At 44.0% G+C, this 72,089-nt stretch overlaps 1 protein-coding gene across 2 annotated transcripts; it reads right to left on the reverse strand.

Moving 5' to 3' along the window:
* Positions 1 to 8,957: 8,957 nt before the first annotated feature.
* LOC143961098 (beta-1,3-galactosyltransferase 2-like) lies at positions 8,958 to 57,109 on the reverse strand. 2 transcript variants are annotated; one of them, XM_077470263.1, is made up of 3 exons: positions 57,002 to 57,109; positions 37,882 to 38,051; positions 8,958 to 16,508 (listed from the first exon to the last, which is right to left on the reverse strand). In XM_077470263.1, exon 3 carries the CDS (start codon positions 16,483 to 16,485, stop codon positions 15,472 to 15,474), a length of 1,014 nt encoding a protein of 337 aa, XP_077326389.1. In that variant the 5' UTR covers positions 16,486 to 16,508; positions 37,882 to 38,051; positions 57,002 to 57,109; the 3' UTR covers positions 8,958 to 15,471. The 2 variants fall into 2 exon arrangements, with proteins under 2 accessions (XP_077326389.1, XP_077326388.1); XM_077470262.1 differs by lacking the exon at positions 37,882 to 38,051.
* Positions 57,110 to 72,089: the final 14,980 nt, after the last annotated feature.

Raw genomic sequence — 72,089 nt, forward strand, 5'->3', positions numbered from 1 at the left:
GCCCTATACTGCAGCAGTCCTTCAGCGGTATAGGGACTGACGTACAGTCTGCTAAACACTAATACACAACCTGCTTGGTCCACAAAAGTTCTTATAAGGACTGGTAACTTGGTATAGGGTGCTACGGTACATAGGCTTGAGTGCGGTACAGTCTGCTGTTCTGTAAGGACCGCTATCGGTCCACAATAGATAGGGTTGACGTGCACCACTGCTGACCGCTGCCCTATACTGCAGCAGTCCTTCAGCGGTATAGGGACTGACGTACAGTCTGCTAAACACTAATACACAACCTGCTTGGTCCACAAAAGTTCTTATAAGGACTGGTAACTTGGTATAGGGTGCTACGGTACATAGGCTTGAGTGCGGTACAGTCTGCTGTTCTGTAAGGACCGCTATCGGTCCACAATAGATAGGGTTGACGTGCACCACTGCTGACCGCTGCCCTATACTGCAGCAGTCCTTCAGCGGTATAGGGACTGACGTACAGTCTGCTAATCACTAACACACAACCTGCTTGTTCCACAAAAGTTCTTATAAGGACTGGTAACTTGGTATAGGGTGCTACGGTACATAGGCTTGAGTGCGGTACAGTCTGCTGTTCTGTAAGGACCGCTATCGGTCCACAATAGATAGGGTTGACGTGCACCACTGCTGACCGCTGCCCTATACTGCAGCAGTCCTTCAGCGGTATAGGGACTGACGTACAGTCTGCTAAACACTAATACACAACCTGCTTGGTCCACAAAAGTTCTTATAAGGACTGGTAACTTGGTATAGGGTGCTACGGTACATAGGCTTGAGTGCGGTACAGTCTGCTGTTCTGTAAGGACCGCTATCGGTCCACAATAGATAGGGTTGACGTGCACCACTGCTGACCGCTGCCCTATACTGCAGCAGTCCTTCAGCGGTATAGGGACTGACGTACAGTCTGCTAAACACTAATACACAACCTGCTTGGTCCACAAAAGTTCTTATAAGGACTGGTAACTTGGTATAGGGTGCTACGGTACATAGGCTTGAGTGCGGTACAGTCTGCTGTTCTGTAAGGACCGCTATCGGTCCACAATAGATAGGGTTGACGTGCACCACTGCTGACCGCTGCCCTATACTGCAGCAGTCCTTCAGCGGTATAGGGACTGACGTACAGTCTGCTAATCACTAACACACAACCTGCTTGTTCCACAAAAGTTCTTATAAGGACTGGTAACTTGGTATAGGGTGCTACGGTACATAGGCTTGAGTGCGGTACAGTCTGCTGTTCTGTAAGGACCGCTATCGGTCCACAATAGATAGGGTTGACGTGCACCACTGCTGACCGCTGCCCTATACTGCAGCAGTCCTTCAGCGGTATAGGGACTGACGTACAGTCTGCTAAACACTAACACACAACCTGCTTGGTCCACAAAAGTTCTTATAAGGACTGGTAACTTGGTATAGGGTGCTACGGTACATAGGCTTGAGTGCGGTACAGTCTGCTGTTCTGTAAGGACCGCTATCGGTCCACAATAGATAGGGTTGACGTGCACCACTGCTGACCGCTGCCCTATACTGCAGCAGTCCTTCAGCGGTATAGGGACTGACGTACAGTCTGCTAAACACTAATACACAACCTGCTTGGTCCACAAAAGTTCTTATAAGGACTGGTAACTTGGTATAGGGTGCTACGGTACATAGGCTTGAGTGCGGTACAGTCTGCTGTTCTGTAAGGACCGCTATCGGTCCACAATAGATAGGGTTGACGTGCACCACTGCTGACCGCTGCCCTATACTGCAGCAGTCCTTCAGCGGTATAGGGACTGACGTACAGTCTGCTAATCACTAACACACAACCTGCTTGTTCCACAAAAGTTCTTATAAGGACTGGTAACTTGGTATAGGGTGCTACGGTACATAGGCTTGAGTGCGGTACAGTCTGCTGTTCTGTAAGGACCGCTATCGGTCCACAATAGATAGGGTTGACGTGCACCACTGCTGACCGCTGCCCTATACTGCAGCAGTCCTTCAGCGGTATAGGGACTGACGTACAGTCTGCTAAACACTAATACACAACCTGCTTGGTCCACAAAAGTTCTTATAAGGACTGGTAACTTGGTATAGGGTGCTACGGTACATAGGCTTGAGTGCGGTACAGTCTGCTGTTCTGTAAGGACCGCTATCGGTCCACAATAGATAGGGTTGACGTGCACCACTGCTGACCGCTGCCCTATACTGCAGCAGTCCTTCAGCGGTATAGGGACTGACGTACAGTCTGCTAAACACTAATACACAACCTGCTTGGTCCACAAAAGTTCTTATAAGGACTGGTAACTTGGTATAGGGTGCTACGGTACATAGGCTTGAGTGCGGTACAGTCTGCTGTTCTGTAAGGACCGCTATAGGTCCACAATAGATAGGGTTGACGTGCACCACTGCTGACCGCTCACCTATACTGCAGCAGTCCTTCAGCGGTATAGGGACTAAGAGTTTTGTCACAGGGTCATTTAAAAAATGACATGCAGAGGAAGAGGCAGGCCCTTCCGCAGGGGTGGTAGGGGTAGGGCAGGAGCAACAGGCTTGAGCCAAAGTGGGAAGTTGCAGAAGGTGCGTTCAATTACTTTAAAGGATGCACCAGACTTGGTTGAGTGGCTCGCTCAGCCTTACTCTTCTGCACCCTCCTCATCCTCTCGATCTGCACCCTCTTCTTCACTCTCTGCTATGTGCACCCCCAAAGACACTACCACCAACAACACGACCACCACCACCACCACCACATACCTTCCGCTTGAGTCACTGGAATTATTTTCCGATCCATATCAAGAGGACATTTCTGATGCGCAGCCACTCTTGGTATTGGATCAGGAAGAGGAGGTAGCAACAAGCGCTACTCAGCAGTCTGACGCCAGTACCCAGATCAGCCCAAGGAGGAGGTTGGTCCCCGGTGTTGCTGCCTACTCCGAGATCTCTACTTATAGCGGTGGGGAAGGTGACGTTGATGATGACGTGTCTAGTGATGTCACGTGGGTGCCCACAAGAGAGGAAGAGGAGGGGAGTTCAGAGGGAGATATGGACCAGCAGATAGGGAGGAGAAGCAGCAATGACTTACATTGCACAGCAGGGACAAAGCAGACTGCAAATGTATCAGGAGCGAGTCATCGACCATGTACGGTCACATCTGGCGCTCCCAGGACACCGGCACATGGCTCCGCAGTGTGGGCTTTTTTTAACGTGTCCGCTGCTGACAATAGCGTTGCCATCTGCAATCTTTGCAGTCAACGCGTTAGTCGCGGTAAGCCCAATACTCACCTAGGGACGACCGCCTTAAGAAGGCACATGAGCAGCCATCACCGAGCCCAGTGGGAGCAACGGAACACACAAAGCCACACTGCAGGCTCTCACCGTCCAGCCTCGTCTTCTACTTCTCCTTCTCCTCTCTCCTCACAATTGTCCTCCACTCCACCTTCCATCACGCCAAGCTCACATTTTTCTGCAAAAAGGCAGGCTTCCGTGGGCCTAATGTTTGAGCGTAAAAAAATGATGACGCCGGATAACCCTCTTGCCCAACGGTTGGCGGCTGGCTTGTCAGAACTCATAGCCCGCCAACTACTGCCATATAAACTGGTGGACTCGGAGGCCTTTCGCAAATTTGTGGCCATTGGAACACCACAATGGAAGGTCCCAGGAAGGAAGTATTTCTCAGAGAAGGGCATCCCAGAGCTATATGGCCATGTTCAGCGGCAAGTGAATGTATCTCTGGCACACAGTGTCGGTGCCAAGATACATCTGACCACAGACACGTGGTCTAGCAAACACGGGCAGGGAAGGTATATCAGTTTTACTGCCCACTGGGTGAACCTTCTGACGGCCGTCAAGCATGTAACCCGTGGCACCCGTGTAGATTTGGTTTTACCGCCACGGATTGCATGCAGGCCTGACTCTTCTTCTCCTCCTCCTACTCCATCCTCCTCCCTCTCCTCCTCAGCTGCCTCCTCCTTTTCCGCTGCTAGCGTCTCTTCCACTGCACCGCCCAAGCTCCCCAGAACCTATTCCACATGCCAGGTGAGACGTTGCCATGCCGTGCTGCGTCTGTTGTGCCTGGAAGCAAAGAGCCACACTGGCCCGGCACTCCTTTCAGCTTTGCGTTCACAGGCAGATGAGTGGCTAACACCGCTCAATTTGACAGTTGGTAAAGTGGTGTGTGACAACGGTGCCAATCTGCTTAGCGCATTGAAACAGGGCAAAATCACGCACGTGCCGTGCATGGCACACGTCTTAAACTTGGTCGTGCAGCGATTCCTTGTCAAATACCCTGGGGTCCAGGACATCTTGCGGCAGGCAAGGAAAATCTCGGCCCATTTCAGAAGATCTTACACGGCCATGGCTCGCCTTGCTGACATTCAGCGGCGACACCATCTGCCGGTCAGACGTCTTATTTGCGATTGCCCGACGCGATGGAACTCAACCTTCTATATGCTTGATAGGCTGCTCCAGCAGAAACGTGCAGTTAACGTCTACCTGTATGAACTCTGCGAAAGAAACGGTTCTGGGGAGCTGGGTTTTTTTTCACCGCGCCAGTGGCTGCTCATGCGCGACACATGCAGACTTCTGCGGCCATTTGAGGAGATCACCAAACTGGTCAGTCGCAGCCATGGCGCCATCAGTGACATGGTACCTTATGCCTTCTTTCTGGAGCGTGCATTGCGTCGTGTCATTGATCAGGCTGTGGAGGAGCAGGAGCGGGAAGATGAGGAAGTCGCAATGCTGGATGAATTCCCAGGGGGGGCTACTCTATCTGAGACAAGTCAACAACAGGAGTCTGATGAGGAGTCAGAGGAGGATGGTGCCGGGGCGGATGAGCAGGAGCAAGAAGAGCATGCTTTAAACCTTTCTGGGATCCCTGTTGTGCGAGGATGGGGAGAGGAGAATGAAGAGGACGACATTATCCTGGATGATGAGCAGGAGCCAGGCCACCACACCGCTTCCACTTTAGTGCAAATGGGGGCCTTCATGCTCCAGTGTTTTAATAGGGACCCCCGTATAAAAAGCATGAGGGTCAAGGACCAGTACTGGGTGGCAACGTACTTAGACCCCCGGTACAAACACAAAATGGCGGAAATGTTACCGCCGTCGCAGAGGGCTGTCAGAATGCAGCACTTCCAGGCCTTGCTTCGAGAAATGCTGCATTCTGCTTTTGCGTGCGCTGGCAGAGGAGCAATTCCCACTCCCAGAGAAGGATTTGCGGGTACCAATCCAACAGCGCCTGCAAGAAGAGGCCGGTTTGAAGATGTGTTGGTGACTTCGGATATGAGGTCATTCTTTCAGCCGACCCATCGACAGGTGTCATCCGGATCCAGCATCAGGGAACGCCTAGACCGTCAGGTGTCCGACTACATTGGGTTAACGGCCGATGTGGACGCTCTGAGGAGTGATGAACCCCTAGACTACTGGGTGGGCAGGCTTGACCTCTGGCCAGAGCTTGCCCAATTTGCAATCGAACTGTTGGCTTGCCCCTCATCCAGTGTCCTGTCCGAAAGGACGTTCAGCGCAGCAGGGGGGATTGTGACCGATAAGCGTACTCGCCTAGCTCACCACAGTGTTAACTACCTCACATTTCTAAAAATGAATGAGGCATGGATCTCGGAGGAATTCAACACATGTGATCAGTAGACCATGTATATGTCTATAAACAATTTTTGGAATCAAGCACACAGACCTTCTTAATTCATTTGGCTCACTTCCCTGACCCAAAAAAGCACACCGTACTATATGCCCCTACCCTCCTCTTTGAAGAGGTTGAGCGGTGTCATATTTCTACTGGGGCTGCTTATTATGAGGGGTTCCCACCATCCCTGTGCTGTGCTGACTTCCTCCTGGGTGTTCTTATTATGAGGGGCTCCCACCATCCCTGTGCTGTGCTGACTTCCTCCTGGGGGTTCTTATTATGAGGGGATCACACCATCCCTGTGCTGTGCTGACTTCCTCCTGGGGCTGCTTACGGTGCTGCTGTCAGCGCTGTATGTCACGGAGCTGCTGTCAGCGCTGTATGTCACGGAGCTGCTGTCAGCGCTGTATGTCACGGAGCTGCTGTCAGCGCTGTATGTCACGGAGCTGCTGTCAGCGCTGTATGTCACGGAGCTGCTGTCAGCGCTGTATGTCACGGAGCTGCTGTCAGCGCTGTATGTCACGGAGCTGCTGTCAGCGCTGTATGTCACGGAGCTGCTGTCAGCGCTGTATGTCACGGAGCTGCTGTCAGCGCTGTATGTCACGGAGCTGCTGTCAGCGCTGTATGTCACGGTGCTGCTGTCAGCGCTGTATGTCACGGAGCTGCTGTCAGCGCTGTATGTCACGGAGCTGCTGTCAGTGCTGTATGTCACGGAGCTGCTGTCAGCGCTGTATGTCACGGAGCTGCTGTCAGCGCTGTATGTCACGGAGCTGCTGTCAGCGCTGTATGTCACGGTGCTGCTGTCAGCGCTGTATGTCACGGAGCTGCTGTCAGCGCTGTATGTCACGGAGCTGCTGTCAGCGCTGTATGTCACGGAGCTGCTGTCAGCGCTGTATGTCACGGAGCTGCTGTCAGCGCTGTATGTCACGGAGCTGCTGTCAGCGCTGTATGTCACGGTGCTGATGTCAGTGCTCTGTATTACGGTGCTGCTGTCAGTGCTCTGTATCTCCTGCACCCTCTTGTTTGCCTACCCTGGTCCCTGACCTTCCCTCTCCTCCATTGCCTTCATTAGCTCCATAGTCCTGAATTGTCAGAACAATTTCCCAAATAAAAAAAAAATGCTTGTAGTTATCGATCCCAAATTCACCTCATACATGTATTATGCTATTGTCCAGGTGGTGGGACTACGTGCTACCCCCTAATAATTACCCCGTGGCCGCAAATTCGACCTAAAGGTTTGCGAAATTCGCCTCCCATTGAAGTCAATGGAGCCCGCGGCGAACGGTCGTTTTCGCGAACGTTTGTGTCCGTTCGCGTTTCGCGTTCGCGAAACGTCCCGTCGGAAGTTCGTCCATCACTAGTTAAAAGATCATAAAGAGAGGACAAATTAAATTGGCCCTAACATAGCGTAGAGGAATATAAGAAATTGCAGCGTAAAAGCAGGGAAAGACATATCCCTAGTTAACCTGTATAGCTAATGTATTTACTTTAAGCTATACACATCCAAGATGCAGACTTCTGGGCGGCAGTATACGCCGGAGACGGGGTGACGCGTATGCCCTCACTGGACGTGGATACGCCGCACGCCTCCAGGTCTGGGAGACGCTCTGAGCGCTGTTATACATGCACCTGTTAAAGCGGGGCAAGTCTATCAAGTTTAGATTCAAACTGATTGGCTAAACCCATATCAGATGTGCTATTTAAGATGTAGACACTTATTGGGCATTGGTCAGTCGGACTGCCACCCAGAGATCTGCACCTTGCATGTGTATAGCTTAAGGCAGGGCCGTCTTTAAGGCAGGGCAAAAGGGGCAGCTGCCCTGGGCCCTGTCATTGTTGTGGGGCCCAAAGCAGCTGCTTCATACTTGCCAACTATCCCAGTTTACATTCCCTTGTCCCTTGAAGTTTTAGTCCTGTGCTGCTACTAATGCTGCCCAGCTCTGCCCTATTGTTGTGTACAGATGACTCACCTGCAGACCCTATGTTTACATGTAAATGCTGGCATTCATATATAAATAGCAGTGACATGCATATGTAAATAGCTGAGGCCAACTGCATTGATATGTAAATAAAGGCAGCATTCATATGTATATCATGCCCCCCTGCAGTGAGGAGATGATGTGCTGTAACCTATAGCAACCAGTGAGCAGTATTACTGTACAGCAATCTCTAGCAGCCAATCAACAAGCAGAAATGTGCTGTAACCTCTAGCAACTAATCAGGGAGCTTTAAGGAGTGCTGTAACCTCTAGCAACCAGTCAGTAAGCAGTAATGATATGCTGTAACCTCTGGCAACCAATCGCAATCGCTGCCTGATCTGATACAGTAAACTGATGTTAAGTTTAGCTGCTATTTATTATGTATGTCTCAGAGAAGGTGGAGAGCGAAATTGCATGGGGGAGGGGGGCCCTAAGAAAATTTTTGCCCAGGGCCCAATCAATATTAAAGACGGCCCTGGCTTAAGGTAAAGTGTAATCACTGGTATTTTTCGATAGTATTACATAAATGATGTCATTACCTTTACTACTATATGATTACATTTATATTACAGATAAGGATCAAATCACCCAACTGTAAATCCCTGATAAAGGAATATTATATATCAATGTGAATTTCCAAAACATGTCAGGATGTATGCTGTAAATCTATCTGTCTAACCTTAAGTTGATTTAGGCAGTGGATTGTGATCCTTGGCTTGATAGAAATTACCTTTTATGCGATTGATGGATTTTAAAGTGAATTTTGTATTCATATGAGTCTATCAATATTTGTTCTATAATTAATAAAATTGGCACATATGTGCATTCTTTTATATATTGCTATCCTTTATATTTTTCTGCCTTAAAAGACCTACAGGGCGACTTGTTATTCACTGGTTGCATATTTTCTCCCATTCCATTTAACTAAGGATGTTGGCAGTACCCTATACATTTCCAATTCTCCCATCATTTCCTTTATCTACTATTACTTTATATTGGCTTTTGACATTTACAAATGCAGCAATTTAGTAATTGGATGAAAGGTTTAGCACTGGGAAGCACTTTTTGAAAGATAAAAAGTGCATTTTATATACAACTGTATAGATCAGACCAAAATGAGGGACAAATGAGGAGGAAAGAAGGACAGAGGGACTTTGTTCCAAATCAGGGACAGTCCCTCGAAATCAGGGACACTTGAGAGGTATGTATTGTTAGTTAGCGACAAATGCCTTCTTTATATTGGTAGTCAGTAGGAAAGGTGACCTTTACATTGGAAGCCAGTGGTCTTTACATTAACAGACAAAACTAAAACAAAGAGAAATCAGAGCAAGAGATCTTGGTTTAGTAAAAACAATAGGTGTTTATTGAACATTGAACAAAAAGCAAAGGCACTCACAAAAAGACAGTTTCAGAAGCTGCAGGTATAATGAGAAAATGGGGGTTATTTATGAAAGGCAAATCCACTTTGCACTGCATGTGCACCTGAAAGTGCACTTGGAAATGCAGTCACTCTAAATCTAAGGGGTAGATCTGAAATTAGGGGAAGCTCTGCTGATTTTATCATTCAATCTTGTGCAAGCTAAAATGCTGTTTTTTTAATTTTCAATGAATGTCCCCCTCAGATCTACAGTGACTTTACTTCCAAGTGCACTTTCAGTGCAAAGTGGATTTTCCTTTAGTAAATAACCCCCATTGTGGATTATTTATGAAAGGCAAATCCACTTTGCACTACAAGTGTAAACTACAAGTTCAAATTGCACTTGAAATTGCACTGAAATTGCACTTGGAAGTAACCCCCAATGTCCCGCTGTACCCCCGGACTGCTCCTGTCATCCAGCTGATCTGATGGTGAACTGCCCGGCCAGGCTGTGGAGTAAGCATCTGGCAGAAGGCAGTTCTGGCGCTGACACTTGTAAAGCCCGCCTCCAGGGATGTCGTCTTTTGATGGCATGTGCCCATAACAGAACGCATTTCTGGGGGGATTTCCCTCTCCTCAGGCTGAAGCGAGGATAATCCCCCCAAAAAAGTATTTTATTGATCTATGCAAGGTTTTTGTCTTGACTGTAATAAGATAGGAATTCAGGATACATTTAATTTAAAGGAGCAACGATAATATTTGTGAAAATAAATATAAGACAATAAATTCAACGGTAATGTATTTTTAATCTAAAAATAAATTATGCAGAGTAACAAAAATTCCACACTGATGGTGAACGGTCTGGCCAGGCTGCAAAGTAAGCCGCACTACTGTCATGCTGGTAGCTGCTGACAGAAGCCCTGCTCTGGCGCTGACACTTGTGAAGCCCGCCCTCTGCGATGTCATCTTCTGATGATGTGTGACCGTAATAAAATGTGTTTCTGGGAGGAGTCCCCTTTCCTCAGCCACAGACCGAGGAGAAGGGAATCCCCCCAGAAATGCATTCTGTGCATCTGTGCGATGTGTTTTTTAGTCTTGACCATAATGAGATACGAAAGTAGGATACATTTAATTTTAAAGAGCAGCAATAATATTTGTGAATATAAATATAGAGCAATAAATTATGTAAAAAAAATGAATAAAGAGATATTAAAAAAATAGTGTAATAAATTCAACGATAATTTATTAATTGGAAAAAAAATACATAAATGATGCAAAGTAATCAAAATACCGTGCATGTTATGCAAGGGCAAACTGTGCCTAGGCGACCCCCTTCCCACTTGTGATGGGGGGAATTGTGCTGGGCTGGGAGGGCAGATTAATCAGATGAAAAGTAGACTGCCCTTTTCAAGCCTGGGCTAGTGTATTGGCTCTTTATTTACAATGAAGAAAGAATGGCCAGCTTGGTTAATCCTCTAATTGCCAAGGGCTTATACTTTGGGTCATGGAATTTAAATGGTTAAAATAGTAGTAATAGCAGCTGCAAACATTTGTTATTTCAGGGAGTTCGGGATGGAGAGTAGTGGGAGATTGGTGAATAATCTGTAGGCTGAAGGAGTTATCAGTGGCCGGGTAACCAGTAGATCAGGGACATCTCTTATGTCTCCATAAAGGGTAACTTGTCAAATAAAAAAAACAAAACAAAAATGGTTAAATATATTTGAATAAATAGAAATGATCAAAAATACTCCCTGCACGTGCGCACATACACAAAATGATGAACGTACTTAAAAGTCTATTGTGCAACTCATATTAAAATATTTCTTGGGACCTGTCCCTTTTAGGTAGGATAATTGTCCTCAAAATGGCGATACTCCCTAAATTTTTGTATCTTTTCGAAACTTTACCTGTGGCCCTTCCCATGCCCCAACTCCGCAGTATCCAGAGGGCCTTTACTAAATTCATATGGGGTGACAAAGCACATAGAATTGCCCATACGGTTGTCTTTGCACCGCGCTCACACGGGGGTCTGGGAGCTCCCGATATTATACGATATTATTAGGGATGCACCGAAATTTCGGCCGCCGAAACATATCGGCCGAAAATGGCCCTTTCGGCAAAAAGCCGAAAGAGAATTTCCGCCGATACTGGTGCCGAAAATGGGGCGGGGCTTGCGGGGCGTGGCCCCCGCCCCCGGTGCCGCCCATCACGGGGGGGTGTCCTTCTATCCTTAGCTCTCTTGCTCCCCTCCCTCCTCACCTATGCTGCAGTCAGCCTGTGGGGTCTCGCTCTGAAGTCCCCCTCTCCACAGCGGTGGCTGCATATGTCTCCTCAGCCGATGTGTAAATCGGCTGTGCAGGAGCTGGGCACGATGTTCACTGTGAAAGTGAAACCAAAGCAGAGGCGTCTAGCAGTGTGTGCTGTGCTCTCTGCCTCCCCCTAGAGTGCAGTACTCAGCATGGAGATTAATGAAGAGCTGCAGCTGCCAATTTAAAAAAAAGACTGTCTATATATGTTTGTATGCCTGTGTGTTGTGTGTGTTGTATGTATGTGTGTTATATGTGTGCATGTATGTATGTGTGCATGTATGTATGTATGTATGTATATATATGTATGTATGTGCATGTTTATATGTATGTATGTATGTATGTATGTATGTATGTATGTGCATGTTTATATGTATGTATGTTATGTGTGCATGTTTATATGTATGTGTGTTAAGTGTGTATGTGCGCATGTATGTGTTATATGTGTGTTGTATGTTTTATGTGTGTGTGTGTGTGTGTGTGTGCACGCGTTTTTATATGTGTATGTTTATATGCACTGGTGAGGCACAGGCAGGCTACATGGCAGGCACTGGTAGGCTGCTGGCACAGTGAGGCTGCATTGATCTCCTGTAGCATGTCCGCAATCTCTGACCAGCTCCTGTAGCATGCCTGCAGTCCCTGACCATCTCCTGTACCATGTCTGCAGTCTCTGACCAGCTCCTGTACCATGTCTGCAGTCTCTGACCAGCTCCTGTACCATGTCTGCAGTCTCTGACCAGCTCCTGTACCATGTCTGCAGTCTCTGACCAGCTCCTGTACCATGTCTGCAGTCTCTGACCATCTCCTGTACCATGTCTGCAGTCTCTGACCATCTCCTGTACCATGTCTGCAGTCTCTGACCAGCTCCTGTACCATGTCTGCAGTCTCTGACCAGCTCCTGTACCATGTCTGCAGTCTCTGACCAGCTCCTGTACCATGTTTGCAGTCTCTGACCATCTCCTGTACCATGTCTGCAGTCTCTGACCATCTCCTGTACCATGTCTGCAGTCTCTGACCATCTCCTGTACCATGCCTGCAGTCTCTGACCATCTCCTGTACCATGCCTGCAGTCTCTGACCATCTCCTGTACCATGCCTGCAGTCTCTGACCATCTCCTGTACCATGCCTGCAGTCTCTGACCATCTCCTGTACCATGCCTGCAGTCTCTGACCATCTCCTGTACCATGCCTGCAGTCTCTGACCATCTCCTGTACCATGCCTGCAGTCTCTGACCATCTCCTGTACCATGCCTGCAGTCTCTGACCAGCTCCTGTACCATGTCTGCAGTCTCTGACCAGCTCCTGTACCATGTCTGCAGTCTCTGACCATCTCCTGTACCATGTCTGCAGTCTCTGACCATCTCCTGTATCATGCCTGCAGTCTCTGACCATCTCCTGTACCATGCCTGCAGTCTCTGACCATCTCCTGTAATATGTCCTCAGTCTCTGACCATCTGATGTATGAAAATATTTTTTAAAAACAGTCATTTTCGGTATCGGTGCTGTTTCGGTATCGGTTTCGGTTTTCGGCCTAGTGTATTTTTCATTTTCGGTATCGGTTTCGGCACCAAAAAACCCATTCGGTGCACCCCTAGATATTATTACGCGACCCACTTATCTACGATGGTCTCCTGGTCCTCCTATTTTGCGACGAGTCGTTGGGCGGAGATAGAAATGAGTATCACTGACCCGGTCCATCCTTGTTCTATGCTCTGGTCTGACCTATCCTCCTCTATATCACAACTCAGACGTATTTGCCTTGCTCCTATGCTATTTACTTTGGATATTTGGAAAAAATGCCACAAGAAGTTCTCTCTTTCCTCCCCCTGTCCACCCCTTTTAAATGTTACCCACAACCCGGACATACCTGACAGTCTGTCCACAATGGCTATGACCCCGTGGACTCAAGCAGGCATTTTCCAACTTCGCCACTTAGTTCACCCAGTGTCCCGCAAACTTTTATCTTTACCAGACTTACAAGACAAATTTGACATTCCACAACGGTCCATTTTCACCTACCTTCAATTTAAGCACTACTTTTGCTCTGTATCTCCTGCCATGAGCCTGGAGAAACCTAACGCCTTTGAAATATTATGCACCCAGGGTTCACACCAGAAGGGTCTCATATCCGCTATTTACAGGATTCTTCATGACTCACTACCTCCCACTCTAGACTCTCACCTTTATATGCGGAAGTGGGCCAAAATCCTACCCGCTACTATTTCTCTCTCTCAATGGCAGGAGATCTGGACTTCCATCTCCAAAGTTTCGAGATGTGTTGAGCAGAAAGAAACTGCTTATAAAGTACTAATGTTTTGGTATAGGACCCCCGAAGTTTTACATAAGTATGATCCCTCACTGTCTCGTTTATGCTGGAGATGCCTACAGGATATTGGCACACACCTTCATATCTTTTGGGATTGTCCACGTATCACATCTTTTTGGTCTGTGGTCCAATCCATTCTCCAATCAATATTGAAAAGAGATATCCCGCTGACTCCGACACATTACCTGTTAGGCCTTCCGATCCTAGATCTCCCTAAATATGCTAAAAAACTAATGGCTTTTATACTCCTAGCTGCCAAGAGAGTAATACCGGCTCATTGGCTATCTCCCATACCTCCCACACAAGCGCATGTAGTCTCGTCCATTGCTCACATGCGTAGGATGGAGCATTTGACGGCAATAGCTCATGATTCCTTGCCCAAATTTTCCAAGACATGGGACCCATGGGATGCCTCCATATTCAACCCAGAATCTTTTATTGCCCCCTCTGCCAGCCCTTCCTTAAGTAACCTTAGGGAGATTTGATATCCTGTTTACTGTATTATAACGTATCAGACCAAGAACACCCATACGTCTGGTTTCCAATGTCTTAGTTCGTTCTATCCTTCTTTTTCAGTTATGCCATCACCATTGTATACAGCTTCATGGTGTATCCTATCACTTAACCCGTTTGTAACCTACAATATGGTGCCCCTACTATGTCCACCCAATGTTATTGACTACTGTACCGTATTTATGACATTTTTGTACTGTTTACAGAAAAAAAATTTTTTCAATAAATATACATTTAAAAAAAATATATATTTCTTGGGCTATCATTTACTGTAGGTCTATCTATAATCTGGTGAGCTGTAAAGGTTTTTAATGTGTCACAAAATTTGGCAATCATAGTTTTTCACGGTTTTGCAAACATGCGATTTTAAGGCCTTACATATTTGGCATTAACTTAAAGTGGAAGTAAACTCTCTCCCATTAACTTTAGCACATATAAATCTGCATTAAAAGCATTATTAACTGCTCTATTCAGATGTGACCTTACTTGCTTGGTTTGCTTGTAATCCATCCCGTTATCTGTAATGACGTCACTGGCGCATGCGCATCTCTTCCACGATTCAAAGCATGCTCTTTGTGTTGTCAGTCCTTTAAGCAATGAGCACTTCACTCCAATACCGCGAGACTATATTCTCAAAAACATCTTAAACACAGTAAGGAACGTGCGATTGGAGCTAATGTATATTGTATAATGTGTCAGAAGAATTTGATATAATTGTCTAATTGAAAAGCAGCATAGGAGGGGGAGAGTTTACTTCTGCTTCAACACAGCCATAAATACAGTATATACAGCATATTATGTACTTTTAACTTGTGAGTTGTGATATCATAACATTTTTAAATAAACTGTTTGTTTGCCAATTGGTGCACTTCTTAGACCCCATACACAATATACAACTTGTGTTGTCCGATTTCCTTTAGATTTACCAAAACCATGTAGTGCAAGGGCCTGCCTGATTAAAAATCGACAGAAAATTGTATAGTGTGTATCCAGCCTAAGATGGCGCTTCCCTGCCTTTCTATACTGGGAGCACACAAGAGCGGTGGAGGAAACTGCATGCAATTAGGACAGGAATCACACCACATTCCTGTTCAAATTGCATGCAATTTCTTGCAGTGTGATTTGACCCATTCATTTCGTATGGGCCCAAATTGCACCACAAATGGTATCAGTACTTGGTATCAGTGAGTACTTGTCTAAAAGTGCAACCCTAGTTAAATTCTACCCCAGCTCCCCCCCCCCCCTAGAAAAGTACGTATAAATCAGTTTGTTTGTTTTTTTCTTTGTTAAAGCCAGGGTCTCTTTATTTATTTCACTCTCATGTCCATGAATTGTAAAATATTTATATGCCTTTTATTGGCATCCTAAAGTTTTGTTAGTCCAAAAATCTGCCCATACTGTCCTCAGCTCAGTAGCCTCATAATGGTGGACTGTAATGAGCTTGTGAAAATGACAACGATTATAATTTATCCGATGACCATTGAATATCCCTGGAGGGGGTTCAGTGGGTGCAATATGGAGTTCATAAAGGCAAATTCCCATAAAAGAGTCTTCCATGGGTATGACTCGAATCACTTGTGATATATCATATATTTTCTTTGCCATGTCTGCAGAAAAGACATAGCCAGGTCCAGAGCAGTAGGGTGGGTAGGTGTCATTGGGGTAGACTTCCTTAGGGACATACCATTTGTATGCTTTATTCCTCAGTGGTCCTGTATTTTTCACTATGTACCCTGTGAAATAGTTGGTACGGACTGGAAGTTCTGGCCAAAGAAGCTGGTGGACAAGGTAGTCTACATTGAGGAACATGTCATTATCGATTTTCACCACGTAGCTGGCTGTGGGGCAGAATTTAGCAACCCATTCCATGCCCATTAAGGTTTTTAAAGTAAGGTTATAGTAAGTGTCCATGAAGTCTTGTTGGACAATATCCCCAAAGGCTTCACTTTCTTCTTCCAGCATCCTCTGGGTTCTGTTCACAACAAAATTTGGGAGACCAACCAAAAAGATCCTCACCACGTCAACATCGTAATTACTCTCATTGCCCCAGGTTTCTCGAATGGCATGCCTAGTATCGATTTCATGAGACCTACCAATTACTATTATGACTAGAAAGGGGTTTCGGTCTTTGCACTTCTTCTCCTGGTTGATGAGGAATTTGTATGGGTAAGGGTAAGGGGGGGCCAGAGGGTGTTGGAAGCCCGGATAGGTCAGGTTGTTTACAGGGATTTCCTGGTCACTTAAATGCCCCCGAAACATCAATCTTTTATTGAGCCCGTCTTCATTTTTAAAGTACAGGTATCCAGATGCAAACATCAATGTGAACAGAAGGGAGCTAGAAAACCTCGCCACACAGCGTCGTTCCATTGAGCTGAATCCCACCAGAACCTCTGTACAAAGATAAGAGAATATCTACATGTAAGTACTTTGCGCAAAAAAACAGGGCTTGCTCTATACTTATTATGCTGTATAGGGGTTTCTAGGCAGTTACATATAGTTACATAATTAATCTGGTTGAAAAAAAGCACAAGTCTGTAGTTCAACCAATAAAAGAAAAAAAAAAAAACTATACAATCCTATATGCACAGTTGATCCAGTTACATAGTAGGTGAGGTTGAAAAAAGACACAAGTCCATCAAGTCCAATGTGTGTGATTATATGTCTGTATTACACTGTATATCCCTGTATGTTGTGGTCGTTCAGGTGTATATCTAATAGTTTTTTTTGAAACTATCGATGCTCCCTGCTGAAACCACCACCTGTGGAAGGAAACTGCACATTCTTGCCGCTCTTACAGTAAAGAACCCTCTACGCAGTTTAAGGTTAAACCTAAACTTTTCTTCTAATTTTAATGAGTGGCCACGTGTCATATTAATCTCCCTTCCGTAGAAAAGTTTTATCCCGATTGTGGGATCACCAGTATGGTATTTGTAAATTGAAATCAAGTGTCTGCAAAGAGAATAAGTTCAGTGCTCGTAACCTTTCTTCATAACAAATTATTAGCTAAGTTGCCTTTCTTTGTACTCGCTCCATTTCCAGTACATCCTTCCTGAGGACTGGTGCCCAGAACTGGACAGCATGCTCCAGGTGAGGCCATACGGGGGGAGAGCACTGGGGGCAGTGGAGAGCACTGGGGGGAGTGGAGAGCACTGGGGGGAGAGCACTGGGGGGAGTGGAGAGCAGGGGGGAGAGCACTGGGGGGAGTGGAGAGCACTGGGGGGAAAGAACAGGGGGGGAGAACTGGGAGGAGTGGAGAGCACTGGGGTGGAGAGCACTGGGGGGAAAGAACAGGGGGGAGCACTGGGGGGGAAAGAACAGGGGGGAGAGCACTGGTGGGAGTGGAGAGCACTGGGGGGGGGAGAACAGGGGGGAGAGCACTGGAGGGAAAGAATGGGGGGGAGCACTGGGGAGGAAAGAGGGGGGGGAGAGCCCTGGAGGGGACCTGTCCGCGGGCACCCTGGACAGGTAAGTGTCCATTTATTAAAAGTCAACAGCTGCAATATTTGTAGCTGCTGGCTTTTAATATTTTTTTACAGTGGAGCTCCGCTTTAAGCACTTCCTGCCGCCCTATTGCGGATTGGCGTCTGCAACGTGGTTCCGTTATTCAGACTGGACGTCATATGACGTCCAGCAGAATAAGCGGCGACCGGTGGTGCTGTGTCACTCTCACACACCACATCTCCGATTGTGATAAAAGACCTATGATGTAGGCTCTTTACCACATGATTAGCTGTGACCAATGACAGTGGGAACCAGGAAGTGCCAGTTAAAGTGGTAGCTGGTGCTCAAAATTTTTTGGGGAACACAGAAACTGAAAAAGAAAAAAACATCCAGCGCAGCCACTGTGCCCATCAAACCGAGCCACTGTGCCTATAAATTGCTGCAAGTGTGCCCATCAATTGCTGCCACTGTGCTCATCAATTGCTGCTACTGTGCCCCTTTGATTGCTGTCAGTGTGCCCATCAATTGCTGCTACTGTGCCCCATCAAATGCTGCCAGTGTGTATCGCCCGGGATTCGGGACTTACATGTCTCGCAGCGGGTTGTGGTGGCGTCCTAGACGTCCACACTCCTCGATGTCTCTGGTCCTATCAGGCATCCTATCACAGTTCCCGTTGTTTCAGCCAATCAGGTGACAGGTAACCGGACCTGAACACCCGATTGGCTGAGAGGCGGGTCAGTGTTAGGAAAGTGATTTATTTGCTTTCCTAACACAACACTTAGTAAACAGCGAACGCACAGCATGGCAACCGCTGTTTACTATTTTGGAAAGCTATTAGAGCCTATGCCTCTAATCAGGAAACCTATTAGATTCTGCGGCTCTAATCAGGTGCTTCCAAAAAAAATGCCACTGTAATTCAGGTGCCCAGCACCCGACAAGGGGCTAGACACCTGAATAGGGCACGGCTATGCCTGAATCTATCTATGGTGAGAGAGAGGTGACAGGAGAGAGGGGGCACCGCCACTGGCAGGTAATCAGCTTTCCTAAGTTCTCGCTGAAGGGAGAGCCAATCGGTGACTCTCCTGTCAATGGTTGGTCTGCACTGAGAATCAGCGCATTGATTATCAGCACAGCCCCCATCAGAGGTGCCCACCACAGCTGCCAATCAGTGCCCATCAGATGCCAGTCAGTGTCTACTAAAATGCTAGTCAGTGCTGTTGCCTTATGAGTTTATGTGAAATCTTCATTAATATCTGTAAAATATTGTAATTAGAAATAGATCTCATTTGGCCGGCATCTATGAATGTCAGGTAGAATGCCCCCCCACCCCAGGGGCTTGGTAAGAGCAGACAATGCGGGGCCGAGACTTGTATACACCATATGGAGAGCCACTCCCATTGTTCTACACCTACTCACTTCAAAGGACCCCATGCTGGGGTAGACAATGAGGAGAGTCCAACCATAATCATTGCTTAAGTTCCTGGGGAAATCCAATTAAGTCTTCTGTTTAAGAATAGTCACAAGGATTTGCATGAAAGGGGGCCGACTTATGTAATGAGCCCTCCAATCATGATCCAAGCTAAGGCAGCCAATGGGGAATCAGCATGAAGGCATTTACCCAAAGCCAAGGGGAGGGAACAGTCTCTTTTTCTGGGGAACCAGTGGTCAAGAGTGGAACTCTGTAAGGATGGGTAATTATGGTTAAGGTGTGGCTTGTAACTAAATATGCTTGTATGCTTGTGACTAAATATACTGTCTTAGAGAATATACTTTGTATTCCTGCATGTAAATATTATATTTCAACCTAGTATTTTCTTCCTTGATGTAAGACCTTAGACTATAGATATTTTCTGTGTATATTAGATAGACCTGTAACTTACTCTAATAAATGGTGTTATGTTAAACCTTTCTTTTCCTGGTCAATAGAATTCTCTTTTAAACCCATATCATATCTTCTGATTAATAAATCAGAAATATAGATTTTAAAGGTTAACAGTGGCGACCACGAAGTTGAGTACAGGACTGAAAGTATTTACTATAATACCACAATTTGTGTATTAGAGATTAAGCTTATTAAGGGAATTTAAGCTGAGTCCGCTTATTCAATCTATCTAGATAAAAAGGTTATTAGGGGGAATTTAAGCTGAGTCAGCTTATCCAATCTATATAGGGAAAAATACAGGTAAATGTTTTGTTGTATCAGTGGGTATTAGATGAACTCTAAAAAGGAGGGAGGATACACCACATATTTTGTTTTGCTTCATATCCCGTAATTATAATTGAAAAAGTTCTTTGGATGTACCTTGACATTTCCGGTCCATGTCAGGGGGAGGAAGTAACTTAGCGGAAAAAGTTCTTGTTATTATTTTTAATTTTTATTTTATTGTATTCCTTGGTGCTCGCCGAGGTTCATTGCTCTCTCTAACAATTGTTTGAGTGTGCTGCATGGGGAGCACATGGGTTTCATTGGAAAGACGCCAATTGGAGTGCGGTCTTGGTTTTGTTGAAAAGGTTCAACAGATTTTTTTTTTTTTTTTAATGGTCTGTCCACTAAAGGCATAATATTTGTGTATAGGACCGTGAAAATAGCTACACGTGAGTAGTTTGTTTATTTTAGCTGTGGAATTTTACAAGCAGTGATATTCTCATGCTTTTCAGTTACAGTACAGAACTGTGGAAGTCTTGTTGCTGAAGCTAATATCTGAGAAAGATTATTAGTATGAATGTCAGGTAGAATGCCCCCCACCCCAGGGGCTTGGTAAGAGCAGACAATGGGGGGCCGAGACTTGTATACACCATATGGAGAGCCACTCCCATTGTTCTACACCTACTCACTTCAAAGGACCCCATGCTGGGGTAGACAATGAGGAGAGTCCAACCATAATCATTGCTTAAGTTCCTGGGGAAATCCAATTAAGTCTTCTGTTTAAGAATAGTCACAAGGATTTGCATGAAAGGGGGCCGACTTATGTAATGAGCCCTCCAATCATGATCCAAGCTAAGGCAGCCAATGGGGAATCAGCATGAAGGCATTTACCCAAAGCCAAGGGGAGGGAACAGTCTCTTTTTCTGGGGAACCAGTGGTCAAGAGTGGAACTCTGTAAGGATGGGTAATTATGGTTAAGGTGTGGCTTGTAACTAAATATGCTTGTATGCTTGTGACTAAATATACTGTCTTAGAGAATATACTTTGTATTCCTGCATGTAAATATTATATTTCAACCTAGTATTTTCTTCCTTGATGTAAGACCTTAGACTATAGATATTTTCTGTGTATATTAGATAGACCTGTAACTTACTCTAATAAATGGTGTTATGTTAAACCTTTCTTTTCCTGGTCAATAGAATTCTCTTTTAAACCCATATCATATCTTCTGATTAATAAATCAGAAATATAGATTTTAACCACTTGACCACTGGGCACTTAAACACCCTTAATAACCAGACCAATTTTCAGCTTTCAGTGCTCTCACAATTTGAATGACAATTACTCGGTCATGCAACACTGTACCCATCTGAAATTTTCGTCCTTTTTTTCCCACAAATAGAGCTTTCTTTTGGTGGTATTTGATCACCTCTGCGTTTTTTATTTTTTGTGCTATTAATGAAAAAATACCGAAAATTTTGTAAAAAAAAGCATTTTTCTTCATTTCTATTAAAATTTTTTGCAATAAGTAATTTTTCTTCATAAATTTGGCCAAAAATGTATACTGCTAAATGTCTTTAGTAAAAATAACCCAAATTAGTGGATATTATTTATTCTGCGTGAAAGTTATAGGGTCTACAAGCTATGGTGCCAATCACTGAAAATGTATCAATTTGATCACAGCTGATGTACTGACAGTCTATCTCATTTCTGGAGACCCTAACAAGCCAGTAATGTACAAAAACCCCCCAAATGACCCCTTTTTGGAAAGTAGACATTCCAAGGTATTTAGTACGTGGCACGGTTAGTTTTTTGAAGTTGTAATTTTTTCCCACAATTCTTTGCAAAATAAAGATTTTTTTTATTTTAATTTTTTTTCACACCAAATTGTCATTTTACCAGGCTATTTCTCTCACACGGCATATACATTCCACAAATGAAACCCCAAAATACATTCTGCTGCTCCTCCTGAGTACGGTGATACCACATGTGTTAGACTTTTACACAGCCTGGCCACATACACAAGTCCAACATTGAAGTAGCAACTTCAGGCGTTCTAGGAGCATAAATTACACATCTAATACCTCAACCACCTATTACACTTATGAAGGCCCTGGAGCACCAGGACAATAGAAACGCCCACAAAGTGACCCCATTTTGGAAAGCTAACACCCAGGTGGGCACTGATGGGCACAGGTGGGCACTGATGGACACAGGCGCCACTGATGGACACAGGCGGCACTGATGGACACAGGCGGCACTGATGGGGCACTGCAGTGGCACAGGTGGCACTGATGGGCGCAGGTGGCACTGATGGGCGCAGGTGGCACTGATGGGCACAGGTGGCACTGATGGGCACTATAGTGACTTTGGTGACACTGGTGTGGCTCTGGTGGCACTGATTAGCACACAGATGGCACTGGTGGGCACAGGCGGCACTGGTGGGCACAGGCGGCACTGGTGGGCACAGGCGGCACTGGTGGGCACAGACGGCACTGATGTGGCACTGCAGTGGCGCAGATGAGCACTGATGGGCACAGATGGCACTGATGGGCACAGGTGGCACTGATGGGCACAGGTGGCACTGATGGGCACAGGTGGCACTGATGGGCACAGGTGGCACTGGTGTGGCACTGGTGTGGCACTGGTATGGCACTGGTATGCACTGTAGTGGCACTGGTATGCACTGGTATGCACTGGGGTGGCACTGGGGTGGCTCTGCTGGCACAGAGGTGGCACAGAGGTGGCACAGAGGTGGCACAGAGGTGGCAAAGGTGGCACAGGTCGCACAGGTGGCACAGATGTGGCACAGGTGATAGATGGCACTGGTCTGTCACTGGTCTGGCACTGTTCTGGCACTGTTGTGGCACTATTTGGGCACTGCTGGGCACTGCTGGGCACTCACGGTTATCTTTTATTTTCACTGGGATGTTCTCCTCTCCTCTCACGCTGCATCGGTGTGAGGAGAGGAGACTGATGACCTTAGCTTGACCCGGCAAGCCGAATTGTTTACATTTGTGATCGCTCCGTCATTGGACGGAGCGATCACGTGGTAAAGGACCGCTGCCATTGGTCCTTTACCGCGATCCGTGTTGCGCCGGGTCCCGTGAACTCGGCGAGCACGGATGTTCCGGCGTGCGCGCCCCAGGGGGGCGCGCACGAACGATTCTCCGGGAGGCCGTTAATTAACGGCCTCTTAGAGATAGCAAACCGACCTATAGCCGTTAATCGGCTATAGGCCGGTTATTAAGTGGTTAAAGGTTAACAGTGCCCATCAGTAACGCCTGTTAATGCCCTTCATAGATGCCAATCAGTGCCCATCATTAATGAATGTCAGTACCTCCTCATCATTGCTGCCTATTAGTGCCCATCAGTGCCTCCTATCGGTGCCAATCAGTGCTGACTATCAATGCCACAAGGGGTTAATTAACTGCCACTGGTCACTAATGCATCAGTGACCAATGGCAATACATTAGCCCCTTTCCATGCTGCATATTCCAAATAGCATTGTAGATTAATTAACTCCCTCAACCCCAAAAAAACAAAAATACTTCAGAGAGATCAGGCAAAGCAGTGCAGCAATGTTCAGTTTCTGCTCACTCACCCACAGTAGTGCATGTCCCCGCAGGTTGCATAAGCAGCACTTCTTCTCTTCCATCCCACCTCTCGGCCTCTGAATGATGTCACGACAGGCGGGGCATTGGAAGCTCCTGTTGTGCGGTGACAGGGAAATTACTGATGGTACACTTGCCGGCCAAGTGCAAGAGCGCACTCAGCATATTCCTGCCACTGCAGCTCTGCAAGCACAGCACTGTGTACCGGTGGCCGGTGGCTCTACATAGTGTTTGGCCACTCTTTACCCCAGCCCAGAGTGCAGCCTTTTTACCAGGCATCAGAGCAGCCTGGGGGGATATTGCCACCCTGCCCCTGGCCCAGTCTGCCCCTGTATCCAACCCCCCTCCCTCCCTTCCTTCCTTTCCAGGCTATTTCCAGTATCTCACAAAAGTGAGTACACCCCTCACATTTTTGTAAATATTTTATTCTATCTTTTCATGTGACAACACTGAAGAAATTACACTTTGCTACAATGTAAAGTAGTGAGTGTACAGCTTGTATAACAGTGTAAATTTGCTTTCCCCTCAAAATAACTCAACAAACAGACATTAATGTCTAAACCACTGGCAACAAAAGTGAGTACACCCCTAAGTGAAAATGTCCAAATTGGGCTCAATTAGCCATTTTCACTCCCTGGTGTCATGTGACTCGTTTACTGTTACAAGGTCTCAGGTGTGAATGGGGAGCAAGTGTGTTAAATTTGGTGTGATCACTCTCACTCTCTCATACTGGTCACTGGAAGTTCAACATGGCACCTCATGGCAAAGAACTCTCTGAGGATCTGAAAAAAAGAATTGTTGCTCTACATAAAGATTACCTCGGCTATAAGAAGATTGCCAAGACCCTGGAAATGAGCTGCAGCACAGTGGCCAAGACCATACAGCAGTTTAACAGGACAAGTCCCAATCAAAACAGGCTTCACCATGGTCGACCAAAAAAGTTGAGTGTATGTGCTCAGCGTCATATCCAGAGGTTGCCTTTGGGAAATAGACGTATGAGTGCTGCCAGCATTGCTGGAGAGGTTGAAGGGTTGGGGGGTCAGTCTATCAGTCCTCAGACCATACTCCGGACACTGCATCAAATTAGTCTGCATGGCTGTTGTCCCAGAAGGAAGCCTCTTCTAAAGATGATGCAAAAGAAAGCCCACAAACAGTTTGCTGAAGAGAAGCAGACTAAGGACATGGATTACTGGAACCATGTCCTGTGGTCTAATGAGATCAAGATAAACGTTCGGTTCAGATGGTGTCAAGCTGCAATCAGGTGAGGAGTACAAAGACAAGTGTGTCTTGCCTACAGTCAAGCATGGTAGTGGGAGTGTCATGGTCTGCGGCTCCATGAGTGCTGCCGGAACTGGGGAGCTACAGTTCATTGAGGGAACCATGTATGCCAACATGTACTGTGACCTACTGAAGCAGAGCATGATCCCCTCCCTTCGGAGACTGGGCCGCAAGGCAGTATTCCAACATAACAACCCCAAAGACACCTCCAAGACAACCACTGCCTTGGTAAAGAAGCTGAGGGCAAAGATGATGGACTGGCCAAGCATGTCTCCAGACCTAAACCCTATTGAGCATCTGTAGGGCATCCTCAAACGGAAGGAGGAGGAGCGCAAGGTCTCTAACATCCACCAGCTCTGTGATGTTGTCATGGAGGAGTAGAAGACTCCAGCGGCAACCTGTGAAGCTCTGGTGAACTCCATGCCCAAGAGGCTTAAGGCAGTGCTGGAAAATATTGGTGGCCACACAAATTGGCCCCGACGCGTTTCGACCTATGATGACCCATAGGTCAAAATGCGTCGGCAAAACTCTACCACTGCCTATTTTTTGTGACATGTCTATTTACATCCATGGAAATGTGAGTTTGTTATTTTATCTTTATTAAAAAAAATTTTTTATAAAAACAATATCACACTATCTTGGCCCTATCTTTCCATCCTCCATGTCTGAGCTGATGCCAGAGTTGTCTGTTTAAAACACGGTGACCATATAAAGTCCACTATATCGCAAAGACTACTCATCCTGTGATCCACGCAAATATGGAATGTTGAACTCAATGCCTCAGTAGTTGGTACTGCAAAGCCATTGTTGACCCCCTAGACATAAGTCTATCTGGGTCATTTTTTTCCAGTAAGCCTGTGCTTCGTAAGGTGGTGGGATTGGCACAACGGTGGAATTGTCTTATGGTTACTTCAGATTGGGATTTGTCGTTTTCACTACTATCTGTTGAGATATCTGCACATCTATGCTCACCAATATATGGACTTGATTGCTTATATAAAAAAAAAATTTCTTTGCTCTAAGATGTTATCCCTATATGTGGGTTTATAAATAAGTCACAGTCACATTGACACTTTTTGTGTTATTTATATATATTTCTGTTTCTGGCACGTATATTGTTCACTTCTGTATGTGTTATGCTTTGGCCTTTTTTGGGGGTAAAAATTCCCTTGAATATCACATTAGTACATGTTTAGCGCCTACACCACACATCTTGATATTTCCTATCTCTGGTGTGTTGGAACACACGCCGAGAGCTTCAGGAACGGATTGGATCCCTGCTGTTTGGCCGTACATGTTAACGCTAGGTTATTAGCACCCACAAATGTAAGGACAAATGTAAGGGCATTACCTGGCAATTTGGATTCCAATCTTTATAGGTTGTATTGCGATGAACTTTGCTTTTTTTGGGGTTCCTGTCTTTGCACAAATCCAAGGATACACCAGCTGATGGTGTTATGAGGACCTTCCCTCCTGGTATCCCTACCTCTTAAGGAATTGATTTTGTATTAGCCATCGTATTTGTATTTTAGTTATTTGGTGAGTTTGTTTTTCTCCTGCATGAGTGATGGTGGAGCACAGATAACTCAGGACATTTTCAATCACACCAATTTCTTTATATAGAATTCTTTCCTTTGGTGTATGGAGGTTTCTTTAAAGATTTTCTGAATTTTATTTTATTTATTCACCCAATTATGATGTGATTCTAAATTAATTGTGTTATGTTTATGTACATTCACTTGAATTAGCGCAAACTTTTTATATTATCTTTTAATTTAATTATCTTTACCAACTAACAGATTAAACCAGTCAATGACTTTTTAAAATCTCACTTCTACTTTGACAGAAACAGTAGTCATATGACCTAGCAATAGACAGAGAAGTAAAACCATTGCGACATTGAAAAAAATAAAAATAAATGACATCCTTAGCTTAGGAGTTACCAGATAGGATATACTTCTTCCTTGGAGATCCATTCAATCCAGTCATTGAAAGCTTAAGAATGATACCGCCCTACCCTATGACTACACAGGCGATTGAATATCCTTGTAACCAAGAGGATGAATTAAAAACTTAAATACACGTTTCCTATAGAGCAGGAAGTGCTTACCGTATGTATAAATGGACTTCAGTATAACCAGCCATTCTGGTTTTCTTCCTGCAATCTCACACAACTGAAATTTTTTTATTTTTTTTGCTGCTACTTCTTTCCTGCTACCTTATCTCTCACCCCCACTCCATACCTTCATCTACAATAAACAGCATACAACCTCTAGTAACCTACCCACTCACTATAGTATAGTGGGGCCCTAGGCCAACAAACATAGCATGAAAAAAAGGCAGATAAGCATGGCTGCCTAAGAACCATAACCATTGAACCACCGGAGTATGATAACTGAAACAAAATTCAACAAAGATAATCAGGAAAATGGTACAAATTTTACTGAATACAAAAATAGTTCAATGCAAAACAAGTGAAACTTAAAAATGTAAAAAGAAACTACCTGCCATCACCTATAAAAATCACCAATAAAAATGTGCCAGACGCCAAGACTCACACACTCACACCCAGTTCAATCATATGCAATAAAACTATATTTGAACAATAAAGGCATGGAAATAGTGTATATATGACTACCAATATCTGGAAAGGACTCGGCAGTGTGGCAAGCACAGAACCAGAGAATAAGGTTCGGTGCACTAAACCCAAATCACAATGGATTCGGTACATAACTTAATCTTGCCACAATGCCAATGTCATAAACACCGGGTCCATGTGTTATGTATAGCACTAAACAGAGGGGTGGGTACACTGGACAGCTCCTGGATAGCTCAATTGCTAGATAAGTCCAGGCTCCTTAAAGCGGCATTCCGGACGAAATATGACTTTTAAGATAAAAATATCTCTAGAATACTCATGCCTCGTGCAATGTAACAAAGGTATGCTGTAAACTATGCCCAATTTTCTATTTGTACAGCATCATTTTCTTACTTTGTGAAGTTCCTGCACAGAGCGGCCATCTCCAGTGTGGGCATCTGAAGCCACAGTGTCCTTCTTCCTGGATTCTGTGCATGATGGCTACTCAGCATGCACCTGCCGATCTCGCACATGTGCAGTGCGGTGCAATCTCGGTCAGCTTGCCATGACCAGCTGACCAAGATTTTCCATAGACGCCAATGTTAAATGTTACTGGAGCTGTGCCATGCCAAGCTGACCAAGAATTTCCATAGAAGCAAATGTTAAATGTTACGGGAGCAGTGCCATGCCAAGCTGACTCAGATCTCCCAGGAGCCAATGCAAAACCATAAATTATGTACGGCGCCGCGACGGCTAAAGGAGGAAGTGAAATTAGATATAGGCATAAATCAGGTAAGTGAACAGAAAAAAATAAAATAAAATTACCAATTCATTTTAAGGATGCACATTAGTACTGCATGGTGAGGAGTGAAAAATATGGGTGGAACTCCACTTTAAGACAAATTCAAAACAGCACACTTCCACAATGGGCTAAGCCGTGGTCACAGGGCGATGCACCGTTATAAACATATGAGAAGGATAATCCTCTGTAATTAGGGTGACCATGGACCCTGTGGCAAGCGGAACAAAACAGCGAGACAGCAATTGGGAAACAATGACAAGTGACTAGTCTATTATACATGGGTTGAATTGACAAGCAGCGGCACCAGTTTGTGCAGGGAGCAGAGGAATTGAAGATATTGGATGGCTTGCAGAGTGTCCTATAAACTCATAGTCCTCATCCAACCTCTATGCTCCAAGAGCATTCAGCTCTAAATCAAGGCAGGGAAACAAGCACAGTCCCATGGATCAGGTGATGATGCAAAGTAGGATTTATATCAAACCTGATAGCTGGATGCGTTTCCTGCATTGGAGCATGCCGCTCAACAAGGGATCAGCAAAGGATGGCTGCCTGTGGTTTCTTCAAATAGTTAATGGTGGCTGAACCATGCTCCATGTGTCTGAATTTGTGTACCCACCACGGCATCCAGAGTATGACCGTGGCTGTCTGGGTAGGGTTTTTTTAGCTCTACTTTAACCGTAAAGCTGGACATATGCTAGCAGATTTTCGAGGGCAAACATTCGTATGAAAATTCTCATCGGTACATTCGTTGATATGATGAATGTCATTTGAAAGTACTTTAACCACTTGCTTACTGGGCACTTAAACCCCCCTCCTGCCCAGACCAATTTTCAGCTTTCAGCACTGATGCACTTTGAATGACAATTGCGTGGTCATACAACACTTTACCCAAATGAAATTTTTATCATTTTTTTCCCACAAATAGAGCTTTCTTTTGGTGGTATTTGGTTACAGCTGGGAGTTTTTTTTATATTTTTTGCTAAACAAACAAAAAAAGATGCAAAATAAAAAAGCTGTCATTGGCTGACAGCTGATCACGTGGTAAGGGGTCGGGATCGACCCCTTGCTCGGATCCGTGATCAGGCGAGTCTCATAGACTATCCCTACCCTATGGCTACATAGGCAATTGAATATCCTTGTAACTAAGAGGATGAATTGAAAACTTAAATACACGTTTCCTATAGAGCAAGAAGTGCTTATGTATAAATGGACTTCAGTATAACCAGCCATTCTGGTTTTCTTCCTGCAATCTCACACAACTGAAATTTTTTTATTTTTTTTGCTGCTACTTCTTTCCTGCTACCTTATCTCTCATCCCCACTCCACACCTTCATCTACAATAAACAGCATACAGCCTCTAGTAACCTACCCACTCACTATAGTATAGTGGGGCTCTATGGCCAACAAACATAGCATGAAAAAAAAAGGCAGATAAGCATGGCTGCCTAAGATCCATAACCATTGAACCACCGGAGTATGATTACTGAAACAAAATTCAACAAAGATAATCAGGAAATGGTACAAATTTTATTGAATACAAAAATAGTTCAATGCAAAACAAATGAAACTGAAAAATGTAAAAAGAAACTACCAGCCATCAACAATAAAAATCACCAATAAAAATGTGCCAGGCGCCAAGACTCACACGCCCACACCCAGTTCAATCATATGCAATAAAACTATATTTGAACAATAAAGGCATGGAAACAGTGTATATATGACCACCAATATCTGGAAAGGACTCGGCAGTGTGGCAAGCACAGAACCAGAGAATAAGGTTCGGTGCACTAAACCCAAATCACAATGGATTCGGTATATAACTTAATCTTGCCACAATGCCAATGTCATAAACACCGGGTCCATGTGTTATGTATACTACTAAACAGAGGGGTGGGTACACTGGACAGCTCCTGGATAGCTCAACTGCTAAATAAGTCCAGGCTCCTTAAAGCGGAATTCCGGACGAAATATGACTTTTAAGATAAAAATACCTCTAGAATTCTCATGCCTCGTGCAATGTAACAAAGGTATGCTGTAAACTATGCCCAATTTTCTATTTGTACAGCATCATTTTCTTACTTTGTGAAGTTCCTGCACAGAGCGGCCATCTCCAGTGTGGGCATCTGAAGCCACAGTGTCCTTCTTCCTGGATTCTGTGCATGATGGCTACTCAGCATGCACCTGCCGATCTCGCAAATGTGCAGTGCGGTGCAATCTCGGTCAGCTTGCCATGACAACCTGACGAAGATTTTCCATAGACGCCAATGTTAAATGTTACTGGAGCTGTGCCATGCCAAGCTGACCAAGAATTTCCATAGAATCAAATGTTAAATGTTACGGGAGCAGTGCCATGCCAAGCTGACTCAGATCTCCCAGGAGCCAATGCAAAACCAGAAATTACGTACGGCGTCGCGACGGCTAAAGGAGGAAGTGAAATTAGATATAGGCATAAATCAGGTAAGTGAACAGAAAAAAATAAAATAAAATTGCCAATTCATTTTAAGGATGCACATTAGTACTGCATGGTGAGGAGTGAAAAATATGGGTGGAACTCCACTTTAAGACAAATTCAAAACAGCACACTTCCACAATGGGCTAAGCCGTGGTCACAGTGCGATGCATATGAGAAGGATAATCCTCTGTAATTAGGGTGACCATGGACCCTGTGGCAAGCGGAACAAAACAGCCAGACAGCAATTAGGAAACAATGACAAGTGACTAGTCTATTATACATGGGTTGAATTGACAAACAGCGGCACCAGTTTGTGCAGGGAGCAGAGGAATTGAAGATATTGGATGGCTTGCAGAGTGTCCTATAAACTCATAGTTCTCATCCAACCTCTATACTCCAAGAGCATTCAGCTCTAAATCAAGGCAGGGAAACAAGCACAGTCCCATGGATCAGGTGATGATGCAAAGTAGAACTTATATCAAACCTGATAGTTGGATGTGTTTCCTGCATTGGAGCATGCCGCTCAACAAGGGATCAGCAAAGAATGGCTGCCTGTGGTTGCTTCAAATAGTTCATGGTGGCTGAACCATGCTCCATGTGTCTGAATTTGTGTACCCGCCACGGCATCCAGAGTATGACCGCGGCTGTCTGGGTAGAGTTTATTTAGCTCTACTTTAACAGTAAAGCTGGACATATGCTAGCAGATTTTCGAGGGCAAACATTCGTATGAAAATTTTCATCAGTACATTCGTTGATATGATGAATGTCATTTGAAAGTACTTTAACCACCAGCAGATAGAGACACAGTCATGTACATGCACATGACCGGCCTTCTTTCAGGTTTGAGGCACACAGGCACGGGCCCCCCTGTCAACCCATGCTGTGATTGGACACAGCACAAGTTTGGCAGCAGATTTCAGCCAATAATTTTGGCTGAAACCTACTGATCAGCTGTGTCCAATCACATACAGAGTTCTGTGGTTACAAAAACACAAAACCGTGTACAGCGAACTGTCTGAAAAGCAGTGAGGAAAAAACAGCAAAATTATAATGTAAAAAATCAGCAAATATTGCTAGGCACACCATTAACCCCTTGATGGTTCCTAGATGTTAACCCCTTCGAAGCCAGTGCCATTAGTACAGTGTCAGTATTGTGGGGGCTTACTGTGTATTAATGCTTGGTTTTGGTACGGACCTTTTGTGGTACATGTGTCTAAAGCCCCGTACACGCGAGCGGACTTTTCAACATCCAAAGTCTGACGGAATGATTCCGTCAGACTATTCGATCGTGTGTGGGCTGCAACGGACTTTTGATTTGCAAAAGTCTGACAGACTTTAGAAATGAAACATGCTTCAAATTTTTCCGCCAGAACTCTGCCGGACCCAGTTCCTACCGAAAAATTCGCTCGTGTGTATGCTATTCCGACGGACTAAAACCGACGCTAGGGCAGCTATTGGCTACTGGCTATGAACTTCCTTATTCGAGTCCAGTCGTACGTCATCATGTTGTGTGTGGCCAAGTCCGCTCATTCGAAAAGTCCGTCAGAACTCTGTCGGAACTCCGGCAGAACTCCGGCAGAACTCCTTCGGAAGTCTGTCGGACATAAGTCTGGTCGTGTGTACGCGGCATAAGTGTATTTGAATACTACACTATGGAGCCCCCCTTCTTTATTACATGGTAATACCTCATTGGATGAGCCTGAAACCCTCCTTGGTCTGGGATTGTTGCGGATATTCGTGGGAGCAGATCGATCGTTGAGGATTAGGGGTGAGCCTGATGTTCAAGTCGAACATAAGTTCGACTCGAACATAGGGTGTTTTATTTATGTGTGTGTTCACAGAAAATTCAAAAGCCGCAAAACACCCTTTAAAAATCTATGTGGGAAATGAAAAGTGCTAATTTTAAAGGCTTATTTGCATGGTATTGTCATAAAAAGTGTTTGAGGACCTGGGTACTGCCCCAGGGGACATGTATCAATGCAAAAGAAAGTTTCAAAAATGGCAGTTTTTTCGGGAGCAGTGATTTTAATAATGCTTAAAGTGAAACAATAAAAGTGAAATATTCCTATCATTTCATACCTGGGGAGTGTCTATAGTATGCCTATAAAGTGGCGCATGTTTCCCATGTTTACAACAGTCCCTGCACAAAATGAAATTTCTAAAGGAAAAAAGTAATTTAAAAGTACTCGCGGCTGTAATGAATTGTCAGTCCCAGCAATACACATAAAAGTCATTGAAAAAACGGCATGGGGTCCCCCAAATTCCATACCAGGCCCTTCAAGTCTGGTATGGGTATTAAGGGGAACCCTGCGCCAAATTTTTTTTTAAAAATGGTGTGGGGGTCTCCCTCAAAATCCATACCAGACCCTTAACCATTTCACAAAAAAAGTGTGAAAATGGAAATATTTACATAACACAGCTTGGGGACAAGTCCTTTATTAAAAAATGCGACCGGGAGGCACATGGGAGGCACTCGCTGTAATGACTGTCCTCTCAGGTGACAGCTCTTTTATAACTGAAGGCGGGCCACGCGGTGATGTCGCCGGGTGACCCCGCCCCCCCTGATGCATGGGGACATTATTTTTTTCGAAATGTTCTGTCTTTTTTTATTTATATAATAAAAAATCCAGTGGTGATCAAATACCACCAAAAAAAAGCCATTTTCAAAAACGATTTGTATTCGAATTTTGTCTGAGTTTCTTCCTTTCTTTATTTCGGATTTGTTTTAATTCGGCACTATTGTAATTTGCAAATTCAGAATGAAACAAACTGCACATGTCTACCGATTGGTTACTATGCACAAATACACCAGATTCTGTGTGCAACAGTTTTAGTAACCCCCCCACCCCCCCCAATGTATCTTGCAAACATTGTGCAAAAATGCTTCAAACACATTTTTGGAGAGAATGCAATTTCCTGAACAAAAAAACACACACAGTGTTAATAATTTGTTCATTCAAGAAAATTCTCTATCCTGGTCCTTTGAATTTTCTCATTACTGGGATCAAATACGATTGTCAGTATGGCCACACTAATGATTATAAGTCTAATTTCTTAATTCTTAAAACAAAAATGTCCATACAAAATTGGCCAGGTAAACAGTGTATATGGTTTTTCTTCAGAAGAGTCCATTTACTTCAAAATTGAATTCTAAAAGCAAATGTTTTTAACCTTTTGACCTCTGGAAGGATTTATCCCCTTCATGACCAGGGCATTTTTTGCTATGCAGCACTGCACTAATTTAACTGGCAATTGTGGGTCATGCAACACTGTACCCAAATTAAATTTATATAATTTTTTTTAACACAAATATGGCTTTATTTTGGTGATACCACTGGGTTTTTTATTATATAAATAAAAAAAGAAAGAAAATTTTGAAAAAAAAAGATCTCCTTTTTTTCTAAAACATATCCAATTAAAAAAAAATCATAAAATAAAATTTCGTAATATGTTGAGGCCAAAGTCTTTGGTTAAAAAAATAAATCCCAATAAGTCTATATTTATTGGTTTGTGCAAAAGTTATAGCATCTACAAACTTTGGTGTATATACTGTAATTTTACATAGCTATAGCTATAGGTGCTATATTGTAATGGTGGTGATCAGCGACTTAGCCCCTGTACACACGGTCGGACATTCTGCCAACCAAATCCGTTGGATTTTGTCTGACGGATTTTGTTCTACGGATTTAGTCCGAAACTGTGGCATACACACGGTCGGACCAAGTTGTCGGATTTTGCGGTTGCCTATGAAGGCGGTGACGTAAGCCGTGTACAGCGGGACTAGAAAAGGGAAGTTCAGCACTACGTCTGGCACCCTTTGGGCTCCTTCTGCTGATCTCGTGTTAGTAGAAGTTTGGTGAGAGACGATTTGCGCTTTTCAGATTTGTGATTCAGATCGCTACTGCTCTTCGGTTTATGCTTGTCTTTGCGTATCTGATAATCAGTGCGTGCAGTCAGTAAGTATTTGTTTCTCATTATGGACTATATCTTGGTATAGTATGCTTTGAAAGGCATTTTTTAATGTCTGCTTGCTTCTGCTATTCAGCTCGTTCTTTCAGGCCTTGCTGTTTATCGGTGCTTTCTGGTGTCCGTTCTGACCAGCCGACCGCTTTCAAACCATGTTTCGTCTACATACTCGTCGTAGAGTTTGTGCTGTGCTGGGGCTTCGTGTTGGGGTTCTTACTTTGACACAAGCCCGGTCCATGAACAGGGAGGGGACTCGTTTGTGGACCAAGAATTGGATGCGCCAGCGTGACCAGTTCTCGCACATGCCTTTGCTCCATGAGATCCACGAGAATAATCCTGATGATTTCAGGAATTATCTCCGGATGACGGACCCCGTTTTTCACCGTCTGTTGGCTTTGCTGACCCCTTATATCACCAGGCAGGATACCTGCATGCGGCAAGCCATCACTCCGGTGCAGAGGCTCATCGCCACGTTGCGCTACTTGGCGACATGGAGAAGCCTTCAGGACCTCAAGTTCTCTACAGGCATCTCCCCCCAGGCTCTGGGGACTATATGAAGGTAAGTTTTATCCTTTAACATCACATTCTATGTATTTCATGATTGCTAATGTCTTGCATTTCTTTCCTCATTCCCTACTTGCCATCATTGCAATATGCTCTAATTCATATACTCTACACCTTTGTCCTCAGGCATATTTGCCTCACTAACTTCCCCACCATGCTCTTCTTGGCCCATAAAACTATAGTCTAGTCACTTACCAATGTCTTTTGTCAGCTCCATAGTATTGCTTTCCCCTAAACACCCCCTATAATCTCTACAAATGTGATGTGTGTGCTTCAATTCATGCAGAGTCCCTTTTTTTTTATTTTTGGGGTTGTGCCAAACTCATTAGGAACCCCCCTCCCCCAACTGCTAGCTCAGCTGATAGCAGTCCTCTATCTGATGACTTTACCAAACCCAATACACACTCTACCTACCTTTTTGATGCTCACATTTATGGAAAAATTCACCAAAGCATGTAGTGCAAGGGCCTGCCTCAATACTTTCAAATGCAATTTTTTTATTTTTTTATAACCTATTATTTATTTGGATACGTAATAGCAGAATGTCAAAAAGTGCTTCCATTTTGGTTTCTTTTTGGTATTATGACACTTCTTACCTGTCCGGTGGGCTGCCAATAGTGTAACTAAGGAGGGGCTTCCCAAAGTAGCACACATTATTTAGCCATTCAGCTCTCAATCAAGTGGAGAGGGTTACCTGTCCTAAACATCCCCTCCTCATTTTTTAGCAAGTGCCCATCAGATGGGTGATATGGGGGGTGGTGGAGGGATAGTAGGGTGATGACTCTCATAAGGGGACATTAGACTTTAGGCTTTAAATACTCCGTTCCCAAAATGTTATACTAATTTTGACCAAAAATGTTGGTGTCTAATCTGCTTGCAATGTTGATTTTTCAAATTACAAATTTTTGTTCTTGTTTCACTCCACAGTGTCCTTCAACGCCACAGGAATGGCAGACTGTGGCCTCCCACTTTGCCAGTCGTTGGGACTTTCCCAATTGTGGAGGAGCAATAGATGGGAAGCACGTCCGCATCGTCCCACCCCCCAACTCGGGGTCATACTATTATAATTATAAGGGGTTTCATAGTATCGTGATGTTGGCAGTGGTGTCTGCGACATATGATTTTTTGTATGTGGACGTGGGGCAAAATGGACGGATGTCGGATGGTGGAGTCTTCGCACGGACAGAGTTCTACTGGCGTCTCCAGAGTGGCAGTCTGGGCTTGCCACCCCCAGAAGAGAATCAGGAAGGACTCCCGTTCGTCGTGGATGAGGCGTTTGCCCTGGCGAACCATCTGATGCGGCCTTTCCCCATGAGGACCCTCACCCCAGAGCAGAGGATTTTTAATTTCCGCCTGTCCAGAGCCCGAAGAGTGGTGGAGAACACTTTTGGTATATTGGCCAGCCGGTTCCGCCTTTTTCTTACGCCTATTCACATGGCGGAATACAAACTGAATCACAAAGTGCTGGCATGCTGTGTTCTGCACAATTTTATGAAAAAAGTTTCTGTGAACTATGCGGTCTCAGTTGGCCAACAAGAAGCAGACTTGCTGGAAAATGAAGATAACCTCACGAGCCTTGAACATGCTCATCCTGGCTTGCCTCCCCAAAGCGCCCATGAGGTTAGAACACAATACATGGACTACTTTGTGGGTAGGGGGGCCATTGATATGCCAGACAATGTCTGAGCGGCATTTTAAGAATACATTTTTATCTGAAACTCCTTCATTTACTGCTTGGCTTGATTTTAGGTGTCTCCTAGGTATCTTTAGGTTTTTTCAAGTTGTGCCTTTTTCACCAACAGTGCAAACCCAAGTTCAGAGCAAGATGAGGGGACAGTCTCTTCTTCAGATAATCTTATTATGTTGTGGGTCTGCTACACACACACCTTGTTTTTGTAACTAATGTATGTAGTGCATTACTGACCAAAATCGTGCTAATTTTCTGCACCATGGCAGGAAAATGGCATGATTGTCCAAATTTACATCTCACTGTGGGTGTGTTTTACTAAAGGCACATCCACTATGCACTACAAGTGCACTGCAAAAGTACACATGAAACTGCACTTGGAGTGCAAAGTGGAGTTGCCTTTAATAAATCACACTCCTTCTCAGCACAAACTTTAATTTTAATACAAATACATTTTTGGTGCAATGAAAAAGGAAGCCACACATTGTTGATAATTAAACTTTTTAATCCAAGCACATTCACATGTGCGTTTCTAAAAGGTTTTTACAACAAACCAAAAAATTGTGTGTTTCAAAAACAGAGTTTAATCAAAATTTGGTTTACTTTATGTTTTTGTGTAAACAGGCATGTATCAAACCGTAAAATACAGAACACGGGAACTTACAAAGTTCAACTTTGAAAAGTGAAGAGACTATCAGACATGAGTATGTACAAACTGGGCTGATATTGCCTTCATCACATGGGGTGTCACCCCTGAAAATTCCAAATTTGGAAGATGCACACAGTGTGTCAACATGTGCTATCTCCCATCATGGGGGATCAATGTACATGCTTTGGGGCTGCAACCCCTTCATCTCAGACACTTTACACAAAACACATACATTGATCCCCCATGATGGGAGATAGCGCATGTTTACACACTCTGTGCATCTTCCAAATTTGGAATTTCGAGAAATACAACATTTTTACAAAAAAATATCAAAAATAAAACCCTATCTAGTTTTGTGTGTTTCACACTTTCCCCAAAACATCAATGATGTTCTTCATTTTAGTTTTAACATGATTGATGTTTTGCTGTATATTTTCCAAATTCCAATTGCACCCCATTATCTCCCCAATCTGGATCTGGGCACTTTCACTGGTAAAACGGGAATCTTCTTCCACATCACCTACAAAACAAAGCAAAAAAACACACCATGTAATAAAAATATGGTGAGCTACATTGATGAGCTTACCGGAAGCTGTGGTCTCCGACACTCCCCTGTTGTGGTGACAATTTGCCCAACCTCCATGATCTCTCCTTCCTCCTCCTCCTCCTGCTCCTCTGTTTCTGCTTTTTGATTTTGCCCTTCTTTGGGAGGGGTGTGGTCCCTGGTGTCCTCATACTTGCCGAGTCTTCTCTCCCCTATGAGAATGGAAAAAAATAAAGAATTATCACACAGAGGGCAGAATTAACAATATGAAACATTGTTAGGAAGTGTTGTCCAATTGTTTATTTTGGCTGAGCTTCAAGGTCATAACATTATTGGGGACACTGTCTTCAGCTAGAATACTTATCTGCAGAACGATGTTTCCTACGAATGAATGAAACCATGAACTTGAAAGTGGCCATTTTAAAATGCACAACATGAAATCAAAGCACTAGGGATGAGCTTCGTGTTCGAGTCGAACGTACGTTCGACTCGAACGTACGTTCGACTCGAACATTGGCTGTTCGTCCGTTCGGCGAAATCCGAACTCTTGGTCCGTTCGCGTCAAAATTCGTGTGGCGCGCACGGCCCACAATGCACTGCGATGGCGCAGTGCATTGCTGGCTCATGATTGGCCAAGCATGCACTGTGACCCCGCATGCTTGGCCAATCGCAGCGCCAGCAGCGAGGAGAGCCATGATTGGCCACAGGCAGGATGCCTGTGGCCAATCATAGCTCAGGCTGTGTAGGGCACGCCCCACACTATATAAGGCCGCCTTTGAGGTGGCCTCGTGTAGTGTGTTGGCATCTGAAGCAGTGGGTGTTCTGTGTACCTTCAACACAGTTACACACCGATCGTTTTTGGCTGATTTCCTATCTTGCTCTTGTGTAGTGGTTATTGTCTGTGCCCTGACCGCAGTATACACCGTGATATTCACCTCACCTATATAGCTAGTGATCTATCTTTAATAATAGAGCTTGCAGTCAGTAGTGTTAGGAGATAGTGCGTGCTGTCTGCGTGCTCTGTACCCAGTACATACCGCTATAATCCACCTACATAGCTGTTCTCTATTTGAGCCCAATTGCCATCTGCAGGAGTTATTGGAAGTTGTGTGTGCCTCCAGCACAGCACAGTATACATCTGTATATACCCCTTTATCTCTGCTGTTTTCTGGTTATTGTCTGCGTGCCCTGACCGCAGTATACACAGCGATATTCACCTCAGCCTAAGGCCCAATTTTTCTGCCCCTGTTTAACAGGGGCGTTTAAGTACAATTTTTGATGCAATGCTTTGCAGCAGGGCTAATTCCAGCAAAAAAACTAGAGTATATGGAAGAGGTTGCAATGTGGTGGCACCAGCAGCAGTGCCTAAGGCCAAATTTTTCTGCCCCTGTTTAACAGGGACATGTAATTACAATTCTTGATATAATATTTCACAGGAGGGCCCCTTCCTGTGCCCACCCAGAGTAACGGTGAGGACTTATAGTGTTGTGGCACCAGCACCACAACCACCAAAGGTCAATTTTTCTACCACTGTTCAACAATGGCATGTAATTACAATTCTTGATATAATCGTTCACAGCAGGGCGCTCCAGCGCCCACCAAGAGTCACTTTCAGGGCTTACAATGTTGTGGCAAAACCAACACCTTGTTCCGCCATTTCTGCAGAGCATATAGGGCAGGCCCCTACTTTCAAACATCCAACTTACAAACATCAGACAGCAGCAAGTGAGATGAAAAAAGATGGACGACAAAACAAATTATACAGGGGTGATAACCCTTCCCTATGTTTTCCAAAAAGCTTAAAAATAGTTTTTTTGACTGGAGCTACACTTTAAAAATGTACCAGTTGAAAATTACAAACAGATTCAACTTAACACAACAAACCTACACAGTCCCTGTCTTGTTTGCACCGCCTGTATACTGCTGTTCTGAGTATATAGGGCCTGGGGGCCACACGCATTTCCTTTTTTTAATATGGGTACAGGGTTCCCCTTAATATGCGTACAAGACCCAAATAGGCTGGTAATGGGCAGGGAGGGCTACCCATGCCATTTTTCTCAATGATTTTCAACCATATTGCAGGAACCAGATATAACATTAAAACCGCAAGCAGTTTTAAATGGTGTTATTTCCGTTTAATGTCATTTTGTGCAGGGACTGTTCTAAACACGGGAAACACGTGGCACTTCACAGGCATACTACAGACACCCCCCAGGCACCATATTTAAAGGAATATTTCACTTTTTTTTTTCACTTTAATCGTCATTAAAATCAGTGCTCCCGCCAAAACGGGCGTTTTTAAAACTTTTTTTTGCATTGACCCATGTCCCCTGAGGCAGGAGTCAGGTCCCCAAACCCTTTTTAGGACAGTATCTTGCATATTAGCCGTTAAAATTAGCACTTTCCATTTCGAACGTTCGAGTCCCATAGACTTCAATGGGGTTCTAACGTTCGTAACGAACGTGGGGTCCGTTCGAAAGTTCTGGTGCGAACCGAACCGGGGGGTGTTCGGCTCATCCCTACAAAGCACATGGAGCAGGATGCAAGCAATAATATTCATATGAACACACAACAACTACTTACTTTTGTCAAGAATACGCTTGATCCTTATGTACTGCTCGTGCTCCCTCAGTTTCAGGTCTGACCAGCGTTTTCTCAGTTGATCCTTGGATCAGTGTACCCCAAAATGCTTATGAAGACTCTTCACAACTTTATTCAGGATCTTGGCCTTTCTGATATTTGAGTTTGGGTAAGGTCCATACTTCCCATCATAGTCGGTCCTGTTCAATATGTCCACCATCTCCAACATCTCTCCAAAAGACATATTTGAGGCCTTAAATCTTCTCTTCCCCTCCGCCTTCCACGCAAAAAGGCGAGAAAGGGGGGAATGTTGAGGAGTCGGCCCTGAGGCTGATTGGTGAGGCTTCTGCGGCACTCAAAGCAAAACCCACCTACCAAGAGTCCATCGCCGCCTTGGTTGCGCGCAAGCTTGATAAAATGGAGCAGGGGCAACAGCTCTTGTGTGAGGAGGTTATACTACTCACCCTCAACAAGGGTCTGTTGGGCCAAATGACACCAGAAACACACTTGTGTCGTTTGGCCCATGCTCCTGCTCCTTCTCCTCCTCCTTCCTCTGCCACACCTCCAGCACCACAGCCACAGCCTGGAAGGAAGCGTGGAAGGAAGCAAGCAATAATATTCATATGAACACACGACAACTACTTACTTTTGTCAATAATACGCTTGATCCTTATGTACTGCTCGTGCTCCCTCAGTTTCTGGTCTGACCAGCGTTTTCTCATGATCCTTGGATCAGTGTACCCCAAAATGCTTATTAAGACTCTTCACAACTTTATTCAGGATCTTGGCCTTTCTGATATTTGAGTTTGGGTAAGGTCCATACTTCCCATCATAGTCGGTCCTGTTCAATATGTCCACCATCTCCAACATCTCTCCAAAAGACATATTTGAGGCCTTAAATCTTCTCTTCCTGGATCAGGACATTTCAGGCTCCGGGCTTTCCTCACCCTCCTCCTTGTTAGAGGAACTATTATTAGTGCGCACCTGTGTTCTCTCCGCCATGTGCTATCCCCACTGCGTCGGAAGCGAAGGGGCGGGAAATAGTCTAGAAAGAACGTCAGGGGCGAGTGGAGTTTCACGCATGCGCACTGTATATAAAACACAACACGTGTGTGTGTCGTCCGTACGATCGGTGAACAGAGGGAGAAGCTGACGCGACGAACTTGCAAACGAAGGTAAAATTTTGAACTTGGTACATCCCTAGGCTACACTGCTTCTAGATTGAGGCCTGCATTAGTGGAGTTTAGACTGACATTAGGGTTTGTCTTGTGTTGTGTCTTGCAGACATTATGGATGGCTTCAATGACCATAGCTTTCTCCCTCTGTTCATCGATAACTACAGAGACATGCCCTGGCTGTGGCAAGCAACACACCCACTATATAGTAACAAACAAAAGAGGCAGGCAGCAATGTTGCAACTGGTTGAGTTTGTGAAGCCGGTGGTCCCCAGGGCAGACGTCCACTATTTAAAAAAGAAAATTGGTAGCCTCAGGAGTACATATATGAGGGAGAGGACCAAGGTGCTGAAGTCCATGCAATCTGGAGCTTCAGCAGATAACGTTTATGTCCCCACCCTGTGGTATTATGACAGGATGCATTTTCTGGCAGACCAGGCTGAGGTCAGAGAATCCCTCTCTACTCTTCCTTCCACACGTCCTTCTATGCTCCATTCCACACCCGATGAGTCTTCTGACGCCCAACCTGGGCCTTCCACTCAGGAAGAACTGGAGGAGCCCAGCTTGAGCCAGGTATAGTATTGTTGTACATATTTGTGGAGTCAAAATGAATGATGTTAACTTGATTTTTGCTCACTAATTGCTGAGTTTGGAAAGTGTTTCACATATCAATAGACAGTAGTGGCCCAAACCTTGGGGACAAGAAAGAAAAATGCTGGGCTCAGAATGATAGTCTTTTCTAATGGTTAACAATTTGCAGTGTTGATGTGAAAATTGTGTGTGTTTGATGAACCAAAAACTCCAACTATGTCCCTTTTTCATACACAGGAAGACCTCAGCCAGGACCAGGAGGGTGTGGAATGCAGCAGCCAGGAGGTGGCTGTGGAAAGTGGCAGCCAGGAGGAGGTGGGGGTAAGCGGCAGTCAGGCGGTGGGCAGCCAAAGAAGCCTCACTGAATGCCAGGTCCCTCCCCTCCGCCTTCCATGCAAAAAGGCGAGAAAGGGGGGGAATGTTGAGGAGTCGGCCCTGAGGCTGATTGGTGAGGCTTCTGCGGCACTCCAAGCAAAACCCACCTACCAAGAGTCCATCGCCACCTTGGTTGCGTGCAAGCTTGATAAAATGGAGCAGGGGCAACAGCTCTTGTGTGAGGAGGTTATACTACGCACCCTCAACAAGTGTCTGTTGGGCCAAATGACACCAGAAACACACTTGTTTGGTTTGGCCCATGCCTCTGCTCCTCCTCCTCCTTCTGCCACACCTCCAGCACCACAGCCACAGCCTGGAAGGAAGCGTGGAAGAAAGACCAGAGAGTGATGACCTGGGTTCAATCTGGTCTGACAGAAGATGCAACCTGTTGTAGTACCACAGCCTGGGAACATAGATGTCATCTGCTGCTGTTCCGGGTTTCATGGACTTCAGGACCAGACTTCTCTCCCTCAGATATGCACTCCTCAGGCCACCAATTTTTGCATTTAAATAATTGATGTGTGCCCTGAGAGCCAAAGGCTTCACAAATCTCCCCAGTTTCAACATTGCTGCCTCCCTCTTTATTTGTTACTGACACCGAAATAAAGGTATTTTTTGGTTTGAAGAAATACCTGCGTATGTGTTTTCCTTCCAAAAGGCCAGTTTATTTGTGAGCAGGCAGGTACATTTCAAAAATGCTGGTGTCAGTGCTCTCTATCACAGTGCTGGTGTCAGTGCTCTCTATCACGGTGCTGGTGTCAGTGCTCAGTCTCTATCGCGGTGCTGGTTTCAGACAGTGAGGGAGATAGCAGCGGGGGAGCTCAATCAGCAGGCAGTGCCAGCACCATGGCTGAAGATTAGCACTGGACTGGCACCTCCGGACCACCGCAGTGTCAAAATTTCACAGATAAAAAAAGAATGCTTGTCGTTGTCAATCCCAAATTCACTTAATATTTTGTTATGTCAGTGTCTATGTTGTGGGACTATGTGTGCACAGCTAGTAAGTATTTTGTGGCTGAAAATATGACCTGGAGGTTTTTAAGATTCGCCTGCCATTAAAGTCAATGGGGTCCGCCTCAAACTGTGTGGTTCACAAACTTATGGCTGTGTTTGCGGTTCGCGAAACGTCCCGTCAGAAGTTCGTCCATCACTAGTGATAATACTGTACACTATGAAAAAGGAGAAAACTAATGCGCAAACCTATACTACACTCAGGAATGATGGAGTAGTTGCCAACATGAAAAGTGTTCACATACAAAATAAATAGAAAAATAGGGGGAGTATGTGGTGCTCTTACAATATACAATTTACAATATATGCAATAATAACTAAGTAAATGTGCAATAAATCCTATAAAGAATAGCACTAATAGGGCCGTGCTAGGCTAAATACAACAAAATAATGATTAAACATGCATGATAAAACATTTGCAATAATAATTAGAACTCTGAAATTTACTCTTTGGACGGTACTGATATTATCGGATTGGGAGCCTCTTCCTTATTGGGAGGGGTCCCTATCTCCTCCTTTGGTCTTTCTTTGTTTTTCTTATGTTTGTCTTTTGGCTCTCTGAGCTATCATTCCTGTCTTGCATTACCGTTGCTGTAATCCCCTGCGAGGGAGCTAAGTTTATGTTTTATTTGCTATACTTTAATAAAAATTTAAACTATAAAAAAAAACTATGCTGCACACATAGAAAACTGGGCATAGTTTACAGCATACATTTGTTACATTGCACAAGACATGAGTATTTTAGAGGTATTTTTATCTTAAAAGTCATATTTGGGCCGGAACTCCACTTTAAGGAGCCTGGACTTATCCATCAGTTCAACTATCCATGGACTGTCCAGTGTGCCCTCCCCTCTGTTTAGTGCTGTACATAACACTTGGACTCTGTGTTTATGACATTGGCATTGTGGCAAGATTAGCTTATGTACCGAATCCATTGTGATTTGGGTTTAGTGCACTGAACCTTATTCTCTCTGGTTCTGTGCTTGCCACACTGCTGAGTCCTTTCCAGATATTGGTAGTCACGTATACACTGTTTCCATGCGTTTATTGCTCAAATATACTTTTATTGCATATGATTGAACTGTGTGTGAGTGTGTGAGTCTTGGCATCTGGCATCTGGCACATTTTTATTGGTGATGGCGGGTAGTTTCTTATTACATTTTTCAGTTTTCTTTGTTTTGCATTGAACTATTTTTGTATTCAATAAAATTGATACCATTTTCCTGATTATCTTTGTTGAATTTTGTTTCAGCAATCATACTCTGGTGGTTCAATGGTTATGGTTGTTAGGCAGCCATGCTTATCTGCCTTTTGTTTTTTATGCTATGTTTGTTGGCCATAGAGCCCCACTATACTATAGTGAGTGGGTAAGTTACTAGAGGTTGTATGCCATGCCAAGGCTCCTTTCACAGTTGTACACCTTGATTTCCATTGAGTACCATTCATATCTGTGTGACTTCAAGTCACACCAAATTCAAATTAGTCCTTGTACTACTTTGGTCCGACTTTGATGCGAGTTATGGTCCATAAACCTCAAGTTTACACAGGCATTTCCTGAAATCGCCTCCAAGATAAGGCAATGTGATAGGGGTCCAAACCCCTCAAATTTGGGTGATTCTCAACCCCCTGTGTTTCTATTAAAGAGGAGATAAACTTAGGGTTACCACCTCATCCCATTAAGCCAGAGCACATATTAATTCCACAGGTTCTGTGGCTGATTAAGGTGGTAATTAAGGTGGTAACTCTCTTAGGCCTCTTTCATACGGACAATCCGTTCAGGTCTGCCTGTCAGTTTTTTAGGCGGACCTGAACGGATGCTGCATAGACCTCTATGGAGCGTCGGATGTCAGCGGTGACATGTCCGCTGAAATCCGACCCGGGATCCTGTCGCTGAAACTCCGATCTGAAAAAGTGTGACAGAGGAAAAACCTACTTTTCCATCCATCATCGGATCGGGTGACGGCGGACTCTGCGGTCCGTCGTTACCCGATCTACTATAGGGGAGAGCGGCACTCTGACAGGTCTGTCCCTGCACAGTGTGTGGAGACAGACCTGTCATCTTCCTGTTTGGCGGGGATCCCCGCTAAGTAAACAGATGTCCACGTGGTGGATCATCACGGATCTGTCCCGTGTGAAAGAGGCCTTAGTGCCTTATCTGCATTAATTTAGCCTCAGAACCTGTGTAATTTAATATGTGTTCAGTTTAAAGGGAAGTAGCTAAACTACTTACCTATCCTTCAACAGTCTGCTGTCAATCGCTTGTGCCGACCTGCAGCTGTCTTCATTGGCCATGAAGGGACCTGTTGGTATCATCCTATCTAACATCCTTCGATCTTAAACCCAAATAAACCAGGTGAAAAATTGTGGACCAAGCAGTGGCTGCTTCCAATCAGACACAGCTGGTGTTTGGGTATTCTGACATTCATAGGTGCTGGCTGTCAGAATACAATAGCTGGCAGGAGAAAATCATCTATCAATGCTGTTTATTGTGGATGAAGGTATTGAGTGGGAGTGAGAGATAAGATAACAAGAAAGAAGGAGCAGTTAAAAAAAAAAATTCAGAGTGAGATTGCAGGAAAAAAAACAGACAGGCTGGTTATACTGAAATCAATTTATAGAAAAGAACTTCCTGCTCTATAGAAAACGTGGATTTAAATTTTGATCCTCTTATGCCTCTTACACGCGATCGGACATTCCAACAACAAAATCCCATGACGAATGTTGGCTCAAACTTGTCTTGCATACACACGGTCACACAAAGTTGGTAGAAAATTCCGAACGTCAAGAACGCAGTGATGTACAACACATACGACGAGCCGAGAAAAATTAAGTTCAATAGCCAGTGCTGCTCTTCTGCTTGATTCCGAGCATGCGGGGCAACTTTGTGCGTCGGAATTGTCTACACACAATTGGAATGTGCGCAAACGGATTTTGTTGTCGGAAAATTTGAGAACCAGATCTCAAATTTTTGTGTGACGGAAATTCCGATGGAAACTGTCTGATGGAGCCTACACACGGTCAGAATTTCCAACAAAAGGCTCCCATCAAACATTTTCCGTTGGAAAACCGACCGTGTGTACGAGGCATTAGTGGCAAGGAGATTCAATCACCTGTGTAGCCATAGGATAGGGCGGTTTCATTGTTAAGCTTTCAATGACTAGATTGAATGGATCTCCAAGGAAGAAGTATATACCATCTGGTAACTCCTAAGCTAAGGATGTATTTTATTTTTATATTTTTTGATGTAGCAATGGTTTTACTTCTCTGTCTATGGCTAGGTCATATGACTACTGTTTCTGTCAAAGTAGAAGTGAGGTTTTAAAAAGTCATTGACTGGTTTAATCTGTTAGTTGTTAAAGATAATAAAATTATAAGATAATATAAAAGGTTGGTGCTAATTCAAGTGAATGTACATAAACAGAACACAATTAATTTAGAATCACATCATATGGGTGAATAAATACAATTCTGAAAATCTTTAAAGAACCCTCCATACACCAAAGGAAAGAATTCTATATAAAGAAACTCTGTCTTCTCCAAACTGTACCATCCCCTGCTTTCCTCACTTTCCTGATTAACCATGTGTTGTCTCCCCTCTAAACACTGTCCTGCCTGGCCCTGCACTACTTTCTTCTTTCTTTTTCCGTTCCGGGCCTCACTTTCCAGATCCACTGGAATAGAAAAAGTACCCAGATGGCAGGGTCCCAGCTGGCAGGTATGGAATGTGCAGTTCACTGAGTATAACAATCTGCGAGTTCCTGAGAGCATTTAATTGGCACTTTGTGAGAAGACACCTGTCGCTAGTAAACATGACCCAGAAAGTTCCTGACTCAGGTGTGATATGTGGGTGTGTATGCGATGGGGCTATCTAGTTATCGTAAAGTCTCAATATTGCCAGCAATGGCCCTAAGGTAATGAGATGGTAAAGGTTGTGCAAATAACCATCAAGGCTTCACTGTGACCTAAAAGGCATAGAGCTGTAAATAAACCAAGGACCAACTGGTCCGCTCACCAGACAAGGAGCACTGAAGGCTCGTGTCTTCAACAGCCTGTGGCAGCTTAGCTCATCTGTGTCTCACGTCGGATAGACATGAAGTCCAGGAGTTGTAGCTCAGGTCTCGTTTGGAGGTGTCAGCAATGGCCTCTTGTCCGGATTAGATTTTTAAAATGGTATCTTAGCGTGCCTCAGTAAAGATAGATGCAGTGGTACTCGTGGAACTCAAGGAGCATGTGCAAAGTAGCATCAGTGGTGATGTCTCAATGTCAGTCACGTGGTGTCATGACAGCCAAATTTAATATTGAGTTGGTCCACCCTTTTGCAGCTATAACAGCTTCAACTCTTCTGGGAATTCTGTCCACAAGGTTTAGGAGTGTGTCTATTGGAATATTTGACCATTCTTCCAGAAGCGCATTTGTGAGATCAAGCCCTCGTGTTCTAAGATGACTGCGCACCACTGCATAAAGACATGGATGAGCGAGTTTGGGGTGGAGGAACTTGACTGGCCTGCAGAGAGTCCTGACCTGAACCTGATATAACACCATTGGGATGAATTGGAGCAGAGACTGTGAGCTAGACCTTCTTGTCCAACATCCGTGCCTAACCTAACAAATGCACTTCTGGAAGAATGGTCAAATATTCCCATAGACACACTCCTAAACCTTGTGGACAGCCTTCCCAGAAGAGTTGAAGCTGTTATAGCTGCAAAGGGTGGGCCAACTCAATATTGAACCCTACAGACTAAGCCTGGGATACCATTAAAGTTCATGTGTGTGTAAAGGCAGACATTTGAAAAAAATGATGGTTTTATTTACTATTTTCCTAATATATAACACATAGCACATGCCAAAGTGGCAAAACTCTATTCGGGCATAAGATCTGTTTTATCCTCCATCATGAAGGTGTTAAAGACAAACAGTGGTTATTAACCCATAAACTTAAACTTAATAATAAGTATGACATGTCATGTTATAAGAATGTAGATAACATATTGACTCAAAAGAGGGAAGGGTGGGAAACTGAGAGTGAACAATAAACAGGGATTGATGACTTTACAAACTGGAAATATAACAAAAGGAGAGAGGACACAAGAAAGATAACATGAAAGAGGAACTAGCGAATAGACACAAGTATACTGAGTTAGACTGGATTCACACCTATGCATTTTTAGTGCTTTTTGCATTTTGCAGATTTGCACTACAATCCATGTAACATGGTTTCCTATGGAACACGTTCTGTAGTGCAAATCTGCAAAATGCAAAAAGCGGAAAAATCCAGCCTTAGGCCTGATTCCCACCTATTCAGGTTACAGTTTGCATATTCCAGGTGCATTTTGCATTTTTCAATACACGTCTTTAATCCATTGAAGTCTATGGAACCAAAACCCAGAAAAAAAAAACCCTGACCCTTTCCATAAAATGCATAGATATGAACTACATCCATAGGAAACCGTCTTGTTAAACAGACTGTAGTATGTTTCTGCAAAACTGAAAACGCACTAAAATGTGCATAGGTGTGAACCAGGCCTTAGGCTGGATTCACACCTATGCATTTTTAGTGCTTTTTGCATTTTTCAGATTTTCACTACAGAACGTGTTTCATAGGAAACCATGTGGGGAGAGAGAAGGAGGGAGACACAGAAAAGGAGGAAGAGAGAGAGAAGGAGGGAGGGAGAGAGAAGGAGGGAGAGAGAGAGAAGGAGGGAGAGAGAGGGAGGGAGACACTGCGGGGATCCCAGCACTGACGTTTCTTATATTAGGAGGGCAGGGCCACCCGTCACCTGACCCCGCCCCCCTCTGACGCTGGTGAGGGAAGCCAGGGGTTCCCCATTGATGTATAGGTGACCCCGCCCCCCCCTCTGATGTAACGCAGGTTCCCGTTACATCAGAGGGGGACGGGGTCACCCATACGTCATGGGGAACCCCTGGCTTCCCTCACCAGTGTCAGAGGGGGCGGGGTCAGGTGAAGATGGCCCCGCCCTCCTAATATAAGAAACGTCAGGCGCTGGGATCCCCGCAGTGTCTCCTCAGTGGAGACAGAAGACGGATGCATGGATGGACTGCGCTGGACTGAAAATCACCAGTCGCTGGATCAGATCAGCCATCACTGGACCCCAGAGAGGTGATCATCCATCGCTGGATAGCAAGAGTGGATTACCACCGCTGGAATCTTTTTTTCTTTTTCTATTCTTAATAAAGGAATTTTTCAATGTGTGTTTGTCTTATTTAACCATTTTTTTACACTTTCTTTGTGATAAGCCCCCCGCCCGCAGACCCCCACAACCACCAGCCAGGGTTTTGGGGATGAGGCCCTTGTCCCCATCAATATGGGGACATGGTGCTTTGAGGGGTCACAGACCCCCAAAGCATTCTCCCGATGTTGAGGGCATGTGGCCTGGTACGGTTCAGGAGGGGGGGCGCTCTCTCGTCCCCCCCTCTTTTCCTGTGGCCTGCCAGGTTGCGTGCTCGGATAAAGGGTCTGGATTTTTAGGGGGACCCCCACGCAAATAAATTTTTTACATTTGGCACGGGGTCCCCCTAATATCCATATCAGACCTGAAGGGCCTGGTAATTGAATTTAGGGGAACCCCACGTTTTTTTTTTTATCAATGAATGAATTGTCGGCTCCATAATACAGAGACCACTCATTGAGTGTTCTCTGTATTACGGAAGCCGACAATTCAAAGTGATTTTAAAATACTTTTTTTCCTTGTGAAATGACACTTTGTGCAGGGACAGTTCTAAGCACGGGAAACATGCGCCCCTTCACAGGCATACTATAGACACCCCCCAGGTACGAAATTTAAAGGAATATTACACTTTTAATGTTTCATTTTAATCATTATTAAAATCACTGCTCCTGAAAAAACTGCCGTTTTTAAAACTTTTTTTTGCATTGATGCATGTCCCCTGCGGCAGGACCCAGGTCCCCAAACACTTTTTAGGACAGTAACTTGCATATTAGCCTTTAATATTACCACTTTAGATTTTGAACGTTCGAGTCCCATAGACTTAATAGGGTTCTAAAGTTCACACAAAGTTTAGGTCTGTTCAAAGGTTCTGGTGCGAACCGAACAGAGGGGTGTTCAGCTCAACCTTAATCCCCACACCTAATGAGTGAGAGAACCTAGCTGCCCGTCCCCTGAACACACTGTACAAAACATCTCCTCACTATCTGCTAGCTGCCTGAGTGAGAGAGTGAGAGAATCCTTCAAACAAGCCTTAATAAATCCACAACAGTACATGCTAAATTTATGTTGATAAACTTAAAAATGTGGGCATGTCAGCGATTTAAATAAGAATTATATATTGAGGGCCCCAGGCGCTACCTATAATAAATGAAATTCTAGGTGAATCTATCCTAGATAACTGGACAGCTCTAAAATGAGTGATATCACATCACAGCAAACTTCTTATTTAAATCGAAAAGAAACATAACCGCGCTATAGTAATAAACGTGAAAGACTAAGTAAGGTGCTGCCGTCCCTATACCTCACCCCCCCCCCCCCCCCCCGGAGAGAAGCCGTGAGCTGTGATTGCTATAAAATTATATATTGAGGGCCCCAGGCGCTACCTATAATAAATGAAATTCTAGGTGAATCTATCCTAGATAACTGGACAGCTCTAAAATGAGTGATATCTACTGGTTCTTAATGTATTACAAGGGGACCAGAAATAACCCTGAAAACCACTAGTAGTAGAGGTAATCACAAGGAAGTAGGCAAGAAAAAGTCCCAAGGAAGTAGGCAAGAAAAAATGCAGGAAGAGAAAATATAAACTGATAATAAGTATCTACCAGAGGATAACACTCATCGGCATTACCCCAATATTAATAGTGGCCGGCCCTATCCCACAGGGAAACGCTAGGCCAGATAGATGGAAAATCTATATGCCATTAACATAAGTTTTAAACAGTATTGCAATGCATGGTTTAAACAGTATTGCAATGCTTCAGCGACAAGACGTCCTATGACGAAACGCGTACAACGTAGCCACACACACCACGTCACTTCCGGTCTGGCGAGCTGAGTGGAATGCAGCCTGGAACGCACGCTATCTCCCTGGCCGTTCCCTCGCTCATTCCCCGGCTTGGTTCTTGCACACAGACCGTGAACGGAATATACTGTTCCCCGGAGCATCAACGGAGGGTGGTCCCCCCTAGGGTGTCAGCTCTGGGACTTTTTTCTGTGACCCCTGCAGATGGGCAATCTATATTGATGACCCCCGTTGCACGCATCTGATCACCCTGAGGGGTCTGTGCAGTCCTTATTATTATTATTATTTTTATTTTTAATTTAATTTTTTATCTTTATTTTTATATATATATATATTTTACATTTTTTATTTTTTATTTTTATCTCTGTGATGTAGTTTAATCTCAGCCTGGGACTGAACCTGAGATATACATCTGTATGTTATGTATTACCCTTCCTGTGGGTCTATGATTTAGAAAAATTTGAAAGTTTTCATTTTTTGTATTTTTTGTATTTTTATATAGTTTTTATACACATTTTTTACTGGATTCCGGTCTGTATACAAATAAAGCCTATTTTTTTAAATCAAGTTTTTTGTGACCTGGAGTTACTGCACAATGAGACCTTTTTTATTTCCCTGAGGATATATTGACCCATAATCACCGGCCTTTTGGAATCTGTGTGCATCAGAGGAAGAAGAAAAAGGGTGGATGTTCCTCTCTGGGCTGACCAATTCCTGCACCTTGAGACAGACAAGCTCTTTCACCCCTTGTGGGCATAGGGATCCGGTGAGTGGGGACCTGAGGGGGTGAGCACGGAAGTCACCGAATTACCTGTTTTGAGCACCAGTCACTTTTAAGTTCCACCTGCTTGAAGATTTAGAGAGTGTATATAATTACCTCCTGCTAATTATTTGAAGTGGACTTTTATTTTCTAAGGACATTTTATGTCAGCCACAGTACATGTAGTGGTCATTTCCTGTGTTTTTTTTGTGTACTCTGAGGTTATTGCTCTTTTGCACTTTTTGCATTTTTTGCACTGTTTTGGTTCCCTGTACTTTTTTTTTTTGCACTTTTTAAATTGTTTACACTTTTTGCACTTGTGACCATCCACGTATCTATTACCTTTTTATTTTCATTTATTTTCAATTTTTATTCAGTTATTTTTTATTCATTAATTTTTATTCACATTATTAATTTATCCTGGTTCTTTGGTTCTGTATATGTATATTTATTTGTTTATATTGTGTACATGTTAACACTGTTGATACATTTTTTGGTATAGCACATACTTTAGCTGTGATTTTTTCTGGTCACTTTTGAGGTATATATATATATATATATATATATATATATATATATATATATATATATATATATATAAATATATATATATATATATATATATAAATATATATATATATATATATATATATATATATAATTTCTTAGCTACGATCTCATTGCACTATTTTGCACTTGTTTTTGCACATATTTAAATTTCGGTTGTACCCTGTATATTTGAAATGTCCTCTTAGTGCACTACAAACAGTGGTATCGATACACCATGTATTGCAATACTGTATAAAACTATATTTTCCATCTATCTGGCCTAGCGTTTCCCTGTGGGATAGGGCCGGCCACTATTAATATTGGGGTAATGCCGATGAGTGTTATCCTCTGGTAGATACTTATTATCAGTTTATATTTTCTCTTCCTGCATTTTTTCTTGCCTACTTCCTTGGGACTTTTTCTTGCCTACTTCCTTGTGATTACCTCTACTACTAGTGGTTTTCAGGGTTATTTCTGGTCCCCTTGTAATACATTAAGAACCAGTAGATATCACTCATTTTAGAGCTGTCCAGTTATCTAGGATAGATTCACCTAGAATTTCATTTATTATAGGTAGCGCCTGGGGCCCTCAATATATAATTTTATAGCAATCACAGCTCACGGCTTCTCTCCGGGGGGGGGGGGGGGGGGGTGTGAGGTATAGGGACGGCAGCACCTTACTTAGTCTTTCACGTTTATTACTATAGCGCGGTTATGTTTCTTTTCGATTTAAATAAGAAGTTTGCTGTGCGTTTTGCTGGGTAATGTGAAGAATTTTATACAGGACAGTTAATGGAAGAAAGTGTAGAAACTCTTGTCATTTGGAAGCTCAACCAGCCAAAAGTAAAATGTGTATCACAAAACTGAGCAAATTGCCTGAAACTAGACAAAAATACCTACGTTTCAATATATACGTTGTGTATGAGAAGTAGACCTTATGGGCATGAAAGCAGGAACAGAAACAGGAGAGCATTTCTAGAGAAGGAACTAAGATCATTTTTGTACGGCTCTGTTCTCTAAGTATGACATCATCCACTCTAAGCAGCCCAATACACACTCTGTTTAATCAATAACATTTCCTGAAATGATCACTAAACTTAAACAGCTTTTTCACAAAAACTGTAAAAGATATCAAACTGAAAAGATATAACCAGATAGATGAATATTTTGTGAACATTTTAGGTGAAAGTATGAAGGAGCTGAAACTTTTGGGAGCGGAAAAGGATTTTAAGAATTTGAAGCATGCTCTCATTGACTTCAGTGTTAAAAAAAAGTGTTAAAAAGCTTAATATTTTAAAAAGTATAAATAGTAGAAAAAAAGTTGAAGAAATCCCATCATTAGCTGAAAGAGCTGAAAATGTTAAACGTTGAATGGTTTTAATAGCTGAAAGTATGCAGAAGTTACGCAGAGCTAACAATAGAGGGACTGCTGCTGAATCATTCCCACTAATAAGGGAGAGAGAGAGGGGGGGGGAGAGAGAGGGGGGAGCAAGCAAGAGAGGGAGAGAGAGAGATGGAGTGTTAGAGAGTGAGATTAAAGAATGGAGAGGGAATAAGGGAGAGAGAGGGGGAGAGAGAAAGGGAGAGAAAAAAAAAATGGAGAGAAGAAGGGAGGGAGAGAGGAAGGGAGAGATGATGGGGGATTGAGCAAGAGAGCGAGTGAGAGAGCGAGAGGGAGAGAGAGAGAGGGAGGGAGAAAGGGAGCGAGCAAAAGAGAGAAGGGAAGACAGAAGGGTGAGAGAGAGAGGAGGGGGAGAGAAACAGAGAAGATGGGAGAGGAGGGAAGAGAGGAGGGAGATGGGAGGGAGAGAAAGAGGAGGGGGAGAGAGAGAAGAGGGAAGAGAGAGGAGAGGAGGGAGACAGGGGAGAAAGAGAGAGAGGAGGAGGAGAGAGAGAGAAGAGGGAAGGAAGAGGGAAGGGAGAGAGAAAGAGAGAGGAGGGGGTAAGGGAGAGAGAGAAGGTAAGACAGAAGACGCAAAAGGGAGGGAAAGAGAGAGAAGAGGGGGAGAAGAGGGGGAGGAGGGAGGGAGCGAGGGTAGGGAGAGCAAGAAAGAGAGAGGAGGGGGTAAGAGAGAGAGGGGGTGGGGGCGAGAGAGAAGGGAAGACAGAAGGAGCAAAAGGGAGGGGGAGAAAGAGGGGGGAGATAGAGAGGGGGAGGAGGGGGATGGAGGGAGCGAGAGGGAGGGAGAGAGAGAAGGATGGAGAGAGAATAAGGGAGAGCGGGAGGGAGAGAGGGTGGGGGAGCGAGCAAGAGAGGGAGAGAGAATAAGGAAGAGAGAGAGAGGCAGTGAGAGGGGGAGGGATGGAGAAAGAAGGAGAGAGAGGGGGAGGGATGGGGAGAGAGGGAGTGAGAGAGGGAGGGAGAGTTCTGGTTCAGTTATGTTGTGCAATAGTCATCCCACCACAGGGGTCACTGTGGCTGAATTCTATTGCCCTGTACACATGGTTACACATTCCGACCACAAAATCCATCAGATTTTTTCCAACGGATTTTGTCCGAAACTGGTTTTGCATACACACGGTTGGACAAAATTGGCGGAAAATCCGATCGTTCGAAACGTGGTGACATTTGTTGCATATGACGGGACTACGCAGAGGCTAGTAGCCAATAGCCTTGGTCTTGTAATTTGATCTGAGCATGCGTGGCACTTTGTCCATGGGAATTTTCTACAAAAGATCGGAAAAAGTCTGATCGGATTTTTTTGTCTTAAAATTTTAAATCCTGCTCTCAATTTTTTTCTTTCAGAATTTCCGACGGAAAAAGTCCAATAGAGCCCACACACGATCGGATTTTTTGACAATATAATCCGTCGAAATTTCCGACTGTGTGTACAGGGCATATGTTTGTTAGCTTGCTGCACATTTTCACTGACAAGTTGTAGACTTGCAGAGCTCTTGCTTTAGACTCACCACTGCAGCTTTGCTCTTGCTAGAGACTTGCCACAACAATTTGCTAAAAATTGAAAAACTGTCATTTAGAACTTGTGCTTCAAGGGCTCTGCAAGTCTACAACTTGTCAGTGAAAATGTGCAGCAAATTAACAGACTTAGAATTCAACACCGCCACAAATTTTTGACAAGTTATCCTTACTATCTGGGAGGGAGAGAGAAGGAGGGGGAGAGAGAGAGAGGAGCAAGAGGGGGAGAGAGAAGAAGGGGGGAGAGAGGGGGAGAGAGAAGAAGGGGGAGAGGGAAGAAGGGGGAGAGAGAGAAGAAGGGGGAGAGAGAGGGGGAGAGGGAAGAAGGGGGAGAGAGAGGGGGAGAGAGAAGAAGGGGGAGAGAGAGGGGGAGAGAGAAGAAGGGGGAGAGAGAGGGGGAGAGAGAATAAGGGGGGGAGAGAGGGAGAGGGAAGGATAGGGAGAGAGAGAGAAGGAGGGGGAGAGAAAGGGAGAGAGAGAGAGAAGGAAGGAGAGAGAATAGGGGAGAGTGAGAAGGAGGGAGAGGGGGAGAGAAAGAGAAATGGAGGGAGGGAGGGAGGGAGGGAGAGAGAGAGCGAGAGCATACAGAGGAACTACGTGAGAGAGAAAGTAGTCATATATTGTAAGTGTAATGGACATCCCGTCCATCACCATAATATGCGATATCTGATTGCCACATACTACAGAAGGGAAAGAACATGGAAAATGCTGAGGAGAGAGAGAGCAAAAGATGTAGGCTGAGATATACTAAGGTGAAGAGGGGAAGGAGTAAAAAAGAGAAAAAGGAAAGATAGATCGGAAAAGAATAAAGCTGACCATAGATGGATCTTTTATGTATTTATCTACAACCACCCTGTCATTGCTGATCAGTGTTTTCTGATGGTGGGGGAATCTCCCCTCTATCAGAATACAAAGGCTCAGTGGGGAGGATTCCCCCCATCCACATTAATGTGTGGATGGGGAAATTTTGTCTCTTTTTTTTCTAAATTCATTGAACATGCTGGTTGGACTAAATAAAATTATATCATCGCAGAAAAGAGAATAGGAGGGAAAAAAAGAGATGAGATAAAAGCAAACCCATAAAGAAAACACAAAAGTGTGGACAGAGAAACACAGAAAGAAGCGTTCCATGAACATGCACAGAGGTGAATACACACATTACAGAGATTACAGAGTATGGTAGCAATACATTATCAGAGCTGTGTTCTGTACCTGCTGTCACTGATGCTGCCTTCTGGACTGATGAGTTTATGTTCCGTCTGGTGAGCAGACATGGGAGGTGTTAGTGGGCAGGCACATAACTAAACATCTACTGACTAGTCTCTAATTGTGCTGACAGTGAACCTTTTGCTGTATTATATCAGTGATTGACAGTTGTTGGGGCTTTGTGACACTGCTAGTTCTGCTGTTGGGAACATCAAAATGCAATGCTACTTTCCTTACCAAAATCTTTTCTTTGCTGGCCAAAATGCTGCAAAGTATCATTTGCCAATGAGTAAGAATAGATAGAGTGACGTCATAGAAGAAAGGCTCAGTTCACACATATGTGACGCGGGAACCAGCGGGATTCCTGTGCGGGTACCCGCATTGCATGTCTCTGGCAGGCAGTTCACACTAAGTTAATGACACCCCCAAATTGGTTCGCAGATTGCAGTGCGAACTGTGAACTATTGAGGGAATCGGATCGCTTAGGTGTGAGCACCCATGCGATCCGATTCCAAAAAAAAGAGTCCTGCACCATTTTAGTCCGAATGTGATGTGAATTCAGTCATACAATCTGTATGGATGAATTTGCATCGCACAGACATTACATGTGATCTGCACAGCAATGCCATATTCACAGTGTTATGCATATTTAAGTTTCTGTATATTTGAAGCGGAGTTCCACCCAAAAATGGAACCTCCACTTTAAGTGAAGGTGAGCCCCTGACACGTCACATTTAGCATGTCATTTTTTTTGGGTGGGGGGGGTGGTGGATACGCTATTTTTAGAGGCACCCAGGTCCCGCTTCCTCCTGGGGCTCCGCGGCGCCAGAAGCAAGTTCTCCTCTCCCCCCTCTCTCTCTGCAATCATCGGGGACACGTCGCAGGTCCAGGTGATTGCACGGCCAGTCACAGTCGCAGCATGGCTCGTGCATGCGCAGTAGTTGCCCGGCTGTGAGGCCACAGCCGTGTGCGCACAGTAACAATGCCGATGCCACAGAGGGGAGGGGGAAAAGAGCGGGGCTTCGTACGTCCACATCACTGGACCGTGGAACAGGTGAGTGTCTGATTATTAAAAGTCAGCAGCTACACTTTTTATAGCTGCTGACTTTTATATGGTTTCCACAACCAATTTGCATACCTCCAAACTTTTTGAGATGGGAATGAGGGACACCTATTAGCAAAAGTACATGCCCTCTTAAAGGAGAATTATACCAAAAAAAGATTTGTTAAACCCACAAGTCCTTTTTTTAACCACTACTATTCCTTTATACTGGCTTTCCAAATTAACACAAGTAGCAATTTAGAAATTAGATGAAAGGTTTGGCACTGTGAAACACTTTTTGAAAGATAAATATTGCATTTTATATACAGCAATATAGATCAGACCAAAATGAGGGACAAAGGGACTTTGTTTTAACCAGTTGCCGACCGCCGCACGCCGATGTACGTCGGTAGAATGGCACGGGCAGGCATAAGGACATACATGTACGTCCCTTGCCTCCCGCGGGTCGGGGGCCCGATCGGGCCCCCGCCCGGTGCCTGCGGCGGTCGGTTTTCGTCCGGGAGCGATCCGGGACGAGGGGGCGGCCATTCATTCATGGCCACCCCCTCGCGATCGCTCCCGACGAATAGAAATCCCCGGTGACATCACTTCCTCTCCTGTAATGTAAACACAGGAGAGGAAGTGATGTATTCTCTCCTCCGTGTCGGTATTTTTCGTTCCGACACGGAGGAGAGCGGATCGGTGAGTTGCACCAACACTCTACACACACAGTAGAACATGCCAGGCACACTCACACCCCCCCTTTACCCCCCGATCACCCCCCTAATTACCCCTGCCCCCCAGTCACAGTGACACCAATGTCATTTTTTTTTTTTTTTTTTTGCATTGGTGTCATTTGTGACTGTAATAACTGTTAGGGCAGTTAGAGTTAGCCCCCTTTAGTTCTAATGTACCCCCCTAACCCCCCCAATAAAGGTTTAACCCCGTGATCACCCCCCGTCGCCAGTGTCACTAAGGCTGGGTTCACATTGCAGCGGTTTATGAGAACGAATGTGATTCGCACCGCACTGCAGTGCAAATCACATCCGATCTCTGTGCGATTCGAGTTCAGCCATTCGCCGCACCCGCCGCACCCGCCACACCCGCCGCACCCGCCGCAAATTCGCACGGGACCCTTTTTTTGGCCCGCAGCAGAATCGGATCGCATGGGTGTTCACACCATGCGATCCGAGTTTGCAGATCGCACTGCGATATGCGAACTGATCTGGGGGTGTCAGTAACATTTCACTGACACTCCCAGCAGTTCGCATAGGGCAGTGTGAACTGCCGCTGGGAGGCATGCGATGCGGGAACCCGCCGCGGATTCGCGGCGTTTCCGCATCGCTCCAGTGTGAACCCAGCCTAATAAGCGATCATTTTTCTGATCGCCGTATTAGTGTCACAGGTGACGCTAGTTAGGCAGGTAGGTATTTAGGTTCGCCGCAGCTTTTTATAGCGCCAGGGACCCCCATATACTACCGCTTAAAGCCCCCTGATTGCCCCCTAGTTAACCCTTTCACCAGTGATCACCATATAACTGTTACAGGTGACGCTGGTTGGTTAGTTATTTTTTTATAGTTTCAGGGCACCCGCCATTTATTACCTAATAAAGGTTTAACCCCCTGATCACCCGGCGGGTGTCATTTGTGACTAATAACTGTTAGGGCAGTTAGGGTTAGCCCCCTTTAGTTCTAAGGTACCCCCCTAACCCCCCCAATAAAGGTTTAACCCCGTGATCACCCCCCGTCGCCAGTGTCACTAAGGCTGGGTTCACATTGCAGCGGTTTATGAGAACGGATGTGATTCGCACCGCACTGCAGTGCAAATCACATCCGATCTCTGTGCGATTCGAGTTCAGCCATTCGCCGCACCCGCCGCAAATTCGCACGGGACCCTTTTTTTGGCCCGCAGCAGAATCGGATCGCATGGGTGTTCACACCATGCGATCCGAGTTTGCAGATCGCACTGCGATATGCGAACTGATCTGGGGGTGTCGGTAACATTTCACTGACACTCCCAGCAGTTCGCATAGGGCAGTGTGAACTGCCGCCGGGAGGCATGCGATGCGGGAACCCGCCGCGCATTCGTGGCGTTCCCGCATCGCTCCAGTGTGAACCCAGCCTAATAAGCGATCGTTTTTCTGATCGCTGTATTAGTGTCACAGGTGACGCTAGTTAGGCAGGTAGGTATTTAGGTTCGCTGCAGCTTTTTATAGCGCCAGGGACCCCCATATACTACCGCATAAAGCCCCCTAATTGCCCCCTAGTTAACCCTTTCACCAGTGATCACCATATAACTGTTACAGGTGACGCTGGTTGGTTAGTTATTTTTTTATAGTTTCAGGGCACCCGCCATTTATTACCTAGTCTCACTAGTGTACCCCTAAATTTAGGGGTGTCTACTTTCCAAAATGGGGTCATTTGGGGGGGGGTTTGTGCCATCTTGGCATTTTATGGCCTTCAAAACTGTAACGCCCTTAGAAAGCCTGAAGGCGGTGCTTGGTTTTCGGGGCCCCGTGCGCGGCTAGGCTCCCAAAAAGTCCCACATATGTGGTATCCCCGTACTCAGGAGAAGCAGCAGAATTTATTTTGGGGTGTCATTTCACATATGCCCATGGCATGCGTGAGCAATATATCATTTAGTGACAACTTTGTGAAAAAAAAAAAAAAAGTTTGTAATTTTCCCGCAACTTGTGGCAAAATATAAAATATTCCATGGACTCAACATGCCACTCAGCAAATAGCTTGGGGTGTCTACTTTCTAAAATGGGGTCATTTGTGGGGGTTTTGTGCCATCTTGGCATTTTATGGCCTTCAAAACTGTAATAGGTAGTGAGAAGTGAACTCAAAAATTTACGCCCTTAGAAAGCCTGAAGGCGGTGCTTGGTTTTCGGGGCCCCGTACGCGGCTAGGCTCCCAAAAAGTCCCACATATGTGGTATCCCCGTACTCAGGAGAAGCAGCAGAATTTATTTTGGGGTGTCATTTCACATATGCCCATGGCATGCATGAGCAATATATCATTTAGTGACAACTTTGTTAAAAAAAAAAAAAAAAAAAAAAAGTTTGTAATTTTCCCGCAACTTGTGGCAAAATATAAAATATTCCATGAACTCAACATGCCTCTCAGCAAATAGCTTGGGGTGTCTACTTTCTAAAATGGGGTCATTTGTGGGGGTTTTGTGCCATCTTGGCATTTTATGGCCTTCAAAACTGTAATAGGTAGTGAGAAGTGAACTCAAAAATTTACGCCCTTAGAAAGCCTGAAGGCGGTGCTTGGTTTTCGGGGCCCCGTACGCGGCTAGGCTCCCAAAAAGTCCCACATATGTGGTATCCCCATACTCAGGAGAAGCAGCAGAATTTATTTTGGGGTGTCATTTCACATACGCCCATAGCATGTGTGAGCAATATATCATTTAGTGACAACTTTGTGTAAAAAAAAAAAAAAAATTTTTTTTTTGTCATTATTCAATCGCTTGAGGCAAAAAAATAAAATATTCAATGGGCTCAACATGCCTCTTATCAATTTCCTTAGGGGGTCTACTTTCCAAAATGTGGTCATTTGGGGGGGTTTTGTACTGCCCTGCCATTTTAGCACCTCAAGAAATGAGATAGGCAGTCGTAAACTAAAAGCTGCGTAAATTCCAGAAAACGTACCTTAGTTTGTAGATGTGACAACTTTTGCGCAAACCAATAAATATACAATTATTGACTTTTTTTTTACCAAAGACATGTGGCTGAATACATTTTGGCCTAAATGTATGACTAAAATTGAGTTTATTGGATTTTTCTAATAACAAAAAGTAGAAAATATCATTTTTTTTCAAAATTTGCGGTCTTTTTACGTTTATATCGCAAAAAATAAAAATCGCAGAGGCAATCAAATACCATCAAAAGAAAGCTCTATTTGTGGGAAGAAAAGGACGCAAATTTTGTTTGGGTACAACATTGCATGACCGCGCAATTACCAGTTAAAGCAGCGCAGTGCCAAAGTGTAAAAAGACCTCTGGTCATTTACCAGCAAAATGGTCCGGTCTGAAAGTGGTTAAATTAGGGACAGTCCTTCGAAATCAGGGACAGTTGAGAGCCATGAATTTACATGACAGGAGATTGACTGGCTCGCAAAGAAGACAGTTCACCCCTCGACCGCAGAGCGAATTGCACAGGGGTCCTGTGCATTTTGGCTTGATTTGTCCCTGAAATGGAGAACAGGGACGCACCGGACCCCTGCTGTCAGCCGCATCGGTACTAGGTGTGAACCCAGCCTAAAAGTAGTATTAAACCTTCTGCATTTTTTTTTAGCTTAACACATTGAGCACAATAAGATAAACATCTCTCAGTAAACCATTTGTTAAAATTCTTACAGCAGCACATGTGGTTTAGACCTTTTAGACCCCTTTCACACTGGGGCTGTGCCGCGATAGCTGCGCTTTACTTTTGTTTTAGCGGCACTTTTCGGCCACTAGAGGGAGGCACTTTTAACCCCCGCTGCAGCTGAATAAAGGGTTAAAAGCACCCATGTTGCGGCGCTGTGAATTGCTTTGCTTCGGCAGTGCTGCCCATTCATTTCAAGGAGCAGGGCGTTTTGGGAGCGCTGTATACACTGCTCCCATACCGCCCCAAAGATGCTGCTTGCAGGACTTTTCAGAACGTCCCACAAGCACACCGCCCCAGTGTGAAAGCACTCTGGCTTTCACACTGGGGAGGCATGGGAGGTGTTTTTCCAGGCACTTTACACGCGCTATTATTAGCACTAAAACGTCTGAAAAACTCCTTCAGTGTGAAAGGGGTCTCAATGCTGCGGGCTCCTGCTTTCTAAGTGCTGCTTCTCTGAACCTCTGATCTTTACAGGAAACTGTTAAAGTGTACCCCTTCATCACGTGATCTGTGACGCAACAGGTTGGGAGGAGCCGGGTGACGTCGAGACCAGAAGTTTCCATTTTATGTGAAGCTGATTACTGCAAATTGAAATGTAAGTTTGCTGCTATTTAACCACTTGCCGAATAGCCGCCATCATTATACTGCGGCAGGTTGGCACGTTTCCGTGAACCGTCGTAGCTGTACGTTGGCACTTTAAGCCGGGATAGCAGGCACGCTCACATGCCCGCTGCACTTCAGGGGTGCCGATGATCATGGATGCAGTCGTGATGACCGCCGGCCACATGCAAATGTGAGCACAAGAGCAAGAACAGAGACATATGTGTGTAAGAACACAAGTCCCTGTTCTGTGAGGAGAGGAGACAGATCGTGTGTTCCTACTAGCTAGGAACAACGATCTGTCATCTCCTCTAGTCAGTCCAACCCCCCTACAGTTAGAACACACATGGGGGAACACAGTTAACCCCTTGATTGCCCTCTAGTGTTAACCCCTTCCCTGACAGTGACATTTACACAGTAATCAGTGCATTTTTATAGCACTGATAGCTCTATAATTGTCAGTGGTTTCAAAAATGGGTAAAAAGTGTCCGATGTGTCCTCCATAATGTCGCAGTCCCCATAAAAGTCGCTGATCGCCACCATTGCTAGTAACAAAAAAAAATAATAATAATAAAAATGCCATAAATCTTTTCCTTATTTTGTAGACGCTATAACTTTTGCACAGAAAAAATTGTGGATCATTGCCAGATCAAGAGCCTCTAAGAGAAATAACTTCTGTTTTTTTTTAATATTTGTAATTCTCAATGCCCTCAATAGCCTTTAATGCATGGTGCTCCTGGATATTGATATAACCAAAGTTTACATAAACACAGGCAAAAATGTGATCTTTACCTATAGTCATGGGTTTGATCAATTCAATTAAATCTTTTTTGAGTAAGCAGTTGCAGAAAACAATCCAAATATTCCCCCAGTCTAGAGTCAACTCCACTGACTATGGATCTTCCTGGGGGTCTAAATGGATTCTTATGCATTTTGGGTAACTAGTAAAGAAGAGAAGGACAAGAGGATGCAGGGGAGATAAAAGGCAAAAGAAAAAGAGAAACATAATGGAAGGAATTTAAAATTTTGAGCAATGTTATATTTTCAGAAGATGAGCTCAAAGTTTTAGAATTAGGTCTTAAATATGTGTTAGACAGGAACTTTAAACAAATGTTTTTATTGATTTCCAAATATGTATAAGAAAAATTAATATTAAAAAGTTTTATGCAACTAGTAGTTCACCAGTGGATCAATCTAGTGAGGAGTATCAGCATAGTTCCTTAAAGAACAATTCTATTTTCAATTCCAAAACTACCAATAACCACTTTGTGGGAGTATTTAAGTCTTTGGTTGAGCAAGATTTGGACCAATTGAACAATCGTCCAAGTAGACGAAAGAAAGGTTTAGAAAGAGGTGGGTCCTGGGGCATAGTTATCAGATCAGCTGACATAAGGGGGGGGGGGGGGGTCTTGTTATTAAAATAAAGCTGACTATTTGGAAGAGTTGAATAGATTCGTTGGAAACAGTGAGACATATGAAAAGTTAAAGGGGAATCCGACTAATAAATTTTGAGTCAAATTGAAGAGGCTAATTAAAGGAGCACAGACGGATGGTATTTAAAAAAAAGAAAGAAGCAAGATATCTTATTCAAAATGAACCTAAAGTTCTGGTCATTTACCAGTTACCCAAAATGCATAAGAATCCACTTAGACCCCCAGGATTCCAGGAAGATCGCAGGAATCGTTCTGTAGTTTTCTGGAGAAGATGGGGAACAACTCCTATCGTATCTCTTTCTCAGAAACCTATCATCCCCATATGGTGCATTTTCTAGATATCACTATATATATATATATATATATATATATATATATATACAAAATGGAATACGATTTACTAAGAGTTTCTTCAAGGACGTAGAGAGAAATGTCTAGATCCCTTTAAGTAATTGCCACCATCCTTGGCTGGATGGCATCCCTAAAAGCCAGATATTAAGAGAAAGAAGGAATTGCAACAAAAAAAGATAATGACAATTGATTTTGGAATGATTTCACGAAAAGGGGTGCAATCTAAAAGAGCTAAAGAGAACTAAAGAAGCCACTGGCGAGATTTGTTTCAAAAGAAAGCTAAAAAGAAGAAAGATTGTGGTGTGGCTTCTTTGACTGGATATAACCGACAATATATATATATATATATATCCTTCCAAGAAATGATTTACCCTTTTAGATCAAATGTTTTTTTTTCAGTTTTGGTAAATGTGTGATGTGTAAAACCTCCAAACATAAGAAAAGGAAAACTACTCACTTCAGCTCTTTTTCTGAGGGTAGGACTTTTGAAATCAAAAAATGTATCATATATGGGACATCACATGTAACTTACCTCTTGTCTTGTCTCTGTGGTCTACAATACATGGGCAGGACCACAAGAAAATTAGGGGTAAGGCTTAGGGAGCATGTCTTCCGTAGGGTATAAATAGATTGTAATGGAACCAGAGGTGATGTCCTTGATGACACCCTGGAGGAGGGGTGAAACGCGGTGACATACTTAGTGTTCGTGCTAACCAGTGACGCAAACTTCCGTCTCCGAGGAATGCACGCCATTTAGCGGCGAACTCAGATGTTTCTTTACTGATGCCTGTTTTTGACAAGTATCCTGTAAGTTGCGCAATGAATGTGCTTGATAATTGATGGTAAACATTATTTCACTATGAGTTCTTTCTCTGTTTCCCCATCTATGGAGTGTGGTATATCCTTCCTGTCATAAAATGTATTCCTGCAAGATTTTGCTGAGGAACCATTCAGCATAGCCCCAAATCATTTGATCAATGCTTTTTTGATCCCAGACTGCGAAGCTGAGGATCCCATAACTCTGGTGATTGAGGACACCAAAGGGGGAGCCACTTCACCTATTCAAAGTTTTGGAGCACCGTTGAACCTTTTACTGAAGCACTTGAGCACTTTTGGATTTTGTATATATTTGTTTTTTCTTCATTTGGATGCATTAGGCACTGTTTATTAGGATGTTTATTGGCTGGTATAGGCTGCTAGCGCTGTTTATATATTTTAGATTGCTTTAAGGTTGTAGCACCTTTGTACAGCAGCTGCAGTCAGCTTATTATATTTTTTTGTTTATTCATATTTCACCACTTGAGTCAACCCTCCAGCGCGAGTTTCTGAATTAGATACATGATAAACCTGGTCAGCTAACAGAGGGGAAGTCAGGATCAGGCAGGATCAACCACCATGTTATAGCTTGTGTCTTAAAGGGGCAGGAGCGTGATTTTTTTTTTTGAGGGGTAACAACCACTTTAAATAGGGGAGGGCTGGGTCCTGAGTGAGAGCTTGCATATGGAATGCTGAGAAGTGGCTGCTGCATCATGTAGTTCCCCAAAATACTGGAGTTTGGAGGAATCTGCTGGCTTTGGAGCACACTAGTTATGTGCTACACTTATTAAGGTATGCCTGGACAGTTAGTCAGTTAGTCAGTTAGGGTTGGAATTGCACGCCACCTGTATGAATATGAACAGGCAACAGTTTAAAAAGTCCAGGTCCGCTGATGAACGACATGTGTTCTACGAAAGGCAGAAGTTGCGCCAAGATGTCCTTTGATGCCCTGGAGGTGAGGCGAAATGCTTTGACGCACTTCCAGTTTCACTAACCATTGACGCAACTTCTGCCTTCCGTGGAATGCACACCATTCAGCAGCAGACCCAGACTTTTTACACGGATGCCTGTTCATATAGCTACCTTGTAAGTGGTGCCCTAATTGCGCAATTAATGCCGTTTAAGCGTTATTTCACTATTAGTTCTTTCTCTGTCTCCCTTCTCTCTGAGCATTGTCGATCCACTCTGCTATATCTGCAAGAACATCTTTATGGAGAGGCTTCTGAGAATCAGTTCCCCATACACCATATAGATCACAACATTTTTGACCCCAGACTGCAAAGCTGAGGGTCCATAGATTTTGGTAAGTGGGGTCACAAGAGGGAAGTGTGGCACACAACACCTGCAACCATTTTTGGAGCACTTATGCACTTTAATTTTGGAGCCACCCAGCACTTTAAAATAGACTGTGTTATTCATTCATTTGTATACATCAAACGTTTTAACTATCACTGAGGGTGTTTATGTTTTCATGTTATTAATTGTTTTATGTGGGTTTTGTATACATCCTGCAAGTGCTGTTTCTATATTTCAGTTTTTGAGGTTTAAGCACCTTTGTGACAGCTGCTGTAGATTTTATCTAATCATTGATACACTTTTTTCAGCACCTTTTCACCTTAGCGTGAGTTTTTATAGTTTATTAATCTGTATGAATATGGTCACAAGAGAGTTTTCGGTAAAGTCTTTCAAAGCTAGGAGTTGGTTCCCCAAAGAATCCAGGACCGACCCGCAGTACAGAGACCCCATACACTTAGCGGCATGGTACAAAGGAGCACGCATGAGCAGGGCTGGTGAAAGGATTTTTGTCTACTTAGGCTAAGGTGCATTTTGCCCTCCACCGTCTGCCTACCACCCTCCTCCCCTCCATAACACCGTGTGTAATGAGCCCCCTGAAGGGATTGTGCATTCCCCGCTTACCCTCATTGACTATGGGCAGCTGGCATGTGTGGCAAACAAAATCTTCCATGCTGCGCCCGGTAGGAGAGATGGTGCAGTGTTAAGCATTGGAAGACAGGTATTTTAAACATTGGAGTCCCAAAGCCATTTTTTTATTTTTTTTATATGTTTTAAAAATTATTTTAGGCCTGAAGATTAATTAAAACCCTCAGAAAACATCATGTTCTGAAAGCGGACATCTTGGAGAATAACATGGTAGTTCTAATCTTTTTGTGTTTATGAACAGTTTATGAAACTTAAAATTTCAGTAAAAAAAAATACACTAAAGTTAATTTTTGGGCACATAAATGCAATTTATTATCCCATTTTCTGGTGAAATATAAAAGATGAGGCCATGCCAAGTAAATACTCTAGATACCCAGCATGTCAAACCTTAAAATTGTGTGCGCCCATGAAACAGCAAAAAACTTCAGTATTCTATATTTTTTCATAGGCAATGCTTTAAAAGCCCCTACAGGTCATCAGTTTAGAGTTTTGCATGAGCTTTGCTGCTTATATTATTGCCCTCACTCCAATGTGCATGGTGAGTACCATATTGCTTTTATATTTTTGTGAAAATTATCAACCTTAAATTGTTTTGTCCTCCAAAGCTACGAGGGATGTGGTTTAGCAAATGAGGCCAAGCCGGTGTAAGGATTTTTGTATATACAGGGATAAGGTGTGTTTTGCTGCCCCCTCCCAACCATCCTCCTGTGCCACCCCCTCTCCACAAAACAAATGTGTAATGGGGTACGGGGTTTTACATTCACCAATTTTCCTCGCTGGCTAAGGGCAGCTGGCAGGTGAGGCAAACCAAAATTAGTAGAGAGGGTGCAGCGTTAAGGAAGGGGAGACAGGTATTTTTAAAAATCGGAATCACTAGCTGCCATTACACATGGGGGTTTTAATTTTGAGCAGAACCAAAAAAAAATTCAGGAGCTACTTTTGGGTGGCAAGCTTCACTTGATATAGAAAAATGGGGTTTCCTCGCGCTATCAAAGTGAAAAATATCTGAATGGGAGCTCAACTGGGAGCCATTATTGCAATACAGCACTCTTAAGGACATCATCCCTGGTTACCACACTCAGGAGGACTCATCATTAGAAATATCTGAGTGGCATTTCTTACCCGTTTAGAGGTAAGCGCATAGAGAGCACTGAGTGGAGCACACCAAGAGTACACAGTGGATGTCACCTGAAGAGTTTGCCTGTCACATTGCTGCACACCAGCACTTTTTGCACTAATTTGCACATTTACTGTTTATAGATGGACTTTTATGGGTATCACTACTCAATATAAATAGGACTGTATTGGTACACCTACACACTTAAAGGCGTACACACTGGATCATTTGATACTCAGAACTTTATGATAATCTTGCACCTTTTTGCACTATTTAGTGTTCATTCAATTATTATTTAATGTTTAGCATCTGATGATGATTTGCATGATTTTGCACTATTTGTTTTAATTATTTGCACAGCAGCAGCTATTTTATTCACTTTATGAATTTATGGTAATGTGTTGTGCATTTTTTGAAAATAATTTATTTGCGTAGTTTGCATAGTAGAAGTTTGCACAGCAGCTAAATAATCGCATGTACAGCAAATAATTTATTTGTGTAGTTTGCACAGCAGCATTTTGCACAGCAGCTAAATTATTGCATGCACAGCAAATGATTTATTTGCATAGTTTGCACAGTAGCAGTTTGCACAGCAGCTAAATAATCACATTCACAGCAAATAATTTATTTGCGTAGTTTGCACAGTAGTAGTTTGCACAGCAGCTAAATACTTACATGCACAGCAAATAATTTGTTTGCATAGTTTGCACAGTAGCATTTTGCACAGCAGCTAAATAATCGCATGCACAGCGAATAATTTATTTATGTAGTTTGCACAGTAGCAGTTTTGCAAAGCAGCTAAATAATTGCATGCACAGCAGCAATTTGCATTAGGATTCACCAATAGTATTATCATTATTGATTTATTGCACTTTATCTATGAAGTATTATACATATCAAACAATTATTTTCTATCTTTGTAGTAATATTTGGTATATAGTTTGCGCTGATCACCTTTTTTATTTAAGCTTCACATGATATTAAAGGAGGGGAAGATGGCACAAAAAATCCGCTGAGTGTCCAATGTGAATTAAAAAAGCACAAGGGGGATAAAAAATGCATAAAAGTATATCAAATAAATCCAATCATTAAATAAGTTCAAGAGAGGTCACATGAGTAGGTCACTTGGGAGTAGAAGCAAAAATTCTGCAATGGTAAGAAAAAAGAGAGACCAGATGCACCAAACTAAGTGCAGTAACTAAAATCACTATTTGATGAAAATCTTTTAAAAGACAAAGCCAAATGGCTACTCACAAACGTCGAGTGAATACAGTAATGTAAAGTATAATTTAAGTGGCAGGTGCTTCAGCGGTCTGGGTTGCTCTCCTATACTGAGAACTGGTTAGATGTAGTACACCAGGTTTGCCTGTAGGATGCCTGGTGGAACCTCTGAGTTAAAGAGGAAGTAAACCCTTCCAAACAACTTGGACCTACAGGTAAGCCTAGATTAAGGCTTACCTGTAGGTCCAAGCAATATCTCCTAAACCTATATGGTTTAGGAGATATTTGCCCGAAAATGGGCACCGCTGTCTACGGCGCATGCGCCGTAGACAGCGGCGCGCAGGCGCACTAAATGCGGCAAATCCATGAATGGATTTGCCAAATTTGTCGACTCCCGTGCGCATGCGCGGGAGTGACGTCATCGCGGCTTCGCCGAGTGGCAGCGGCGGAGCTGCGAGACGCGACTCCCGTGCGCATGCGCGGGAGTGACGTCATCGCGGCTTCGCCGCTCTGATTCGTCGGAGCTGCGAGACGCCACCAGCAACATGGATGCGGCGGACTACAGGGATCAGCGGCGACTTCGCTGGCTCCTGTGTCAGGTAAGTGACACATAATGAGCTACTATGCGATGCATAGTAGTCCATTATGCTTTACCTTTGCAGGGAAAAAAAGAGAAAGTAAACCCATCAGGGTTTACTTCCTCTTTAAGGTGAACCTTGTGTACCACATCTAACCAGTTCTCAGCATTGGAGAGCAACATGTGAGTAGCCAGCTGGCTTTGTCTTTTAACAAATTTTCATTAAATAGTGATTTTAGTTACTGCACTTAGTTTGGCGCACCTGGTCTCTCTTTTTTTCTTAAGCTTCACATAATGCGGTTTGCTGAGATTACAGTGCAATTTATCACGTGACAATTGTGGCAGAACAGCATTGTATTTTTGGGTGCCATTAAAATGAATGGCATTTGATATACACATTGTGTGATTTGTCGTTTTGCCAGAGAATTATAAAATCGTGGGTAGAATTACCGCAATTCTGCCTGTGATTTCAAAATGCTCTGGTAAAATGTCAAATCGCACATTGCCTACTTAATTTAAAACGCCCTGGTGTAAATGCAGCCTTAAGCAAACAAAATCTGTTTACCCATCTATATATCTTACTAATAGAAATTTCCATTGCTGGGTCTCGAGGACAAATGAAGAACACAATAGAAATTATTAACCAAAAATCAACATGCTGGAATCTTTCTGCAAATGTCCAAGTCAGGGAAAGATATTATGTGTATTTCAATATTTTATAAAAATATAAAACAGTTAATACTTTTGGGACACTTTTGAAAATACTATAAAAGGTTAAATACCTGTTAAATTTATGTATATACAGTATCTCACAAAAGTGAGTAAACTCCTCACATTTTTGTAAATATTTTATTATATATTTTCATGTGACAACACTGAAGAAATTACACTTTGCTACAATGTAAAGTAATGTGTGTACAGCTTGTATAACTGTGTACATTTTCTGTCTCTTTCAAAACACAGCCATTAATGTCTAAACTGCTGGCAGCAAAAGTGAGTACACCTCTAAGTGAAAATGTCCACATTGAGCCCAATTAGCCATTTTGCAGCTCCAGTTTTTATTTTTATTTTTTTAATTGTTGGCTGAGTTGATGGCGGAGGCAGTGGTGGATTTAGCCAGGTTTACCTCCCGCATCATGGCCCACTCGGTCATGACTAGGTGGGCTCTTTGGGTAAAACACTGCTCTGCAGATTCTGCCTCAAAACAGGCTTTATGATCCAGCCCCTTCTCAGGGAGCACTCTTTTTGGTAAAATGCTAGAAGAGGCAATTCGCCGGGTGACTGGAGGGAACTCTGTTCTTTTCTTCCCCAGGATTAGAAGCATCATCCGCAGTCGTTTTGGATGAATAGAAGACCCGGAGATCAGTTCAAGGTGGCCAGTAGGGATGAGCTTCGTGTTCGAGTCGAACATACATTCGACTCGAACATCGGCTGTTCGTCCGTTTGGCGAAGTCCGAACATTTTGGTCCGTTCGCACCAAATTCGTGTGGCGCTCACGGCCCACAATGCACTGCGATGGCGCAGTGCATTGCTGGCTCATGATTGGCCAAGCATGCACTGTGACCCCGCATGCTTGGCCAATCACAGCGCAAGCAGCGAGGAGAGCCATGATTGGCCACAG

Source organism: Lithobates pipiens, unplaced genomic scaffold, assembly GCF_037356315.1.
Source record: "Lithobates pipiens isolate NorthernLeopardFrog02 unplaced genomic scaffold, aLitPip1_a1.2 Scaffold_8, whole genome shotgun sequence".
NCBI classification, from domain to species: Eukaryota; Metazoa; Chordata; class Amphibia; order Anura; family Ranidae; genus Lithobates; species Lithobates pipiens.

Bases quoted from the DNA above. Each gene is read 5' to 3' on its own strand.
- LOC143961098 (XM_077470262.1), bottom strand. From the start codon at position 16,485: ATGGAACGACGCTGTGTGGCGAGGTTTTCTAGCTCCCTTCTGTTCACA.